The sequence below is a fragment of the Mobula hypostoma genome, chromosome 11 (genome assembly GCF_963921235.1).
Source record: "Mobula hypostoma chromosome 11, sMobHyp1.1, whole genome shotgun sequence".
Taxonomy (NCBI): Eukaryota; Metazoa; Chordata; class Chondrichthyes; order Myliobatiformes; family Myliobatidae; genus Mobula; species Mobula hypostoma.
Genome location: NC_086107.1, coordinates 109,376,231 through 109,440,739, shown reverse-complemented (window position 1 = coordinate 109,440,739; position 64,509 = coordinate 109,376,231). Strand labels below are relative to the sequence as shown.

The 64,509-nt window shown below is 45.6% G+C and overlaps 2 protein-coding genes and 1 long non-coding RNA gene across 4 annotated transcripts in view; 1 reads left to right on the top strand and 2 right to left on the bottom strand.

The window, feature by feature from the left end:
• Positions 1–14,570: 14,570 nt before the first annotated feature.
• pdap1a (pdgfa associated protein 1a) lies at positions 14,571–39,415 on the bottom strand. The gene is made up of 6 exons (XM_063062845.1): positions 39,312–39,415; positions 28,307–28,389; positions 24,946–25,011; positions 20,408–20,532; positions 18,862–19,013; positions 14,571–18,004 (listed from the first exon to the last, which is right to left on the bottom strand). The coding sequence occupies exons 1-6, from the start codon at positions 39,322–39,324 to the stop codon at positions 17,985–17,987; spliced, it is 459 nt and encodes a 152-aa protein (XP_062918915.1). The 5' UTR covers positions 39,325–39,415; the 3' UTR covers positions 14,571–17,984.
• A 9,828-nt stretch (positions 39,416–49,243) lies between these two features.
• The window catches only part of LOC134354090 (SH3 domain-binding protein 1-like), a 78,770-nt gene continuing 63,504 nt past the window's right edge, over positions 49,244–64,509 (bottom strand). Inside the window, exons 16-20 of one of the 2 annotated variants that reach the window (XM_063062842.1) lie at positions 62,306–62,447; positions 58,750–58,904; positions 56,505–56,969; positions 51,187–51,427; positions 49,244–50,477 (exon numbers count right to left, since the gene is read on the bottom strand). In XM_063062842.1, the coding sequence (XP_062918912.1) occupies positions 50,372–50,477; positions 51,187–51,427; positions 56,505–56,969; positions 58,750–58,904; positions 62,306–62,447 (1,109 nt within the window). In that variant the 3' untranslated portion in view covers positions 49,244–50,371. The remainder of the gene's footprint in view (positions 50,478–51,186; positions 51,428–56,504; positions 56,970–58,749; positions 58,905–62,305; positions 62,448–64,509) is intronic. The other variant, XM_063062843.1, reaches the window with a different exon arrangement.
• Positions 54,531–64,509, top strand: part of LOC134354091 (uncharacterized) — a 19,600-nt gene continuing 9,621 nt past the window's right edge. The window contains exons 1-2 of the long non-coding RNA XR_010019721.1: positions 54,531–54,867; positions 57,281–57,380. This is a non-coding gene — a long non-coding RNA (uncharacterized LOC134354091). The remainder of the gene's footprint in view (positions 54,868–57,280; positions 57,381–64,509) is intronic.

Sequence of the window (64,509 nt, the reverse complement as noted above, 5' to 3'; positions counted from 1 at the left end):
AAATTTCAGGGGCATATAACATTGAATTACATAACTTCTCAATTTCCAAGTTCAAAGTAAATTTATTATCAAAATATATATGTTACCATTCACTTCCCTGCAGGCATACTGGACAAACCTATAGAATAGTAACTATAACAGGATCAGTGAAAGATCAACCAGAGTGCAGAAGACAACAAACTGTCAAATGCAAATATAAATAAATAGCAGTAATAAATAATGAGAACATGAAATAACAAGACAAAGCGTCCTTGAAGTGAGATAATAAGTTGTGGAAACATCTCAATAGGTGGGTGTAGTTGTCCCCTTTTATTCAAGAGCCTGATGGTTGAAGGGTAGTAACCTTTTTTTGAACCTGGTGGTTCGAGTCCTGAGGCTCTTGTACCTTCTACATCAGAGCAGCAACAAGAAAAAAAACATGACTTGGGTGGTGCAAATCTTTGATGATGGATGCATTTCATGTAGAGGTGCTCAGTGATTGGGAGGGGTTTACCCTTGATGTACTGGGCCAAATCCACTAACTTTTGTAGAATTTTCCATTGAAAGGCATTGGTGTTTCCATACCAGGCTGTGAATCAGCTGGTCAATACACCGTCCATTGCACAACTATAGAAGTTTGTCAAAGTTTTAAGTTATCATGCCGAACCTCGGCAATCTCCTAAGGAAGTGGAGGTGCCTCTGTGCTTTTTTCGCAAATGCACGTACGTGCTGGGTCCAGAAGAGATCTTCTGGAATAGCAACACCCAGGGCCATTCAGGGCCCCAAGTAGCCCTTCCAGGTGAGGCAACAATTTACCTGTTGGGGTCATCTGTTGTATCCGGTGCTCCCGGTGTGGCCTCCTGTATATCTGCGATCCCGAAATAGATTGGGTGATCGCTTTGCCAAGCACCTACGTTCTGTCCACAAGTAAAAGCGGGATCGCCCGGTGGCCACTCATTTTAATTCTACTTCCCATTCCCATTCTGCTATGTCAGTCCATGGTCTCCTCTACTACCACACTCAGGTTGGAGGAGCCCGAGCAACACCTTATATTTCGTCTGGGTGGCCTCCAACCTGATGGCATGAACATTGACTTTCCAAACTTCTGGTAATGCCCCTCCCCACCACTCCCATTTCCCTATCTCACCTTATCTCCTTACCTGCCCATCACCTCCCTCTGGTGTTCCTTCCCTTCTGTCCTCTCCTATCGGATTCCCCCCTTCGCAGCCCCTTCTCTCTTTCACCAATTGATTTCCCAGCTCTTTAATTCACCCCTTCCCTCCCTCCTGGTTTCACCCATCACCTCGTATTTCTTCCTCCCCTCCTCCCACCTTCTTACTCTGACTTCTCATCTTTTTCTCTCTCCAGTCCTGATGAGGGGTCTCAGCCCAAAATGTCGACTGTTTATTATTTTCCATAGATGCTGCCTGACATCCTCCAGCATTTAGAAACAGAAATCTACAGCATATTATAGGCCCTTTGACCCACAATGTTGTGCCAACCATGTAACCTACTCTAGAAATTGCCTAGAATTTCCCCACCATATAACCCTCTATTTTGCTAAGCTCCACATACTTATGTCAGAGTCTCTTAAAAAGACCCTATTTTGTGTGTGTTGCTTGCAATTTCAATGCTGCTGCATCACTTGGAGAGTAATTCTGAACCAGGAGTGCCCTCTGGTGTACAACTCAGCTTGGAGCTTTATCATGCTGCTGAGATACATCCCAGGATGTAACCTGGGATCATTGGTTGATCATTGATTGGATCATTGATCAGAGAAAGCAGGATCTCCCAGTGGCCACACATTTTAATTCCATATCCCATTCCCATTCTGATATGTCTATCCACAGCCTCCTCTACTGTAAAGATGAAGCCACTCTCAGGTTGGAGGAACAACACCTTATATTCCGCCTGGGTAACCTGACGGCATGAACATTGACTTTTCTAACTTCTGCTAATGCCCCAACTCCCCCTCGTACCCCATCCGTTATTTATTTATATACACACATTCTTTCTCTCTCTCCTTTTTCTCCCTCTGTCCCTCTGACTATACCCCTTGCCCATCCTCTGGGTCCCCCCCCCTTCCTTCTCCCTGGGCCTCTTGTCCCATGATCCTCTCGTATCCCTTTTGCCAATCACCTGTCCAGCTCTTAGCTCCATCCCTCCCCCTCCTGTCTTCTCCTGTCATTTCAGATCTCCCCCTCCCCCTCCCACTTTCAAATCTCTTACTAGCTCTTCCTTCAGTTAGTCCCGGCGAAGGGTCTCAGCCTGAAATGTCAACTGTACCTCTTCCTAGAGATGCTGCCTGGCCTGTTGCGTTCACCAGCAACTTTTATGTGTGTTGCTTGAATTTCCAGCATCTGCAGAATTCCTCGTGTTTGCGTCACTGGTTGTTTTGGGTCTTTCACCATCAGACACCCTCGTCCAGGCGACCCAGCCAGGGTTGATCAGTCCCTGGCTTGTGTCCCAGCAGCAATGGTCTACAGGTCACACCTCTTGATCCATAGCCATCTGGAGGCTCACTCAGTAGCCTCTGTGGTAGTCCTGATGGCTCTTCTCTCCATAATGTCATGGAGGAAGTAGGTTCAGCCAGCAAAACCTCTGCACCCGCCCCCTATAGACTCACATTGTTCCCTCCACCTGTCTCTGGCACTGCTCTACCAGCTTCTGGCATCTTGCTTTCTTATGTTCAAACACCTATTAAAGAGGACACCGACTCTTTCACAAAATATTACTAATTCCTTCGCAATCTACTGAATGCCTCACAGCTGCCCTCTTACGGTCAATTTTCCACTCTCTAGTTCTCCCCCCGCCCCCTTCCAATACACATACAGAAAATGCTGGAGGAACTCAGCGGGTCGGGCAGCACCTATGGAGATGATGATCCAAGACTCTGATAAACAAGTCTGATGACACGGGTCCTAATGAAGGGTCTCAACTCTAAGCGCTGACTGTACCTTCTACCTCAGAGTAGCAACGAAAAAAGAGCATGACTTGGGTGGTGCAAATCTCTGATGATGGATGCATTTCATGTAGAGGTGATCAGTGATCGTGAGGGGTTTACCCTTGATGTACTGGGCCAAATCCACTAAATTTTTTTGAATTTTCCATTGAAAGGCATTGGTGTTTCCATACCAGGCTGTGAATCAGCTGGTCAATACACCGTCCATTGCACAACTATAGATGCTGCCTAACTTGCTGTGTTCCTCCAGCATTTTGTGTGTGATGCTCAAGACTTCCAGCATCTGCAGAATCTCTTACGTCTCTAATTACAGAGTTATGATACTACTCTAACTGCGGAATTAAGAAATCTCAGCTAATTACCTATGGAGACATTTGTGACTTTCTTACCTCAAAAGATGTTACTGAAGCACTTTCAAAGTGTTGTCACTATTGTGGTGTAGGAATCAATATACGTGTAGCAAGCTCCCAAAAAGAGAAATGATAAACAGAATCAACACAGAGATAGATAGAAACATAGAAAACCTACAGCACAATACAGGCCCTTCGGCCCACAAAACTGTGCTGAACATGTCCTTACCTTAGAAATTACCTAGGATTACCCATAGCCCTCTATTTTTCTAAGCTCCATGTACCTATCCAGGAATCTCTTTAAAGACCCTATCGTATCTGCCTCCACCACCGTCGTCGGCAGCCCATTCCATGCACTCTCTGTGTAAAAAAATTTACCCCTCACATCTCCTCTGTACCTACTTCCATGCACCTTAAAACTGTGCCCTCTTGTGCTAGCCATTTCAGCCCTGGGAAAAGGCCTCTGACTATCCACACGATCAATGCCTCTCATCATCTTGTACACCTCTATCAGGTCACCTCTCATCCTCCATCGCTCCAAGGAGAAAAGGCCAAGTTCACTCAACCTATTCTCATAAAGCATGCTCCCCAATCCAGGCAACATCCTTGTAAATCTCCTCTGCACCCTTTCTATGGTTTCCACATCCTTCCTGTAGTGAGGTGGCCAGAATTGAGCACAGTCCTCCACGTGGGGTCTGACCAGGGTCCTATACAGCTGCAACATTACCTCTCGGCTCTTGAACTCAGTTCCATGATCGACGAAAGCCAATGCACCATATGCCTTCTGAAGCAGCTGAGTGTCATGTGGACTTGGACCCCAAGATCCCTCTGATCCTCCACACTGCCAGGAGTCTTGCCATTAATACTATATTCTGGCATCATATTTGACCTACCAAAATGAACCACCTCACACTTATCTGTGTTGAACTCCTTCTGCCACTTCTCAGCCCAGTTTTGCATCCTATCAATGTCCCGCTGTAACCTCTGACAGCCCTCCACACTATCCACAACACCTCCAACCTTTGTGTCATCAGCAAATTTACTAACCTATTCCTCCACTTCGTCATTAAGGTCATTTATAAAAATCACGAAGAGTAAGGGTCCTAGACAGATTCCTGAGGCACACCTCTGGTGATCGACCTCCATGCAGAATATGACCCGTCTACAACCACTCTTTACCTTCTGTGGGCAAGCCATTTCTGGATCCACAAAGCAATGTCCCCTTGGATCCCATGCCTCCTTACTTTCTCAATAAGCGTTGCATGGGGTACCTTGTCAAATACCTTGCTGAAATCCATATACACCACATCTACTGCTCTACCTTCATCAATGTGTTTAGTCATATCCTCAAAAAATTCAATTAGGCCCGTAAGGCATGACCCACCTTTCACAAAGCCATGCTGACTATTCCTAATCATATTATGCCTCTCCAAATGTTCATAAATCCTACCTCTCAGGATCTTCTCCATCAACTTAATGATTATGATATAGTTGGGATCACAGAGACATGGCTCCAGGGTGACCAGGGATGGGAGCTCAACGTTCAGGGATATTCAATATTCAGGAGGGATAGACACGAAGGAAGGGGAGGTGGGGTGGCGTTGCTGGTTAAAAAAGAGATTAACGCAATAGAAAGGAAGGACATAAGCCGGGAAGATGTGGAATCGATATGGGTAGAGCTGCGTAACACTAAGGGGCAGAAGACGCTGCTGGGAGTTGTGTACAGGCCACCTAACAGTAGTAGTGAGGTCGGAGATGGTATTAAACAGGAAATTAGAAATGTGTGCAATAAAGGAACAGCAGTTATAATGGGTGACTTCAATCTACATGTAGACTGGGTGAACCAAATTGGTAAAGGTGCTGAGGAAGAGGATTTCTTGGAATGTATGCGGGATGGTTTTTTGAACCAACATGTCGAGGAACCGACTAGAGAGCAGGCTATTCTGGACTGGGTTTTGAGCAATGAGGAAGGGTTAATTAGCGATCTTGTCGTGAGAGGCCCCTTGGGTAAGAGTGACCATAATATGGTGGAATTCTTCATTAACATGGAGAGTGACGTAGTTAATTCAGAAACAAAGGTTCTGAACTTAAAGAGGGGTAACTTTGAAGGTATGAGACATGAATTAGCTAAGATAGACTGGCAAATGACACTTCAAGGATTGACGGTGGATATGCAATGGCAGGCATTTAAAGGTTGCATGGATGAACTACAACAATTGTTCATCCCAGTTTGGCAAAAGAATAAATCAAGGAAGGTAGTGCACCCGTGGCTGACAAGAGAAATTAGGGATAGTATCAATTCCAAAGAAGTAGCATACAAATTAGCCAGAGAAAGTGGCTCACCTGAGGACTGGGAGAAATTCAGAGTTCAGCAGAGGAGGACAAAGGGCTTAATTAGGAAGGGGAAAAAAGATTATGAGAGAAAACTGGCAGAGAACATAAAAACGGACTGTAAAAGCTTTTATAGATATGTAAAAAGGAAAAGACTGATAAAGACAAATGTAGGTCCCCTGCAAACAGAAACAGGTGAATTGATTATGGGGAGCAAGGACATGGCAGACCAATTGAATAATTACTTTGGTTCTGTCTTCACTAAGGAGGACATAAATAATCTTCCAGAAATAGTAAGGGACAGAGGGTCCAGTGAGATGGAGGAACTGAGCGAAATACATGTTAGTAGGGAAGTGGTGTTAGGTAAATTGAAGGGATTGAAGGCAGATAAATCCCCAGGGCCAGATGGTCTGCATCCCAGAGTGCTTAAGGAAGTGGCCCAAGAAATAGTGGATGCATTAGTGATAATTTTTCAAAACTCGTTAGATTCTGGACTAGTTCCTGAGGATTGGAGGGTGGCTAATGTAACCCCACTTTTTAAAAAAGGAGGGAGAGAGAAACCGGGGAATTATAGGCCGGTTAGCCTAACGTCGGTGGTGGGGAAACTGCTGGAGTCAGTTATCAAGGATGTGATAACAGCACATTTGGAAAGCGGTGAAATGATCGGACAAAGTCAGCATGGATTTGTGAAAGGAAAATCATGTCTGACGAATCTCATAGAATTTTTTGAGGATGTAACTAGTAGAGTGGATAGGGGAGAACCAGTGGATGTGGTATATTTGGATTTTCAAAAGGCTTTTGACAAGGTCCCACACAGGAGATTAGTGTGCAAACTTAAAGCACATGGTATTGGGGGTAAGGTATTGGTGTGGGTGGAGAATTGGTTAGCAGACAGGAAGCAAAGAGTGGGAATAAACGGGACCTTTTCAGAATGGCAGGCGGTGACTAGTGGGGTACCGCAAGGCTCAGTGCTGGGACCCCAGTTGTTTACAATATATATTAATGACTTGGATGAGGGAATTAAATGCAGCATCTCCAAGTTTGCGGATGACACGAAGCTGGGTGGCAGTGTTAGCAGTGAGGAGGATGCTAAGAGGATGCAGGGTGACTTGGATAGGTTGGGTGAGTGGGCAAACTCATGGCAGATGCAATTTAATGTGGATAAATGTGAAGTTATCCACTTTGGTGGCAAAAATAGGAAAACAGATTATTATCTGAATGGTGGCCGATTAGGAAAAGGGGAGGTGCAACGAGACCTGGGTGTCATTATACACCAGTCATTGAAAGTGGGCATGCAGGTACAGCAGGCGGTGAAAAAGGCGAACGGTATGCTGGCATTTATAGCGAGAGGATTCGAGTACAGGAGCAGGGAGGTACTACTGCAGTTGTACAAGGCCTTGGTGAGACCACACCTGGAGTATTGTGTGCAGTTTTGGTCCCCTAATCTGAGGAAAGACATCCTTGCCATAGAGGGAGTACAAAGAAGGTTCACCAGATTGATTCCTGGGATGGCAGGTCTTTCATATGAAGAAAGACTGGATGAACTGGGCTTGTACTCGTTGGAATTTAGAAGATTGAGGGGGGATCTGATTGAAACGTATAAGATCCTAAAGGGATTGGACAGGCTAGATGCGGGAAGATTGTTCCCGATGTTGGGGAGGTCTAGAACGAGGGGTCACAGTTTGAGGATAGAGGGGAAGCCTTTTAGGACCGAGGTTAGGAAAAACTTCTTCACACAGAGAGTGGTGAATCTGTGGAATTCTCTGCCACAGCAAACTGTTGAGGCCAGTTCATTAGCTATGTTTAAAAGGAAGTTAGATATGGCCCTTGTGGCTACAGGGGTCACGGGGTATGGAGGGAAGGCTGGGTTCTGAGTTGGATGATCAGCCATGATCATAATAAATGGCGGTGCAGGCTCGAAGGGCCGAATGGCCTACTCCTGCACCTATTTTCTATGTTTCTATGTTTCTATGTTTCTATGTAACTTACCAACCACTGAAGTGAGACTCACTGGTCTATAATTTCCCGGGCTATCTCTATTCCTTTTCTTGAATAATGGAACAACATCCACAACCTTCCAATCCTCCGAAACCTCTCCCGTCCCCATTGATGATGCAAAGATAATTGACAGAGGCTCAGCAATCTCCTCCCTTGCCTCCCACAGTAGCCTGGGGTACATCTCATCCAGTCCCAATGACTTAGTCAACTCGATGCTTTCCAAAAGCTCCAGCACATCCTCTTTCTTAATATCTACATGCTAAGTTTTTCAGTCCACTGTAAGTCATCCCTACAATCGCCAAGATCCTTTTCCGTAGTGAATACTGAAGCAAAGAATTCATTAAGTACCTCTGCCATCTCCTCCAGTTCCATACACTCTTTCCCACTGTCACACTTGATTAGTCCTATTCTCTCATGTCTTATCTTCTTGCTCTTCACATACTTGTAGAATGTCTTGGGGTTTTCCTTAATCCTATCCGCCAAGGCCTTGTCATGGCCCCTTCTGAATCTCCTAATTTCTTTCTTAAGCTCCTTCCTGCTAGCTTTATAATTTTCTAGATCTCTATCATTACCTAGTTCTTTGAACTTTTCATAAGCTCTTATTTTCTTCTTGACTAGATATACAACAACCTTTGTACACCACAGTTCCTGTACCCTACCATCCTTTCCCTGTCTCATTGGAACGTACCTATGCAGAACTCCATGCAAATATCCCCTGAACATTTGCCACATTTCTTCCGTACATTTCCTTGAGATGCCAATTTATGCTTCCAAGTTCCTGTCTGATAGCCTCATATTTCCCCTTACTCCAATTAAACACTTTCCTAACTTGTCTGTTCCTGTCCCTCTCCAATGCTATGGTAAAGGAGATAGAATTGTGATCACTATCTCCAAAATGCTTTCCCACTGAGAGATCTGACACCTGACCAGGTTCACTTCCCAATACCAGATCAAGTACAGCCTCTCCTCTTGTAGGCTTATCCACATATTGTGTCAAGAAACCTTCCTGAATACACCTAACAAACTCCACCCCATCTAAACCTCTTGCTCTAGGGACATGCCAATCGATATTTGGGAAATTAAAATCTCCCACCACGACAACCCTGTTATTATTGCACCTTTCCAGAATCTGTCTCCCTGTCTGCTCCTCGATGTCCCAGTTACTATCGGGTGGTCTAGAAAAACACCCAGTAGAATTATTGACACCTTTCTGTTCCTAACTCCACCCACAGAGACTCTGTAGACAATCCCTCCATGTCTTCCTCCTTTTCTGCAGCCATGACACTATCTCTGATCAACAGTACCACACCCCCACCTCTTTTGCCTCCCTCCCTGTCCTTTCTGAAACATCTAAAGCCTGGCGCTTGAAGTAACCATTCCTGCCTCTGAGCCATCCAAGTCTCTGTAATGGCCACAACATCATAGCTCCAAGTACTGATTCACACTCTAAGCTCATCCGCTTTGTTCATAATACTCCTTGCATTAAAATAGACACATCTCAAACCATTGGTCTGAGCGCGTTCCTTCTCTATCACCTGCCTATCCTCCCTCTTGCACTGTCTCCAAGCTTTCTCTATTTGTGAGCCAACCTCCTCTTCCCCAGTCTCTTCAGTTTGGTTCCCACCCCCCAGCAATCCTAGTTTGAACTTTCCCCAATACCCTGAGCAAACCTCCCTGCCAGGAAATTGGTCCCCATGGGATTCAAGTGCAACCCGTCCTTTTTGTACAGGCCACTCCTGCTCCAAAAGAGGTTCCAGTGATCCAAAAATCTGAATTCCTGTCCCCTGCTCTAATCCCTCAGCCACACATTTATCCTCCATCTCACTCTATTCCTATACTCACTATCACGTGCCACAGGCAGTAATCCCGAGATGACTACCTTTGTGGTCCTGCTTCTCAACTTCCTTCCTAAATCCCTGTAGTCTGCTTTCAGGACCTCCTCCCTTTTCTTGTCTATGTCGTTGTTACCAATATGTACCACGACCTCTGGCTGTTCTCCTTCCCACTTCAGGATATCGTGGACGCGATCAGAAACATCTCGGACCCTGGCACCTGGGAGGCAAACTACCATCTGTGTTTCTTTCCTGCGTCCACAAAATCACCTGTCTGACCCCCTAACTATAGAGTCCCCTATCATTGTTGCCATCCTCTTCCTTTCCCTACCCTTCTGAGCCACAGGGCCAGATTCTGTACCAGAGGCACGGCCACTAATGTTTCCGCCAGGTAGGCCGTCCCCGCAACAGTACTCAAACAGGAGTACTTATTGTCAAGGGGTACAGCCACAGGGTTGCTATCTAGCCTCTGACACCTGCCCTTCCCTCTCCTGACTGTTACCTGCTTATCTGTCTCCCCAGGTCCTGGGGTGACTACCTGCCTATAGCTCTTCTCTATCACCTCCTCACTTTCTCTGACCAGACGAAGGTCATCAAGCTGCATCTCCAGTTCCCTGGCACGGTCCCTAAGGAGCTGCCACTCGACACACCTGGCGCAGGTGTGGCCGTCTGTGAGGCTGGGAGTCTCCAGGACTTCCTATCTGACACCGAGCACAGAACACCGGCCTCACAGAGATTCTTCCTGTCTGTATTCTACACAGACAACCTACCTGGCCTCGATACGCTATTGCCGGAGCCCCGTTGAGCCAAAGCCTTCCTAATCTGACTCTGACTATAACGTTCTATGTTTTATCAGAATCAGAATGAATATCACTGGCATGTTACTTGTGGAAATTTGTTGACTTTGAGGCAGTAGTACAATGCAATAGAAAAAAAACCATGGATCACATTAAATTATGTTTGTAAATAAGTAGTGCAAAAATAGGAATAAAAAATGTAGTGAGGTAATGTTCATAGGTTCAATGTCAGAAATAAAATGGCAGAGGGGAAGAAGCTGTTCCTGAATCATGGAGTGTGTGCCTTCAGGCTTCTGTACCTCCTTCCTGATGGTAGCAATGATAAGAGGGTATGCCCTGGGTGGTGGGGGTTTTTAAATTTTGGACGCCACCATTCTAAAGCACCGCTCCTTGAAGATGTCCTAGATACTACGAAGGCTAGTACCCATGATGGAGCTGACTAACTTTATGAGTTTCTGCAACTTACTTCGATCTTGTGCGGTGGCTCACCCCCCACGTCAAACTGATCTGCCTGACAGTTAGAAAGCTCTCCACAGCATATTTGTAGAAGTTTGAGTGTTTTAGTTGACAAACTAAATCTCTTCAAACTCTGAATGAAATATATTCTGGCTTGCCTACTTCATAGCTATTGGGAATCTTAATAGTATTACTATACTGTTACTGTATATCTCTGGCTATCCATCCCATAGAATGATGATGGTTCCTTTCAGTCAGTTAGTGGGGTTGACCCCACTCCTCAGAAAGGAACGGCGTGTGCGTGAATGGATTTTAGGTGAGTAGGGGGTTTGCACGGGTCCAGACCCACCCTCTCCACATCCCCTCCCGGATCCAGCAGGATGGTGGGGTCCAAGACGGCTGGGGGAAGATCTGTTGCAGTGAATGGCCAGACCAAGCTTCGATGCAAGGGATGCCCTTTCCGCACTTCACGGCACGTGTTTGCTAGATGGGCGTTGACCCTACGAGAGGGTTCATCCGCCCTTTGACAGGTCTTGTCTTTCATCCTGCAGGGTGTCTAGCCACCCTCCTCACCAGGCAAGCCTGGTGGGGGAGCTGGTTTAGTCGCCGACCACCTGACCATGTGACAGGTAGTACTGGGTTACATGGTACCAGTAGCACTCAGATGAGTGACCTTTACTATATATATACCTGCAAGAATAATAGCACTGTAATAGGTGATTTTGACTTTCCTGGTATTAGGTGGTGTGGTGGAGATATGTCTCTACCAAAGATGTTAGCTGCTCCTTCCTTTCGTTAGCCAGTCGGTCACCCTTGGGCAAGGTGTATCAGGGTCAAGGTTGGATAAGCAGCTGGTGCATATCACAAGTTCTGGTTATGCAACCACTGACACCAGGCAGACAATCTTTGAAGAGTATTGATAATGGCCGTGGAAACCCCTCTTGTGAAGACACTTCCTAGAAGGCAGCAATAGCAAACCACTTCTGCAAAAAAAAAATTGCCAAGGACAATCATGATCATGTAAAGCTCATAATTGTCCACGTAATACAACACGGCACATAATGAACAAATATTAACAAAGGGCTTGGATGGGGCCAAATTTAAGTGTGGTCACAGACGTTTTCTCAAGTATTACGTAGATAGGCTATCAAGAGAGTGGGTGGGTCTGGACCTCCCATTAGAAAACTGACACAGGGCAAGTGACTGAAGTGTCAGTGGGGGAAGAACTTTGGGCTCAGTGACCATAATTCTATTAGCTTTAAGAGTTACAATAAACTGGACCACAGTCTAAATTTGATGGCATTAGACAGAAGTTTGCAAATGTGGATCAAGACCGGCTGCTTGCAAGGACTTGGCAAGTTGGAGGCTTTTAAAGGTAGATTAGGGAGGAGGAACAGCCAGCATGTTCCCGTTACAGTGAAGGGCAAGTGTGGCAGGATTAGCGAAATCTGGCAGGCGAGGACATTAAGGTCCTGACAGGAAAAAAAGCCAGCTGGATTCAACTGAATGCCCAGTGCAAAGGTTGTTGGGTGTACACTTAATCTGGGGAGAAGAGAAAGAGGACATGAGATAACTTTGGCAGATAAGGTAAAGGAAAATTCTTAGATTCTGAAAAGCAAAAGGGTAACCAGGAAGAAAAGGTTAAATGCAAGCAGATTGGACTAGCTGAGGTAGGCAATTTGTTTAGCATGACAAAGATGAGCCGAGGAGCCTGTTTCTTTCTACTCCCACAGTACAGCAATGTGAGAGCTAGATTAAAAGTCAAATGGTTAGAGTACACACGAGGAATTCTGCAGATGTTGGAAATTCAAGCAACACACATCAAAGTTGCTGGTGAACGCAGCAGGCCAGGCAGCATCTCTAGGAAGAGGTACAGTCGACGCTTCGAGTCCTGACAAAGGGTCTTGGCCTGAAACGTCAACTGTATCTCTTCTTAGAGATGCTGCCTGGCCTGTTGCGTTCACCAGCAACTTTGATGTGTGTTGGTTAAGAGTACACAGTATTTTTTCGCCCAGAGGATACACATAATCAAGAAATGAGATAAATGCAAGTTAAGAACCGTTTATTATTGCTGGTTTGGAGACAATTAGTCTATGAGGATTCTGTAAATGTACGATGTTTCTACTTATGCAAAAAGTTTTCCACACAAGTGAGGATGGATGAGTGAAACATTGTCATTACTGCAGTAGTAAGAAAGAGGACACAAGGGGCTCCACAACATTTTCAGTATTGATCAGATGACTTTGTCTCAACCTTTGCCCAGATATTTCCAGTAATTCTGCCATTCAGTGGTAAGAATTTGCTTCAAACCGATTATTAGTAAATCTTCAAATATCCTCCCAGTTGACAGATGAGCAACGTAGTTACAGTAAATGCAGGGAAAGCAAGTTGATTTAATGCGACAGACACACATACAAAATACTGGAAGAACTCAGGTCAGCGAGCAGGGTCTCCCAGCTTTTTTTTTTGAAAGTAGTATCATGGACCCCTACCATTAATCGAGGGGTCCACAGACCCAGGTTGGGAACCCCTGATCGAGAAGAATAGATGGTTGAAGCTTCGGGTCAAGACCCTTCTATCAGGACTGGAAAGGAAGGGGAGTGGGGGTAAGAAGTCAGAATAAGAAATTGGGGCACGCAAAATGCTGTACGATTTAATCGGCAGGTATCTGAACTTAGAAAGTGATATGATGCCCAACTTCTCACTCATAGGTCAAGTGTTGATATAGCGATGTCAATGGGAAATAACCAAAGGATCCTGGTTAGACTATTTATACTTCAACAATAGTTTGATGTACAATTATAAGGTGCTGCCAGCTTCTGAAGTGTGCTCCATCTAGTGACGTCCCCTTCTTAGGCTTGTATCTTCTCACCATAATCTCTTAAAGCAAGTTTGTAGCATGCATGTGATGAGTTCCACAAGCTCAGTCCGACACATAATACAAGGCATGTACACAACAAAAACTTCCCTTTAGAGACCACCTTTAACACCAGACAAACTTTGGAAGTAGGACACAATGGGTGGATGAGAGGGGAGTGGGGATGTGATCTAGTCCGAGGTGGGGTTTAAAAAGGAATTTTAGGAAGGAAATTCTGAATTGCACATCTTTCACAACCCCTTCAAAATGGAGTACACAGAAGAAATCCAAGGTCTCACCACCAAAGAACATGTAACACACACACACACATCCATACGAAATCCCAAGAAACTCAACAGGTTAGCCGACATCTGTGGAGGAAAATAGACAGTTGACATTTTGGGCCTGAAGGGTCTTGGCCCAAGATAACTTCATTTCCCTCATTAGATCCTGACAACCTGCTGAGTTCCTCCACTATTTCATGTTGCTGAAGCAGCTGCAGAATCACACATCTCTAACATCTACATCACATTTTCTCCCCAGAATTGAAACCTGCTCAATAAGGAGCCTTTATCTCCCTCTCAAGAGCTAACTGACTGTGCCATTACTTAAGGCATCACCTGAGAGTGTTCTGCTGATTCAACATTCTCTCAATATGGCTCTGGAGAGTCGGCCCAGGCCCTTGTAGCCACTCATACTTAACCATGAAATGCAACATTGAAGGGGATTCACCATTGAGTGCATCTACATGAAATGCTGTTGCAGAAAAGCAACATCTCAGAGAGCCCCCCACCACCCAGGAGATGCTCCCTTCTTGCTGCTGCCATCAGGAGGATGGTACATTAGCCTCAACCCTTGCACACCGGGCTCAGTAACCGTTATCATCCCTCAACCATTAGGCTCTTGAACCAAATGGGACAACTTCACTCGCTTCATTACTGAACTGATTCCACAATCTAGGGACTCACTTTCAAGGGCACTTCATCTCAGGTTCTCGATATTTATTGCTTATTTATTTATTTATTTACTTACTTACTTATTCTTTCTTTCTTATTTTTGTATTTGCAGTTCATAGTCTTTTGTACATTGGTTGAATGCCCAAGTTGGTGCAGTCTTTCATTGATTCTGTATTATTTGATGGATTTATTGAGGATGCCCACAAGACAATGAATCTCAGGGTTGTATACGATGACATACACGTACTTAGGTAATAAATTTACTTTGAGCTTTGTTCAAGCCAACAGAAGGTTTGAGAAAGCTGTGGAGATTTCAAGGGGCAAAGCTATGCAGGGATTAACACAAGTTTTGGTATAGCTGGCCATTACTACGACCATAGTTGTAGAAGTAAAGTTCATGAATGGATTAGGATGATCCTATTTAAAGAAAACAAGACAAATGGCAACTCCTTCTAGAGATTTTATTGCAATTTAAATTTTAAAAAAAATTCTTTAAACCCTGTGATTATGTCTTGATGAAAGATTGTTGAAGGGTTTCAGTCAGGATGCTTGCTAATCCTAGGGTACTGACTTGAAATCTCAATAGCTGATTAACTTGTTACACTGAAGATTATCTATGTTGGTTATAGCCCAAGATACTGAAGGGGGTTTGTGTAGATGCTCAAAAGGGTGACCAAGTGAGTTGATATATTAGCCATTTCACTATAAGTGAAATCAATATTAGTATTTTTGCTTGAATTCAACCCCAATAGAAGTCTGGCACCTCTTTCACAATCCTAACACAAGATTTCAAGGTAACTGTAATCTACTTTCCATGCCTTAAAAAAAACCAGAAAATTTTCAAAGCACTACCTCCAAAAGTGCAGGCGTTGAAGGGTCTAAAGCACAGCTAGCTGCTTGAAAGAAAGTGAAAAGAATTGGCAGATCTTGAATTAACAACTGAAACCAGTGGAAACTTCAAACCCTAATCCAGTAGATGCAGCCCAGTGCTTCCCTTATGATTGTGAGATAACGTGGAATATAAATGAAGTTCTATGTGCTTTAGGCATTAGAAGCATTTGCAAGTTAGCGCCTCAGTCTGAAATGAGGCTCACCTTACCTAAGGTAATACCAGATTCTCAACTCAAATGGATACAAGATACTACAGAAATCAAAATGATAAAGGGACTTCAGGCAGTATTTCCAACCCAAATACACCACATGGAAGGCTGGGTTCATGACTTGAACAAAGATTGTGCTCCAATCACATTAAGGGGTAGAACTACAGAGCAGTGTAAGAGGGTACCAAGATCAATACCAGTCATTCCACACAAACAGCAGATTATTAATATGGGATTGCAGAGGCCAGGGATATTTCACAAGTTTTCCTGTCCGCAGTATGGTAGATGGAATAATAATCTTCCCAATTCCTTGAGCACAGTAGATGCTCAGTGAAGCTGGATGTGGGGTAGGACTGCACGGATTCCAAAGGGGAGAAAGGCAGACAAAGCAATCATTCTTACCTCTCCCACCTTCAGGTTTAGGTTCAAATGTTCTTAGGTATGTTGATCTCAGACACTGAATCACTATCTCCAGTTCTCACAAACAGGGAAAATGGAACATGTTGGGATCCACTGCAGGTTAGCTGTGATCTACCAAATCTCAAATGGACTGTATTTTTGTTTACAGGGACATGGGATTTGCTTAGGACGGAGACAGGGGTGAAACAAGACCTTAACATACGGACATTGACATACCAAACATTAATCTGGAAAAGGAGATAATATTTGCTGTTAAATGTTAGTGGAATAAATCAGATTCCACTTTGCTTACCTTAATTTCAGGTTTAAATGCAAAGTAAAGCTATTGGGAATCTTACTGATGAGCCGGCAAAGTTACCAAGAAATAAAAGTTGCTGGAAATGCAAAGGTTGAGCCAAAGTCCATTTGAGGAAAAAGCCAAACTTTCAATGCATGCACTAGGTGCACCCATTACAATTCCAAACTTTTTGCATCAATACTTATGCCAACAAACCTACACTCTCTGAGTGTGGACTGAAATAAAATGGGTGCCAGTTAGAACTGTCCTTCTTCTTACCACAGCCAACCCAGCACAAGACCATGGATCTGATAGGGGGAATAGGACAGTGGTTGAAAGGAAGAGGTGCACACAACCAACCACTGCACAGCTGCATTTTCTTCTAAACTCCCCGGATAATGGAGATCAGCAGTAAAACTTCTGGCAATTTATTTTGCCCCCTCCAAACAGAAGAAAACTCGATACTAATTTGATACCTCCTAAGAATAACAGCATTCCTCCAAACCCCCACGCATCTCCCCTCCATAAACCCAACACAGACCAGGTCAGCCAATGGTAGAATAGAATTTAGGAATTTGCAAAAGTTTCTACTTTGGTTTTCCATCAGAATTAAACATTTCTACTAATTTCTCACACTCCAAAAATTATAAAGATGCAAACATAAACGTACAAAAAAATAAGGCAGATATGATTCTGGGAGTTAAATGCCCAAGGGAAGAGCCAAACTTCTCTATTATAACAAGCTTAAAATTTATGCAAGAAAAAATTACTAAATTTTTTTTTGAGGCTGGGTGGTTTTATTATCAGCTTGCAGCACCGTTAACCAGAGCTCTCAAAAAAACCTATTATAGCAAATATTTGATACAAGGAGAGCAAGAAATAAAGGGAAGATAATCACACCTGGGGTCTGAAAAAGATGACATCAGGAGGTGGCATTAAGAGTACGTAGAGCCACCTGGACCATAGGCAATGCTTACAATTCACAATAAAGTGGCAATTTGAAACATTCCCCAGCTTCTGCAGTATCAATTATATCCTTAACCACGCCATCTCCTCAAGCTCTCGTTTGTCTTCCATACACCTTCCAAGTGGATCTCACTTGCATCCCATTCCCCTCAAGGTGCACCTCCACTCTCCACCCTTTGGAACACTTGTGGAAACCGAACAAAATAATCTGAGATATAATCTGCTTATGATTTTTTTAAAAAAAACAGATCTTAAGGAGTTGTGAGGACTATATACCTCAGTACTTAAAGGGCCTGTTCCTAACTGGAGCAAGATCTGGGTAACAGGGAGATTACCACCCAGAGTCACTTTCCTTACTTGAACCTCTGTCTAGTGCCAGTAGACCACAGCACACGTTAAACATTCACAAGTCTTTTCAGTCTTCATGCACAGAATGCCGAACGGTGCTTCTGAAAGCACACAGCCGGATTTTTAAAAAAAAACACCTTGTTTATTCTTGGTTATTGGAAGAGTACAAATTCAGAAGGCAGATTTTCCCCTCTGGCTGTGCGCTGAATGCAGGCGAGATGTGTCGATGTGATGGGTAGTTTTTTTTTGTCTTGTTGTTTGCATTGGATGGTGAGGAGGAGATGAGTTGTGCAAGAGCAGATGGGCTGAATGTCCCTTCCAGGTTTCCAGATGATTCTGTTGGGCAGATTTGGTGCTAGGCCTTTGCCTCTTTCACTGCAGAAAGAAAGTGGAATATATGAGTTATAAGACCATCAGATATAGGAGCAAAATTGAGCCATTTGGCCCATTGAGTCTGCTCCGCTATTTCATCATGACTGACCCATTTTCCCTTTCAGCACCCCTTCATGCCCTGACTAATCAAAAATCTACCAACCTCTGCCTTAAATATACCCAATGACTTGGTCTCCACAGCTACCTGAGGCAACAAATTCCACAGATTCACCATTCTCTGCCTAAAGAAATTTCTCATCTCCATCCTAAAAGGATTCTATTCTATAGTTGTGTCCTATGGTCTTAAGACTCCCCTACCATAGGAAACATCCTCTCCACATCCACTCTGCAGACTATACCATTCTCAGGAAATCCTCAACCATTTTCTTTCCAACTAGTCAGAAATCTTAAAGATGTGGCACTTCCTACTGCTGTTCCATACTCTCATTAATATACCAGGGACAGTTCCCTTCCCACTTGCTTGGGCCCTAGTTCCTCTGCTCCCTGATAGCTTCCAGTTGTTTCCACATAGTTCCTTTAAATTTAATGGTCCAATAAGTTACTTGTTGCAGGAGCTCAGCAGGTCAAGGGGGCTTGTTTGTTGCCCCAGATTCCCCAATCTGCAGACATGTGTTTTATTTAATGGGTTGACTGGAAAATACCTGCCCACCCCCGTTGACCAACTCTGCCCCCCATCACTAACCGTCAAGCCACTGGAACCCAGCTATATCACTAGTCCAGCTTAACACTGATCAGGCCTATGAAAGCGTTAAAACACACTAAAAGTCAGAAAGAGGTAAAATTAAGGAAAACAGAGCTCAGAGCTGACAAATGATCATACATTCGACCTCGCCACTAACGTTTTTTCTCATGCTCACGCTTCCTGGCGGCATCTTCCCGCTGCTTCCGGATGATTGCAAGCCGCGCCAGGTCAGCCCGTGCCTGCTCGGTCTTCCCTTCGAGGTGGAGTTTCATGTACCGTTCCCGAGCTTGCTGTTTCTCGATCTCTTCCCTGCATGCAGGGCAAAGGACAACAAAAATAAATTAAAAGCCCACGTTAAAGATATTTCAGCAGTGTCACAATTCTACCATTGCACAGGTTTTAAAGAAAGGGCTCGTGAATCACTGAACAAATAGAATGCCTATTGAATACTGAAAGGCCTAGAGAGAGTGGACAAGGAGAGGATTTCAGCTACGGACGGGTAGTCTAGGACCAGAGGGCACAGCCTCAGATTGCAAGGACAATGCTTCAGAACAGAGGTAAGGGGAATTTCATTAGCCAGTGGATGTCGAATCTGTGGTATTTGTTACCACAGAAACAGCTGTGAAGGCCAAGTTATTGGGTATATTTAAAGTGGAGGTTGATAGGTTCTTGATCAGTACAGGTTACAGGGAGAAGGCAGGAGAATGGGGTTGAGAGGGATAATAAATCAGCCATGATGGAATGGTGGAGCCAACTGGATGGCCAAATGACCTAATTCTTCTACATCTTATGGTTTTATAGTTTTTTTTGAGGCATCCGTTAGTCTTGCGAGACCATGGATCTGCGCCTGGAACATCTTCACTCTCCAGGGCAAGGTTGTATGGAAGACAGGCAGTTGCCCATGCTGCAAGTCTCCTCTCTCCATGCTACTGATGTTGTCCAAGGGAAGGGCATTAGGACCCATACAGCTTGGCACCAGTGTCGTCGCAGAGTAATGTGTGATTATGTGCCTTGCTCAAGGACACAACACGTTGCCTTGGCTGGGGCTCGAACTCATGGCCTTCAGATCGCTAGTCGAATGCCTTAACCACTTGGTCACGTGCCCATGGTTATATGTGTTACTTTTATTAAGAGGAAAGCCTACATTTACACAGACCCATTTAACAAAGCTGATGCCATAAGGTTCATGAAAACAAAGTGATGTTTAATCAGTAATGCACATCAGGCAGTGAAAATATTGGTGTGAAATTAAATAGGCTTGGTAGAAGTCAGTATGGGGAAAGAAAAACTCAAGACTGCAAGACTTAGCAGGATTCAATATTAATAGTGAAGTTATGTATGTGAAAACCTACACAGCACAGGCGATTTTTGACAAATTTTTTAAAAAACACGGGTGGTCAGGAAAGTAATATAATCAGTCCAATACAGAAATACCAGAGGGATGATGTTTCAGTTGCAGAATAGCTTAAATGGGCCATACAATACTTTTAGGACAAGGACAAAGCCAAATCGACAGTGAGGAACCAAAATCAGAGGAAAACTGTCTGGTTCATCCAGTCAGTATACAGTTCATCATCCACACACATAGTATACATCTGCAGAGGGTACACTTGACACACATTCACCTTGAAGGAAAATGTTCAGTGATTCAAATCATTTTAAATGATTAAGTTTCAAATATGCCAGGAGAGGCTCTCTCTCACCTTTCTCGCCTGGAGAGCTCGCGGTTTCGGGGATTGAGATCCACTTCAGTTATTTTCTTGTTTTTCTGTACTATTCTGTTGGGGTTCTCAATTTCTATTAAACCTTCCACTCCTTTCTTCTTGGGCTGAAATTGAAATAAAATTCAAATCTTAACCATTTCATCAAACCTAGTACAGGAACCATTTATCTTACCATCCCAAGACAATATGCAGGTTGTGTCCACTACTGTTGAAAGACCCCTGCTCTTGAGCTATGTCTCTCTCTCTCACGATGGTAAGTGAAAGTCGGGGTAAGTTGAATAAGTCATAGAAGCAGAATTAGGCCATTCAGCCCATCGAGTCTGCTCCGTCACTACACCATGGCTGATCCCAGATGCCACTCAATCCTATACACCTGCCTTCTCGCCATATCCTTTGATGCCCTGACCTATCAGGAAACAATCAACTTCTGCCTTATGTATACCCACGCACGTGGCCTCCACTGCAGGCTGTGTGGCAAAGCATTCTACAAATTTACCACTCTCTGGCTAAAAAATTCCTCTTCACCTCTGTTCTAAAAGGTCCCCCCTCAATACTGAGGCTGTGCCCTCTAGTTCTGGATACTCCCACCATAGGAAACATCCTCTCCACATCCACCCTACCTAGTCCTTTCAGTGTTCAGTAGGTTTCAGTGAGATCCTCCCGCAGTCTTCTAAATGTAAGTGAGTACAGGCCCAAAGTTGCCAAATGCTCCTCATGTTAACCGCTTCACTCCCAGAATTATCCTTGTGAACCTCTTTTGGCCTCTCTCTCCAATGACAACACATCCTTTGAGATATGGGGTGCAAAACTGTTGACAATACTCCAAGTGCAGCCTGACTAGTGTCTTATAAAGGCTCATCATTATCTCCTTTCTTTTACATTCTATTTTCCTCGAAATAAATGCCAACATTGCATATGTGTTCTTTAGCAGCGACACTGCTAATTGTACAATAAAGCAGCAAGCTGCTGGTCTCCCCTCGTCTGTTGCAGGGGCGATCTCTCTCTCTCCTCTTCGCTGTCTGAGATGTCAAAGTGTTGGGATAGGCAGTCATTTTTGATGGACTCTAGGTCATCGTCTCTGGGAGCTTGCATGGTGTGTGGTGGTGCTTTTGCTGGAGCAAGTGGGGGAAGGGTTGATGCTTTGCTGCTGCTAGTGTGTGGCGGGAATTTGGGGTTCTAATGTTTTCTGTCATTCATTCTTTGGGGTTTTGCTTCTGTTCCGTGGTTGGCTGCGAAGAATAAGGATTTCCGGGTGTGTACTGTATATATTCTCTATGAAATTCCATCAAAGTGGGCGGTGGTGCAAGTTATGATCAGCTAACGAATATTGACAGCACTCAGATGTTTGTGCCACAACGCAAAATTGTAAAGAGCGAAAGTTGTCAGTCTCCCTCGGACTAGAGGGAGAGAGCATGCAGATCTTGTGACAACTGCAGGAATTACAAGCCTACTCTGGCATGCAGAAGAATGAATCTGGGGCTCCAGCTTGTTATACAATACTCTACTAGAAATAAAATTACATACCAAAATAGAATGTGAAACACTACCATGTGCAGCTTGTTGATAGCAACAGCACCAGTGAATTTAAAGCTAGATAGACACAAGTGTGATGGGGTTAGCTGTTTACAGAAAAGTTGGTGGTGTGTGTGGAACTCTGCCTGTACAAAGTGAACAATACACTTGATGGCCACTTCATTAGGTACCTCCTGTACCTAATATCAGGTGCCCATTGAGTATATATTTGTGGTCTTCTGCTGCTGTAGCCCATTCACTTCGACGTGTTGTGCTTTCAGAGATGCTCTTCTGCATACCACCATTGTAACTCATGGGTTTTTGAGTCCCTGTCACCTTGAACTAGTGGGGTCACTTTTCTCTGACCCCTCTCATTAACAAGGCATTATTGACAACAAAACCGCTGCTCACTAGATTTCTTTTGGTTTTTTTTTTGCACAATTCTCTAAACTGTAGAGAATGTGTGCAAACATCCTAGGAGATCATCAATTTCTGAGATACCGAAACCACCCCATCTGGCACCAAAAATCATTCCACAGTCAAAGTCACTTAGATCTTCCCTATTCTTATGTTTGGTCTGAACTGAACTGCTTAACCATGTCTGCATGCTTGTATGCATTGAGTTGCTGCCATATGATTGGCTGATCAGATATTTGCATGAACGTGCAGGTGTACCTAATAAAGTGGCTACTAAGTAACACAGACTACTTGCCTGTCAAAACTTCTGACCCAGATATCAGTTGGACTCAAAGTGGCCCAGTGGTTTTTAACATTCCTCCAACTTTAACTTGCATACTGACACATGACTGGGATTTAAATTCATTTGGCTTTTTAACCTCAGATTTTGGCTGGACTGTTTCAATTTTTTTGTTTTATGTGTTTTCCACTTTTTTTTTGTTGCTATTGTGCTACTTGTGTTTTTTGGCATATGGGGGAGGGTTTTGATGGTTTTCCTTGAATGGGCTCCAGAGTTTTCTTTGTTTTGCGGCTGCAGACAGATCTCAGGATTGTATACTGTGTACGAGGGGTGGTTGATAAGTTCGTGGCCCAAGATAGAAGGAGTCAATTTTAGAAAACCTAGCACATTTATTTTTCAACATAGTCCCCTCCTACATTTACACACTTAGTCCAGCGGTCGTGGAGCATACGGATCCCTTCTTTGTAGAAGCCGGCCTAAGGTAGAAGGAGATGAGTTATTAACTTCAAACTTGCTGCATAATCACTCAAAAGTGCATGTAATGAGAGCTGCATAACTCATCTCCTTCTACCCTAGGCCACGAACTTATCAATCACCCCTGCTGTGGACCACTTCCTGGAGGTCCAAGACGCCAACTTCTACAAAGAAGGGATCCGTATGCTCCACAACCGCTGGACTAAGTGTGTAAATGTAGGAGGGGACTATGTTGAAAAATAAATGTGCTAGGTTTTCTAAAATTGACTCTTGCTACCTTAGGTCACAAACTTATCAATCACCCCTCGTATATACTTTGATAAGTGTACGTTTAAATCGAGTCAAAAAAGTTCAGGACATGAATCAAACTCCAGTAATTCAGGGACAATTGCATAGTCCCAGTGTAGCACTGAAATGTGGGTCTGTCGGCAGCAGGTTTTTGGATCAGATGTTAAGTGAGCAATTGAGACTTAATTTAAGTGAATGTGAAAATGACAAAAATATGGGGAAGTCATTTCCAGTATCCAATTTCTGACATGTATGCAGCAGTCAACATTATGAGGATACATTGACTGGTAATTTATCACACAGCTATTCGTAGAAGCTTTCTGCACACATGTTGCATGCTAAATTTCCTATTATGCAAGAATAAGTAGCTTTTAAAAGCAAAGGAGTTACGAAGTCTGTACAATTGGACTGGTTGTGAGGTTGGATTGCTCTGGGCGCAGAACTGATTCGGAGAGTGGCTTCAGGTTGGGAGGCATGGTCTGGGCCTGGAGCCTTTCGATGCAGCATTGCCTGGGTCCTACTGCAATGTACGATAAGCTGTTTGGACAACTTAAATGACATACTGGAAAGACAGGGCGTCAGGATCAGAGGCAAGAGCTGATTTCGTTCGCTCTCCCGTGATGTTTGCTCCTCTATGGTGCTGAGGCTGTGAAAACTGCTCCCGGCTGCGTGCTCCATGCCTGCCAATATAACGGACTGATACTTGGGTTCTTTCAGGTTTCTTGCTTCGTGGCTGCCTGTAAGCAGACGAATCTCAAGGTTGTACAATTCATACATTCTTTAATAATAAATGTACTTTGACGTCAATAGGTGGGTAGACTTTTAGGAAGAATGTGTGAGTGAAAGAAAGTGAAGAAATGTAGATCTTTTCCTTGCTTTCTACCATATGAAGTAAAATGGAGCAGATCTTCAGGGACAAAAAATACTGTCTGCAAGAGTGCAAAGAGTCAGCCAACCCAAAACTGAGCATTAGACCATGCTCACATTTGGGGAGAAATGGGAAATGAAAACCCAGTTTCCAACTCCCTTACTGGAAAGAATCAACTGAGACAAGGACTATAAACATACTTCAGTGATAGTCACCACTGGTTCAAATATGAAACACTGGGCTGTGCTGAGTGCCTGGAGCCTATGCAGCTATTCTTCAGCAAGATTCAAAGTCTTCAGGAGTGGTGGAAGGAGAAGCCAGCAAAATCTTAAAACTGAACTGTTCTAAAATATGATAAATTTGATGCAGCTCATGGTAAGGGAGAACTCACATACTGATATTCTAAAAATAAAATCCTTAATGAACTATCTTTACTACTGTACAGAAAGGCAAAAAGCAGGAAAGCACATTGGCTTTCCCACAGCTGCCTGTAAGGAGTGTGTTTGTTCTTTGTGTTTCCTCCGGGTGCTCCCACAGCCCAAAGACATACCAGTTGGTGGGATAATTGGTCATTGTAAACTACCCTGTGATTAGGCTAGGGTTAAATCAGGGTTTGTTGTGTGGTAGGTATGGCTGGAAGGGCATACTCCACGGTGAATCTCAATAAAATAAAGTCACCTCAGAGTCATCTTCACTACTGTCGTCAGAATCACTATCGCTTCCATGTTCGGGCAGGTCTCTGGCCTATAAAAAAAATCAGAAGACAAACTCTTTAATTTGGAAATAAATTGATACAATCAGTAACTCACTTTTTCTTATGACAATTCATTTGGTTACCAAATAAATTATCATATAAATAATAATTTCCAATACCAGTAGTAAACTGGATGCAATATAATTATATAGTCATTTAAACATTCATCTTTGATCAAAAGTGGGTTTATTGAAAGGAACTGAGCAGTTCTGCAGTACCCAGAGATAAGTTGCTTGGCTATCAATTACAAGACTATAAAGGACATGGACTAAATATTTTCTGACCAGTGCAACAGCAACTCTGGGTAATTTTCCTCTATCCAAATGTATCGCTGTGCCAGATTCAAAATGTAACCCTACATGCAGAATGTGCATGCACAGTGAGCCAGGTGGAAAAAAGCTTTGCTTCAAATATTTGAAATAGATTTGAAAACAGGGCAACTCCTTCTTCTTAAGCCCACCACGCCTACTATGGCATAAGCTGCCAACAGCAGCTCATCAGAGTCCTCTGTCCTGGGCTGAATGTTGATTTGCCTGTGGCTTCTGCTTTCACCATGTGATTTTAATCTTTTAGATGAAGATCCTTCCTCTCCAAGGGATGAGGTCTTTGGAACCTCTGTTGTGGCATTCCTGTAAGTCCGGTTTTTTTCCAGGATGGGGTTGCTAGCCCCATGCCCAAACCTCCTCCTTTCAGAGCCAGGCTTTGGACCATCCATGGCTAAGTTTCCAAAACCAGGTTCCAGGAAACAAAGACCAGTACCAAACAACATATCCCCCTCGCTTTGCACAACAGTCTCTTCCCTCATCCTCTCTACCTTCTGCACGCAACTCACTGCACCAGCCTTGAAAAAAATAGCAAACATTTTTACCGTGCTCCCCTGAACTTCAGGGAACATAGAGGAGTACAGCACAGGAACAGGCCCTTCAGACCACATTGTGTTGAACCAATTAAATTAGTAATTGAATAGCCAACTAAACTAATCTCCCGTCCATATCCTTCCATTTCCCTCACATCTGTGTGTCTTTCTAGAAGGCTCTTAAAAGTTCCTAATGTATATGCCTCCATCACAACTCCAGGCTGTGCATTCCAGGCACCCAACACTCTGTTTAAAAAAAAAACTTGCCCGTCACATCTCCTTTGAAATTTTCCCCTCTCACCTTAAATGCATGCCCTCTGACATCTGATGTTTGAACCCTGGGGAAAAAGGAGGTTTGAATTTACATAAAGATTTCCATCCCCTCTCTTTTGAAAATTACTGCCAGTTATTTGTTGCAATTTCTAACTTGGCCTCGTGCTAAACTTTATTTGTTGCCACTCATGTGCTCATGGGGTGGCAGGGTAGAGATACAGTTGCAAGAAAAAAGTTTGTGAACCCCTTGCTAATTACTCATAAAATGCGGCCTGATCTTCATCCAAGTCACAATAATAGACAAACAATCTGTCTAAACAAATAACACAGAAGCAACTGTACTTCTTCTCATCAATACTGAGCACACCATTTAAACAATCACAGTCCAGGTTCAAAACAAGTACGTGAACCTTTGGGGTAATACCTTCTACAAAAGCCATTTGGAGTCAGGTGTACGAGATTGGAGGTGTGGGTTGTGGAGGTGCCCTGCTCTATAAAAAAGATACACAAAGTCAGGTTACTGACAGAGCCTACTCTTCTCAAGAAAAATCTGTTTATGTGCACCATACCTCAATCAAAACAACTTTCAGAGGACCTTACAAGAATTAGAAATGCATAAAGCTGGAAAAGGCTACAAAAGCATTTTTAAAGACCCGAGTATTCATCAGTCCACAGAAAAAGAAACTCCCGACAAATGAAGGAAACAATACTGTTGCTACTCTCCCTGGCAGTGGGTGTCCTGCAAAGATCGCACCAAGAACACAATGTGCAATGCTGAACGAGGTGAAAAAGAACCCAAGAGTAACAGCAAAAGTCCTGCAGAAATCTCTAGAACCTGCTACAGTCCCTGTTCGTGTGTCCACTATAAGAGTACTGAAGAAGAATGGTGCTCATGGAAGGACACCACAGAGGAAACCACTGCTCTTCAAAGAAACATTGCTACATGCCTAAAGTTTGAAAAAGACCACCAGGATGTTTCATAACACTTCTGGAACAATGTTCTGTGGACAGACGAGACAAAAATTGAGCTTTTTGGCAGAAAGGCACACCATTATATTTGGAGGAAAAAAGGCATTGTACAGCAACACCAAAACCTCATCCCGACTGTGAAGCATGGTGGAAGGAGCATCATGGTTTGGGGCTGCTTTGCTGCAACAGGACCTGGACAACTTGCAATCATAGAGGGAACAATGAATTCAAAATTGTATCAAGACGTTTTACAGGAGAAAGTCAGGGTAGCAGTCCATCACCTAAAGCTTGATAGAAGTTGGATAATGCAACAAGACAATGATCCAAAACCCAAGAGTAAATCAACGAAATGGTTTAAAACAAAGAAAAATCGTGTTTTGGAATAGTCAAGGCAGAGTCCAGACAACCCAATTGAGATGCTGTGGCATGACCCAAAGAGGGCTATTCATGCAAGGTATCCCAGAAATATTGATGAACCGAAACAGTTTTGTATGGAGGAATGGTGTAAAATTCCTCCTTGCCGGTGTGCCAGTCTGACATACTTTTTCCAATTTGGACTGAATGATTAAACAATGTATTCAATAAAGACATGTAAAGTACATTAGTTTGTGTGTTATTAGTTCAGGCAGATTGTGTTCGTTTATTCTTGTGACTTAGTTGAAGATAGACCACATCTTATGAGTAATTAATGCAAAAAAAAACAGGTTATTGCAAAGGGTTCACAAACTTTTTCTTGCAACTGTACGTCTCTATCAAAGGAGGTGTAAAGCCCTCCTTCCCTCTGCAGATCACCCTAGGACAAGGCGTAGCACCTGCTCAGCACCCCCCCCCCACCCCAGCCAATCAGGGTCACATGAAGCCATGGGAGCAGATCATACGAGCAGCTAGTGCATATCACAAGTCCTGGGTTGTGCACCCATTGACACCAGGCAGACAATCTCTGAAGAGCAATTATAATGGCTGGGGTCACCCACCTTATGAAGACACTGCCCAGAAATGGCAAAGGCAAACAACTCCTGTAGAAAAATTTTGCCGAGAACAATCATGATCATAGAAAGACTATGATCGCCCATGGAACAAAATGAACATGTGCTCTGAAGCACTCAAGATATTTTACTGGGTGAAAAGTGCTGTGTAAGAGTTGTGAAGACTGACGTGCAGGATGATATAATACCACTGTTACTTGCCTTTTCTTTCTCTGCTTTCATCTGAGCGTCGATCTCATCTGGGTTTGTAAACTGCTTTGCCCTCCCCTTGTGACCCCGTTTTCCTAGAAGGGTTAAGGGGAAAAAAATCATTAGCTTTGATCAAGTAGATAGGATGACATGTCACACAATTCAAGATTTCCTCAGGTTCAAACTTCAGGAAATTCCACACGTATGGCATAAAATGTCAATATTCAGTCATACTGCAAAATAAAAAAGATCTTTTTTCTTACTGTTGAAATGTGGCAACATCTTCTGCCCATTTATAGTGACCATAAATATTTAAAACAATTTAATATTCTGAGTATAATACGCTCATGCTTCATAAAGGTAATAATGTTTATGCTTCAATGTTATTGTCACAGCCTCAGAATAGAAGGATGTCTATTTAGAAAAGGGATGAGGAGGAATTTGTTCAGCCAGAGCGTGATGATTCTGTGGAATTAATTGTCACACATGGCTATGGAGGCCAAGTCATTGGGTATATTTAAAATGATGAGGATGATAGGTTCTTGATTAATAAGGGCATTAAAGGTTACATGACAGGAGTATGCGTCTGAGAGGGATAGTAAATCAGTCATGATCAAATGGCAGAGCAAACTGCCTAATACTGCTCCTATATCTTAAGGCCTTATGACTAAAGCACTAGGATGCTACAGTCTTTATACATTACACAAAAAGTCAATTCAATCTTTGAAGCTAATCATGCAATGTTAAACAGATACATGTTCGATTATAGGTATATGCAGGGCCATCCCAAAAGATTTCAACATTTAAGTGAAGCAGTGGATAACTCAGCTTGTTAAAGAAAACCAAGTACAGTTATAAAGTACCCACAAAGGACTAATGCTTGTTTAGCAATTCTTAAAGGTTTAACGATCTGTTGACATTGTGTCACATTTGCTTTGATTTGAGAAATAACTGCACCACAAATTTAGCAATCTCAATCTCTCAGTCTCACAGACAAATGCTCAGGGGGAGAAACACAAATAATTAACAGTAATGATACAAATTTACTACCAGGCAGAACATCCTGTTGAACCCTCTTATCTTCTTTGGGTCTCTTCACCCAAGCTTTCCAATAACACTCACCATCGACCTCACCTCACTTCACTCACGTTATCCAATAATATCTACCATCCACCCCATTCACTTTACCCACGTTTTCTAACCTCTCAAAGTTGCCACACAAGTTGATAGGGTGCAAGACGGCGTATGGTACATTGGCCTTCATTAGTCGGGGATTGAGTTCAACAGCAGTGAGGTAACGTTGCAGCTGTATAAAACTCTGGCTAGACCACACTTGGAATATTGTGTTCCGTTCTGGTCAACTCATTATAGGAAGGATGTGGAAGCTTTAGAGAGGATGCACAGGAGGTTACCAGGATACTGCCCAGACTAGGGGGCATTTCTATTGAAGACAGGTTGAGCGAGTCAGGGCTTTTCTCTTTAGAATGGAGGAGGAAGAGGGATGACTTGATAGAGGTGTAAAAGATAAAAGGCATACAAGACAAGAGGCATAGACTGAGTGGATAGACAGAGATTTCTTCTCGAGGAAACGGCTAATACAAGGGACGTAATTTTAAGGTGATTAGAGGGAAACATAAGGGTGATGTCAAAGGGAAGTTCTTTGCACAGAGAATGATAGGTGCGTGGAACATTCTGCCAGGGGTGGTGGTACAGGCAGATACATCAAGGGCATTTCAGAACCTCTTAGGTAGGCACATGAATGATGAAGAGAAAAAAGGGTTAGACAGAAGGGTTAGATTGATTTTGAAGTGGGTTTACACAGGACCATAAAAAATAGGAGCAGAGTTAGGCCACTTGGCCTGTCATGACTGCTCCGCCATTCAATCATGGCTGATCCTTTTTTCTTGTCCTCAGTCCTACTCCCCAGCCTTGAGATTCATTTCCTTACGGGCAGCCACAAAAGCAAGAAACTCAAAAGCACCCATAAAAATAGCCACAAGCACCTAATGTGCAGGGAGAGAGGGAAAAAACAAATCGTGCAAACAATAAAAGCAAATTGCATTTAGATTGAAAGCGAGTCCATAGACAAAACCCAGAGCAGGCCCACAGCCTCAGCCTATCACTGTGGAGTAGAATTGCCACAGAGCCCACAGCAGTTTATAAAAGTCAATTGCTGAGGTTGGAAGGGACTCTAAGCAGGAGAATGTAACTATTTTTCCCCTTTTGAATAAAGGAAAACTAGTTATCGGTCACAAAAACAATGGAAAGTTGCCCTTCTATATGGCTTTTTCACATTGCTATTTTATTGGTAATTATCCACCTCATTTCCACTACTTTTGCCTGTGCAGGCAAACCTTCTACTGTTAAATATGAGCCCTGATTCCAGAATCAGGAAATTTACATGGTTTCACCCTTGATAATATGCTTGTTTTGTATATGTGCCATGCAGAATCCGGGGACAATGAATCCAAAAGCCATGTTCATCCTGTGACCTCATCCTGCCAAGGTGCACTGCGTCGAGATGAAGCTGAAACCGACCCAAATGTTAAGCACACAAAGACAAAGTTTGCTAATGGCATTGAGCTCCGTTGTTCACTGAACCAAACCCACAAGATAACCTCAGAATAATTTCAACAGGATGTTTTATGTTTAAGCTTTCACTTTTTTATGTTCTAATCTAATCCTGCCCTTACCAAATGATAAAACTCTTATAAACATGGTACTGATTGCTTAATTGCAAGGTTTATCTTACATATTGTCCCCCAAATTTTCTCATAGATCTTGCTTGCTTCATATTCTGAAATACACTCAGTAGCCACTTTATTAGGTCTACCTGCTCGTTAATGTAAATTTCTACTGAGCTAATCACGTGGCAGCAACTCAATGCATAAAAGCATGCAGACATGTTCAAGAGGTTCAGTTGTTATTCAGACCAGACATCAGAATTGGGAAGAAACGTGATCCAAATGACTTTGACTGTGAAATGATTGTTGGTGCCAGATGGGGTGGTTTGAGTATCTCAAACTGCTGCTGATCTCCTGGGATTTTCACACACAACAGTCTCTAGAGTTTACAGAGAAAGCGTGAAAAATAGAAAAAAAAAATCCAGGGAATAACAGTTCGGTGGGTGAAAACAGCTTGTTAATGAGAGAGGCCAGAAGAGAATGGCCATGCTGGTTTAAGCTGACAAGAAGATGTCAGTTAAACATGTGTTCCAACAGTGGTGTGCAGAAGAGCAGCTCTGAATGCACAACACATCAAACCTTGAAGTGGATGGGCTATAGTAACACAAGATCATGAACATACACCAGGTGACCACTTTATTAAGCACCTCCTGCAATTAATGAAGTGGCCAGTGAGCGTATACTAAGGAACTGGTCTTGTTTAGCAATTCTTGCTTGACAAAAGCAAAGTGCAGGGGAATTTGGCTTTAGCATGAGTTAGTAAGTATTGAACCTGAAAGTGTCACCTTAACTTTAGAAGGTCTGGTGACCTGTATCCCACTCAACAGGGTTAAGATGACTGACAATTATTGATGGATGTGTGGGCCCAGGAGAAGTGGGTTTACACCCTCAGTCAGCTCAATACCAACAACTACAAGACTTCGTGGCATGAGAAGCAGAAGTCTTAAGTAAATTGCAAAGAACAGATTCCTGGAAACAATGGAAAGGAGGGAACAATGTTGATGACACACGCAAAATGCTAGAGTCAGGTAGCATCTGTGGAAAGGAATAAAGAGTCAATATTTCAGGCTGAGACTTTTAAGGACCCTTCTTGAATCTTGATGAAGAGTCTTGGCCCGAAATGTCGACGTTATTCATTTCCACAGATGCTGCTTTACCTGATGAGTTCCTCCATCATTTTATTGTTACTCTGGATTTCCAGCATCTGCAGAATCTCTGGTGTTTACAATGTTGATGGCAGTGGCTTAACCAAACTAGCTCAGAAAATCCTGCTATTTTAAAAGATACAGATAAATAATATTGCAAAAGACGACAATGCAGAATAATGGAATCTTCTCTGAAAGACTAGAATGTGTAAGCAGAGATGAGGCTGGTCAAAGTTAAAAAATTTCACACAGTGCATTCTGAGGCAAGTTAGTCAAAGGTAGCAGCAATGCTCACTGAGTTTATGTCCCTTGTGCAGTGGTGTATACACTGAGGAATTATGAACTCCCCCCACACCAAAAAAAATCAATTCTCAGCAATAAAAAAAACTACTGAACATGGACATTTTAATTTTGTAAGTGCTTGACTTTATACAACCCTTTTAAGATACAATCTGTAATAATCAAATAGGCTAGCCATGCAAGCATTAATTTCAAACAAGAGGAAATCTGCAGATTTTGTTACTTTCCACTTCAAAAGTTCCCATTTTAATCAGGATTTGTACCATTATCCCGAGTTCCAATTCGATGTGTTCAGATTCACAAAGTTGTGTAGTTGGAAACAACTTCGCTCCCTGTGCTGGTTCAGCAGCAATTGAAGACAATTGCTACTTCCTGATATCCAAAATAAGAACTCACTTATCTTCCACATCATTAAAACAAAGTGGTAGCTGTTGAATCATAGCTGAAGTCCCACTGTGAGATTAATGAGCTGTCTGCCATATCTTTCGAGTTTTGATCAATAATTATTGGTTGAAATATGGTGCAAGATTCTTGCACGTAGTCTAGGGGAAAGTACTAGTCTAATTTAACATCACATCACATCCAAAATAAAGGAATTTTGACATCAAGCAAATTTCTAATAGCATTTTAGATTATTTAGCACGTCATCTAAAACTCTGACAAACTTCTATAGATGCATGGTGGTGAGCATCTTGACAGACTGCATCATGGCCTGGTATGGAAACACCAACGCCCAGGATCAGAAAGGTTTGCAAAAAGCGATGGACACAGCCCAGTCTATCACAGGCAAATCCCTCCCCATCTCTAAGCAGATTTACAAGGAGTGCTGCCATTGGAGAGCAGCATCCATAATCAAGGATCTCCACCATCTAGGCCATGCCCTCTTCTCGCTGCTACCATCGGGCAAGTGGTATGGGAACCTTAGCCCCCACACCACCAGGTTCAAGAACAGTTACTGCTCTCCTGAACCAGTGTGGATAACTTCACTACCTCAATGCTGAACTGATCCCACAACCTATGGACTCACTTTCAAGGAACCTACAACTCATTTTCTCAAGCAACACACATCAAAGTTGCTGGTGAACGCAGCAGGCCAGGCAGCATCTATAGGAAGAGGCGCAGTCGACGTTTCAGGCCGAGACCCTTCGTCAGGACTAACTGCAGGAAGAGTGAGTAAGGGATTTGAAAGCTGGAGGGGGAGGGGGAGATGCAAAATGATAGGAGAAGACAGGAGGGGGAGGGATAGAGCCGAGAGCTGGACAGGTGATAGGTAAAAGGGGATACGAGAGGATCGTGGGACAGGAGGTCCGGGAAGAAAGACGGGGGGGGGGTGACCCAGAGGATGGGCAAGAGGTATATTCAGAGGGACAGAGGGAGAAAAAGGAGAGTGAGAGAAAGAATGTGTGCATAAAAATGAGTAACAGCTGGGGTACGAGGGGGAGGTGGGGCCTAGCGGAAGTTAGAGAAGTCAATGTTCATGCCATCAGGTTGGAGGCTACCCAGACGGACTGATTTTCATTTTCTCAAAATTATTTATTACTTTATTTATTATTCACATTAGGGTTAAGGTTAGTCCTCTTTTTCATGCTGGATGTTTGCTAGTCTTTGTATAGTTTTTTTTAAAAAAAAATAAACTATTGTATTTCTTTATTGTTCCTGTAAATGTCCGCAAGAAAATGAATCTCATGGTAGTGTATGGTGATGTAGGTAGCTTGATAATAAATTTACTTTGAACTTGATGTAATCGTAGAAGATATTCATCAGGATGTTGCCTGGATTGGAGGACTTTAGTTTTGAAGACAAATTTATTTTGGAGCAAAGGAGGTTGCAGTATATAAAATCCCAAGAGCCATAGATAGGGAAAATAGAATCTCCATCCCATTGCAACAAGGATATCAAAATCAGAAGGTGCAAGTTCAAGGCCAGAAGATTTAAAGGGGAAAAACATCTTTTTACATCAAGAATGATTGCTATTTGAATTCACCACCAGGTAGTACATGTTTAACACTCACTTTGGTAGGCACCTGAAAAGGCAAAACACAGAAGGATACAGGCTAAGTGCAGACAAGTGAGATTAGAGGTGCCATGAGGCAAAATTAAATAAACAGGGATGGAGGTGGATCAAAAGGCTTCTTTCTGTACTGTAAAATCTACAAATTACTTCAAAATACCAGCTTGTTCATTATGTGACATGGGTAATCATCATCTCTCCATGGCTGTTCTTGGCAAATTTTTTTTACAGTAGTGGTTTGCCATTGCCTTCTTCTGGGCAGCGTGTTTACAAGACGGGTGACCCCAGCCATTATCAAGACTCTTCAGGGATTGTGTGTCTGGTGTCAGTGGTCACATAGCTAGGACTTGAGCTATGTACCAGCTGCTCATACGACAATCCAGCACCTGCTGCCATGGCTTAACTTGATCCTGATCAGGGGGCTGAACAGGTAGTACAACTTGCCCAAGAGTGACCTGCAGGCTAGATGAGAGAAGGAGTACATTACACCTTCTTTGGTAGAGGTGCATCTCCACCATGCCACCCAAAACGTCAGTAGGTCTGTCAAATAAGATTTTAAGAACACAAGACCATAAGAAACAGGAGCCTAAGTTGCGATCTGACCTGCCGAGCCTGCTCCATGATTCAATAAGATTGTAGGAGATCTGGCCAAGGACCTTCTTTCCTTATCCTCCACCCCACCCCCCCCCCGTTACCCTTAATTCCCCAACTCCGCAAAAACCTATCAGTGTCTCAAAGATATTCATTGAGGTAGCTTCTACTGCTTCCCTGGGCAGAGAATTCCACAGATTCACTACTCTGTGAACAGCAGTTTCTTTTCATTTCTGTCCTCAATCCATTCCCCTGAACCTTGAGGCCATGTCTCACCTACCCACTTCTACCCTATCTATCCCTTCCATAATTTTATGTTTCTGTAAGATGCCTTCTCATGACAGCAGAGTGGTTAGCATAACACCTTACAGCACAGGCGACGTAGGTTCAGAGAGCAACTAGAAGAATCATTAGGAGGCAAAAGATGAAATATGAAAGCAAGCTAGCGAACAATATCAAAGAGGATAGTCGAAGTTTTTTCAAGATGAGACTGGATATTGGACCGCTAGAAAATGAGGCCAGAGAAATAATAATGGGGGCCAAGAAGATAGCCGATGAAGTAAATGAGTATTTTGCATCAGTCTTCACCGTGGAAGGCATTAGCAGTGTGCCAGAGTGTGAGGGAAGCAAAGTGAGTGTAGTTTCTATTACAAGGGAGAAGGTGCTCAAAAAGCTGAAAGACCCAAGGGTACACAAGACACCCGGACCAGATGAACTGCACCCTAGGATTCTGAAAGAAGTGGCGGTAGAGATTTTGGAGGCATCCGTAATTACCTTTCAAAAATCATTGGACTCCTGCATGGTGCCAGAGAACTGGAAAACTGAATAGGTTACTCCACTTTTTAAGAAAGGAGGAAGGCATCAGAAAGGAAATTATACACCAGTTAGCCTGACCTCAGTGGTTGGGAAGATTTTGGAGTCAATTGTTAAGGATGAGGTTACGAAGTACTTGGTGACACAAGACAAGGTAGGACAAAGTCAGCATGGTTTCCTTAATGGAAAATCTTGCCTGACGAACCCGCTGGAATTCTTTGAGGAGACTACGTGTAGGATAGATAAAGGGGATGCAGTGGATGTTGTATATTTGGACTTTCAGAAGGCCTTTGACAAGGTGCCACACATGAAGTGGCCTACAAAGTTAAGAGTCCATGGTATTACAGGAAAGTTATTGGCATGATTAGAGCATTGGCTGATTGGTAGAAGGCAGTGAGTGGGGAATAAAAGGATCCTTTTCTGATTGGGTGCCAGTGACTAGTGATGTTCTGCAGGGGTTGGTGTTGGGACTGCTTCCTTTTATGCTGCATATCAATGATTTAGATGATGGAATAGATGGGTTTATTGCCAAGTTTGCAGATGAAACGAAGATTGGTGGAGGGGCAGGGAGTGTTAAGGAAACAGGTAGGCCGCAGAAGGACTTCGTTTAGGAGAATGAGCAAAAGAGAGGAAAATGAAATACAATATTGGAAAATGCACGGTCATGCACTTCTGTACTAGAAATAAATGTGCAGACTATTTTCTAAATGGGGAGAAAATCTAAAACTCTGAGATGCAAAGGAACCTTTAGGGCATCCTTGTGCAGAACGCCCTAACGGTTATCTTGCAGGTAGAGTCAGTAGTGAAGAAGGCAAATGCAATGTTAGCATTCATTTCAAGAGGCCTAGAATACAACAGTAGAGTTGTGATGCTGAGGTTTTATAAGGCACTGGTGAGGGCTCACCTTAAGTATTGTGAACAGTTTTGGACTCCTCATCCAAGAAAAGATGTGCTGGCATTGGAGAGGGTTCAGAGGAGGTTCACAAGGATCATTCCAGGAATGAAAGGGTTATCATGGTGGGGGAGTCTAGGACAAGAGGGCACAGCCTCAGCATAGAGGGGCATCCATTTAAAACAGATGCTGAGAAATTTCTTTAGCCAGAGGGTGGTGAATTTGTGGAATTTATTACCACAGGCAGCTATGGAGGCAAGGTCACTGGGTGTATTTAAGGCAGAAATTGGTAGGTTCTTGATAGGACATGGAATCAAAGGCTACGGGGAGAAGGCTGGGGAGTGGAACTCAGGAGGGGGAAAAAACAATCAGGCATGATTGAATGGCAGAACAGACTTAATGACCAAGTGGCCTAATTCTGCTATGTTTTATGGCAGGGGTGGCCAACCTTTCATATTCCATGCGTCAATTTTTCACGCACAAGTTCAGATGCAATTTTTTTTCATGCACGAGTCCCATATTTTTACAAGAATTGTGGGTACAAGAGTTGTATGGCGCAGCTGAACTCATGCTTGAAAAAATTGACGCATGGAATGTAAAAGATTGGCCACCTGTCTTATGGACTGATGCAAAGAGTTTGTACATTCTCCATGACCACATGGAGTTCTCTGGGTGCTCCAGTTCCCCCACAGCCCCCACAGTCTAAAGACGTACCCGTTGGTAGCTTAACTGGTATTTGTAAATTGTCCCATGATTACGTTAAAGTTAAATGGGGGAATTACTGGATGGTGCAATCTAATTGGTGCAGGAGACTGTTGCGAACAGTTTCAAACTAGTGTCCGATGCGTGCAATCGTGGGCCATTACACTACACCATGTTCAGAGTGATCAGTTTTAAAGGGTATCCATCGTGCGTGTTTGTGTTCAAAATGCAGTGATTTTTGTCACTGATAGTTGGCGAGAAATAAGCAGCAAGGTAATTCATAACTGATTTGTTCACTGTGGTTTCAAGCGTTCGGACTGGAGATGCCAGAAATGGCCGCAAGTGAAAGTGCAACGATTTCATTACTTCAACAAGTTAGAAACTATAAAGAATTTGAAGGTATCAACAATCATCTTGAATGTTATAATGAAAATGAAGACTTGAAGGGTGCAATCGTCGACACCATGGTATGCAGTCCATTATCTGCGCTGATTTTGCTCATTTACAGTTAAAAGAATGTGACATGGATGAATTCCTCCATCAATAATTATTAGGAAGTAATATAGTTTTATAGTACTACAATAGTATTGGTAGTGTTCTAATTAATTCTGTATTTTACTTAAATACATGTCTTGTCTTTTTTTAAAAATAGCTCTAACTAAATCCATGAAACTTTGGCTAATTGGGGCAGCCGCTTAAATGCGCCAGAATGTACTGGTCCCAATGTGTCCCAAATAACCCGAGTTCATGTTTATCTTTTCTCAAGGAGAACAGTGCACACAGTACTCCAGGCATAGCCTCACCAGGACCCCATATAATTGCAACATAACCTCCCTGCTCTTAAACTCAATCCCTCTAACAATGAAGGCCAACATCTCAGTTGCTTATGATAACCTGCTGCACATGCAAACTAATTTTTGCAATTCATGTGCAGACACTCCCAAGTCCCTATTTACAACAATGGTGCAATTTAAATAATGATCTGAGCTATTTTTCCTTCCAAAGTGGATGACCCTAAAGTCAGCATTATTGCACTTCATCTGCCAGAGCCTTGCCCACTTAACTATATCTCTACAGTCTCTCTGCAGAATTTGCCTTTCCATTTATTCATCAACAAACTTAGATACATCACTACCCCCTTTAGAAATCCTGTTAAATGTTGTCTAATCTCAGTGCTATTTTCTCACTGATTTGTTATTACCTTCCATATTAAACCAACAACTGGGGTCAGGCTCCTACATTCCACGGTTTCACATTCATTTTAAAATTGTCTTCACCTCCCTCCTCCAACAAGGGTCACCCCCACCCCCCCCCAAGCACTTCAGCACCCAACTAGGGTCCCACACTGTCCCCAATCGATGCAGCACCCATCTAGGGTCACGCCAATACCGACCACTTCAGCACCCAACTGGGGTCACCTCCACCCCGCCGTCCCCAATCACCAGCACCCAACTAGGGTCACCGTCCCAGTCCCCAACCACTTCAGCATCCAAATAGGGCTATCCCACCCCAATCGTTTCAGGTCCCACCCAGGGTCACCCCATCCCTCATCACCCATTCCCCCTAGCTAATACTTCCCCACCCTGACTGGGTCCTCAGCATTACAACCACGGGGGGGGGGGAGGGGAGGGATACAACACCCCACCTCTCCCCACACAACTCCAAGCTCCTTTTTCGGGATCAACATTCCCTACTCCCCCTCCCCTGGGGGACGGTCACTTTCACCATTCCCCCCCCCACCATCACCCCCAGTTGCCATGGCGCCGTTCGGGCCCAAGTGCCCGTCCCAGGCCCCTGAGGAGAGCCGTCCCTCACAGAACTGACTTATCACCTCCCTCCACACTTCCCCACCGCTCTGGCAACCCTCGGCAGCCCTCACCTCCCCGCGGCATCTCTACGAAGAACCAACGGCAGATCCCAGCACAACTCCCCACTTCACAATCGACCGCCGCCGCCACCGAGTGATGACACTTCCGCTGAGAAGGCTGACTGACAGTTCATCCGGCCTATCACCGCGAAGATGTCGTCATTCACGGGGGAGCAGCCAATTAGCGAGGTGGGACCACAGCCGAACCGCCTCCTGTGTGGGCGAGTGGAATGAGCGGCAGCTGTTTGATTGATGGTTTCCCTAGAACCAATCAGCGTTTAGAATTCTGATGCACGTGAGACGGTGGCTTTTCCATCCAAAAAGGCTGGGGCCATGCCTTGAGAAGATCCAGCTTCAAAATGAGTTATTTGGGCGTGTAGAATGGAGGTTAGGAGAAATATTGGAGCTGGTTGTCAGGGAAGTTTGAAACGTGGAAGGGAATAATTTAAATATTTGTTCCCTTTTTCTTAATGTCCATCCACAGCCAGGAGATGTTGTAACAGGGTAGTTGACTTTTGGAAATTATACCTTAGTGGGGGTAATTGGCATGGAGGTCAAATGGTAGTTGATGGTACAAGAGAGATTACAGTGAAAGTAAAAATTAAAATGCAGATACTAGATATCTAAAATATAAATAGAAATCACTGTGGGAAGAGAAACAGAGTTAATGCTTCAAGGTCAAAGCAAAGGGGAGGAGCAGGCACGCTAAGCCCCTTTCAAACCTACAAGTCTGGTTCATTGGTGAGACTGACGGCGGGGGAGTTGTGTGGCCTTGGTTGTGGTAAGGACTAGATCTCATGCCTCTTGCAGCAGTACGGGAGGTGGGGAATGCCAGAGGTGGTGTGGCGCAGTGTTGGTGCTGGATTGGAGGCAGGCTCCTCCCATCGGTACTGCCCCCCCCCCAGTGTTAATTCGGTGCAAGACAAACTGGATTATGTGCATGCATGCATTCGTCTGTGGACTGCTGAGGGCTCGATCTTGCCAATAACACCTCTGCACCATCAATGTACTTGGAGATTTGGGCTATATGTTGTTGTTGTTGTTCGTCCTTCGTCGTCGAAGGTGACCATGGCTTCAAAGTCAAATGGGAGATTGGTGGCTGTGGGTCCGGAGGTGACTGATGAGGCCAATCCGGGCCCTGAAGGCTCGCCCGCATGTGGGACACAAGTGGGTGGGTGCTGTCGCGGCAGTGGATGCTGCTCGGGCCTTGCGCACAGCACGCTTTCGTTGTGCCTCGATGATGCGCCTGACTTCAGCTGCACGGGCTCCTGTGGTGATCTTGCTGCGCCAAGCTGGACGGTCGAGGGCAAGCGTCTCCCACGTGTTGATGTCGACACCCAGGCCTTTGAGGGATGCTTTCAGGCAGTCTTTGTAATGTTTCTTAGTTATATACATTTGTAGCGTTATATACATTTGCCATATCACTGTATGTTTACTCAAAGATTCAAAGTGCATTTATTATCGAAGTATGTATGCAGTATACAACTCAGATTCGTTTTCCCACAGACTACTACGAAGTAAAAAAAATGGAACTCATTCAAAGAAAAAATTCAAACACCCAACGTGCAAAGAACAAATTACACAAACGGTACAAACAATGGATTGAGAAACACAGAATATAAACCTTCAAACCACGTCATCGAAACAGTCCAGGAATATTCAGTTCAGTTCAATCTGGCACCCTGTCGTTCGTTGACTGCACTCTGCAGCGCCAGTCCGCCCCGATCAAAATTGTACAAAATAACAACAGAGAAAAAGGAGCGACCAGAAGCCAGAGACCCGTCATAACGTGAACTACAGAGTTCAACCCACAAACCACATCGATTAAACCCTGCCCCAGACCCAGAGCCCTGGCAGCATCAAGTGAGAGGGAGGGAGACGGAGACCGAGCAACGGCAGACACCTTCCTCCTGGAGAGCGAAAGAGAGACCAGTCTTTCACAGGCTTATAAAATGTTGGGTGGTTGGAAAAGTGGATAAGCTACAACATAATAGGATGGGCTGGGAAGATAAAGGGCTGGAGCAGAAGGAAACTGATAGGAGAGGAGAGTGGACCACAGGAGAAAGGGAAGAAGATGGGCACCCAGTGGGAAGTGATAGGCATTTGAGAAGAGTGGCGAGAGTGGGGAATAAACGAAGAGGGGAGGGAGAGGGAGTTGTTTTTACCGGAAGGAGAAATCGATATTCATGCCATCAGATTGGAGGCTACCCAGATGGAGTATAAGGTGTTGCTATATGTGCTGTAGGTTCTGCTTTTTGCACCCTGGCCCCAGAGGAACACTTTTGCCTGGCTGTATTCATGGGTATTTATGTACAGTTGACTGATCATAAAATGTGAGCTTGAACTTAAGTTGTGAATCTGCTGGGAACTTCGACTGTGTCCTGTGCTCCCGATACAGTACAGCCTCCTCAGCATTGGTGAGGCCTGTTGTAAGTTGGGGGACTGCTTCGTCGAGCACCTTTGCTCCATCCACCGCAAGCAGAACTTCCCCGTGGCCAAACATTTTAACTGCCAATTCCCATTCCCGTTCTGACACGTTGGTCCATGGCCTCCTGTGCCAAGATGAGGCCCCCCCTCAGGGTGGAGGAGCAACACCTTGTATTCCATCGGGGTAGCCTCCAACCTGATGGGGTAGATATCGATCTCTCCTTCTGGTAAAAAAAGAAATTCCCTCTTCTTTTATTCCGCACTCTGGCCACTCTTCTTAACTGCCTATCACCTCCCACAGGGTCCCCTCCTCCTTCCCTTTCTCCGAAGGTCCAGTCTCCATTTCTATCAGATTCCTTCATCTCCAGCCCTTGACCTTCCACACCCACCTGGCTTCACCTATCACTTTCCAGCCATTCTCCTTCCCCTCCCCACTATATTTTAGTCTGGCATCTTCCCCCTTCTTTTCCACTCTTGAGGAAGGGTCTCGGCCCAAAACGTCGACTGTTTAGATTAGATTAGATTATGAGGACACACAGTCCTCTTTTATTGTCATTTAGTAACGCATGCATTAACAAATGATACAATTTGTTCCTCCAGAATGATATCACCGAAACACAAGACAAACCAAGACTGAAAATACTGACAAAAAAAACAGCAACGGGCAAAGCCGAGGATTTGGGGCCTTCCTCTCTGGAGATTCTCGATTGCACAGTAGCTGCGGCAGTGAACCGGGCATTTCAGAAGTTTCTCCAGGTGTTCCTCCATGCTTCTCACGGCTGTCTCCATCAAATCAGAATTGTGCACGGCCCCTATTTAACAAATACGATATCATTTCACTGCGCCGCCATCTTCTCCTCCCGCCCTTCTGCCCGAAATGACTGGTTTTAAGGTGCCAGTAACTCACCTTTGCCCCTTATTCTGTCAGAAGAAACAGTTCCACTGGGCTTAGTATATGTATGTTGTATATATATCAAAACATACAGTGAAATGCGTCATTCCCATCAGCGAGGATTGTGCTGTTGTGCAAGTGTCACTGCACTTCCGACACCAACATAGCCTGCCCACCACTCGCGAAAGCTAACCGTACATCTTTGGAATCTGGAAGGAAATTAAGCACCGAGAGGAAATCCACACTATCATGGGGAGCGTGCACAAAATCCTCACAGACTGAAGAGGGAATTGAATCCTGACCTTACAGCTGGTGCTGTAGGGCTACATGACCCTGCTCTGGCATGTTCAACGCTCACAAAATGCTGGAGGAACTCAGCAGCTCAGGTAGCATCCACGGAAGTGAATAAACAAGAGGGGAGGAGAAGATGGCGGCGCGACGCAGCGCGCGCGGCCGCTCCAAATTGATATCGTATTTGTTAAATGGGGGCCGTGCACAATCCTGATTTGATGGAGGCAGACGTGTGAAGCACGGAGGAACATCTGGAGAAACTTCTGAAATGCCCGCTTCGCTGCCGCTGCTACTGTGCGATCGAGAATCTCCGGAGGGGAAGGCCCTAAATCCTCGGCTTTGCCTGTTGCCTGTTGCCGGGGCCGGGGCCAAAGCGCTCGGCAGAGATGGTGCTCAGTGCTCGGTGTCGGAGGGCCAGCTGTAGGCTCGAAGTTTTCGGACGGACTCAGGGTCGGACTGTGGTCGGGTGCTTCCAGGGTGCTGCATCGGCAAGTTTGCGGCGCTGGAGGTTCATGGCAGGGAGAGTTTCTCCCTTCAACCGTCTGTGTGAGATGATGGGACTTTCGAGAGACTTGGAGACTTTTTTACCGTGCCCATGACCTGTTCTTCATCAAATTACGGTATTGTTGCACTGTTGTAACTATATGTTATAATTATGTGGTTTTTGTCAGTTTTTCAGTCTTGGTCTGTCTTGTGTTTTGTGATATCACACTGGAGGAACATTGTATCATTTCTTAATGCATGCATTACTAAATGACAATAAAAGAGGACTGAGTGTCCTCATAATCTAAAAGGGGCTCATCAAGCCTGGTTGGCAGCTCATCTCGGAGAAGGAAAACCCTGATTTCAAACCTCCGCTGCCCTGCGGCTATACCCACTCATGGGGAAGGCTTCAGGAGTAAAACCCCAAGGGAAAAATCCAGAGCTGGAGTCCCAAAGCCAGTCACACATTGAGCTCGATACTGACCGGCCACTCCTGTGACCCTGCTGGTGCCAAACAGTATTGGTCTCTGCCGTTCTTGTGGGTTCAGCCGTTGTGTGGAGAGGGAGAACAACTTGCTCTCCATATCGTACAGCCCTGGCTGGCATATCACGTAGAAAGCTAGGATGCAACATTCATCGTCAACCCTGACCAGCGAAGGGCCTCCATCTCTCCCTCTCAATGACATGGTTGCTTTGTTGTCAGTGTGAACTCTATGACCCTATTAGATCCCTCGTGACCTTATTGAATTGTGTTGTCAGCAGCCATTCCTATTTTTTTGGCCTTGTGATAGCTCTTATTTGCTGGTGAGGGCACAGCATAATATCCTTTAGGTTCAGTGACCGGTACTGAACGAGACCGGGGCAGACTATTGTCCCTCCATCATCACTCCCTGATACAGGAGAGAGAAAACGCACATTCAGCATTTTAGGAAGGGCTTCTCCTCTGCCATCATATTTCTGAATGGTCTATGAACTCATGAACATTCTCAGAGCGTTGGGGTTCAGAGGTCAATTCCAACACCATCTGTAAGGAGTCCTTGTGGAATGCGTGGGTTTCCTCTGGAAGCTCTGGTTACCTCCCACAGTCCAAAGATGAACTGGTTAGTAGGTTAATCGGTCATTGTAAATTATGCCATGATGAGGCCACAGTTAAATCGGGGTTGCTAGGCGGTATGGCTCAAAGAGCCAGAAGCACCTATTCTGTGTTGTATCTACCTCAATGGAAACATAAATAAATAAACAATACCTCATTATTTTAATTCTCATTCCTATTGAGGAATATTGTATCATTTCTTAATGCATGCATTACTAAATGACAATAAAAGAGGATTGCGTGTCCTTATAATCTGATCTAATCTGTTCTGACATGTTGGTCCACGGCCTCATGTGCCAGGATGAGGCCACTTCAGGGTGGAGGAGCAACACTGTCTGCATAGCCTCCAACCTGTTGGCATGAATATCGATTTCTCCTTCTAGTAGACAAATTCCTCCCCACTTCCTCTATTCCCCACTCTGACGTTTTACTTCTCACCCACCTATTACTTCCCCCTGGGTCCCCTCCTTCTTCCCTTTCTCCCATGGGATGGTCCATTCTCCTCTCCTATCAGATTCCTTCCTCTCCAGCCCTTGACCTTTCCCACCCACATGGCTTCAGACATTATCTTCCAGCTAGTCCTCCTTCCCCCTCCCCCCACCTTTTTATTCTGGCATCTTCCCCCTTCCTTCTCAGTCCTGATGAAGGTTCTCCGCCTGAAAATCCGACTGTTTATTAATTTCCATAGATACTGCCCAATCCACTGAGTTCCTCCAGCATTTTGCGAGTGTTATTCTGGATTTCCAGCATCTGCAGAAGTTCTCATGTTTACGATTATATCACTATTTTGCTCCCTTTTTTATTACTTATTTTTTATTATACTTCTTATTGTTACTTAAGCTAGCGTGTATTCTGATTTCAACAGCAACCAGTCTTAAGATCTGAATGTGGATTGTAGACTGAATTTAAAATGCAGCTCAGAACAATGGTGTTCTTGGACCTGCAGACTGGGGCCGATTGCAAACCAGGAAGCATCTCATTGACCTGAGATGCCTGCATGTGCATGAATGCAACTCAGAGACAGTGGTGATTAACGCTCAATCTAGGATGTCTGGAGTGTTAGTTGAAGATTGAGGTGTTTGAAAATCATATGAAAGTAAGCGCAAAGTAAGCATTGCCAATCCAAAGTATTGAAGTAAGCAATGTCATTGTAACTATCGAAACAGTATAGAGTTATCATTGATCTTAAAGATATTAACATGTGACGTACGCAAACACGAGAGAATCTGCAGATGCTGGAAATTCAAGCAACACACACAAAATGCTGGTGGAACGCAGCAGGCCAGGCAGCATCTATAGGAAGAAGTAAAGTCGTCGTTTTGGGTTGGGTCCCTTCGTCAGGACTAACGGAAAAAACAGATAGTAAGAGATTTGAAAGTGGGAGGGGGAGACCCGAAATGATAGGAGAAGACAGGAGGGGGAGGGATGAAGCCAAGAGCTGGGAAGTTGATTGGCAAAAGGGATACAAGGCTGGAGAAGGGGGAGTATCATGGGATGGAAGGCCTTGGAAGAAAGAAAGGGGGAGGGGAGCACCAGAGGAAGATGGAGAACAGGCAAGGCGTTATTGTGAGAGGGAAAGAGAAAAATAAATAAATAAATATAGGGATGGGGTAAGAAGGGGAGGAGGGGCATTAATGGAAGTTAGAGAAATCAATGTTCATGCCACCAGGTTGGAGGCTACCCAATGTGATGTACTTTGAGTTTATGAGCCTCTTCTTCCATAAGTGTCTCCCGTGTGATGCCTGCTTACTGTGCTGAATGGGATCCGTTAGTCTTGCGAGACCATGGATCTGTGCCTGGAAAGTTTTCACTCTCCAGGGTGCAGGCCTGGGCAAGGTTGTATGGAAGACCAGCAGTTGCCCATGCTGCAAGTCTCCCTCCTCCACGACACCGATGTTGTCCAAGGGAAGGGCATTAGGACCCATACAGCTTGGCACCAGTGTCGTCGCAGAGCACTGTGTCATTAAGTGCCTTGCTCAAGGACACAACACGCTGCCTCGGCTGGGGCTCGAACGCACGACCTTCAGGTTGCTAGTCGAATGCCTTAACCACTTGGCCACGTGTCCACACATTTACTGAATGAAGGCTTTAATATTCACCAACTTCAGAGTCTCCCGGTTCATAGCCAGAACAATTTATAGTATATTTTATATATTGATCTGTGCTGCTGCAAAACGGCCAAAGTTACGACATTTTTCAGTGACAATAAATCTGATTCCGAATCTGACTGACCAAATTTGACCACTCTCCCCTTGTCACTTTTATACCACTGCTCGTACAAAGTCAAGTCATCAATTTAAAATCCAAATCAACACACACAAAATGCTGGAGGATCTCAGCAGGTCGGGCAGCATCTATGGAAGGGAATAAATAGTCAACGTTTCGGGTCGAGACCCTTCTTCAGGACTGAGAACAAAGGGGCAAGACACCAGAACGAAAAGGTGGGGGTGGGGAAGGAGGCTAGCTGGAAGGTGATAGGTGAAGCCAGGTGGGTGGGAAAGGTCAAGGGCTGGGAGAGGAAGGAATCTGATAGTGGACCACGGGAGAAAGGGAGGAGGAAGGAACACAGGAGGAAGTTATAGGCAGGTGAGAAGTGGTAAAAGGTCAGAGTGGGGGAATAGAGGAAGGTGGGGTTTGGGGGGAACTTGTTCGCCAGAAGGAGAAATCAATATTTAAAATACTTGTTGGGGGTTTGGATGAACATTAAGCAGAATTATTCTCACCCAGAAAGGGGCAAGGAGGAGGCCTGAACTTTCAGCCTGAGAGTGCGGCAGAGGCAAGTGGCAGAGTACCGTAGAGGTTGGCGTAATGCCATTACAGAGCCAGTGATCCGGGTTCAATTCCTGCCACTGACTGTTGGTAGATAGTACGTTCTCCCATCTGATTGCAGGGGTTTCCTCTGGGTGCTCCAGTTTCATCCCACATCCCAGAGACGTACAGATTTGTCAAATGGCAGGAGAATGGGGTTGGGAGGGTTGATAAATCCGCCATGATGGAATGGCAGAACAGATTCAGTGGCCTCATTCTGTTCCTATACATCATGGTCTTATGGTCTAATTGGGCCTGATTTTTTTTTTATTTCAAAATATATTTTATTCAAAAATAAATATATACAATAAACCATTCAATAACTTTTCATCCTTTACATACGTTTCCATTATACACAGTACATATCCGTATTTATAGCCACCCACGTGGCACTCCAGTAGTTCAGCTTACCATATCATTGTTGAGGGGTATACTCCCCGCCTCCGACCCCTCCCACTCCCGCGGGTGAAGAAACCCACCCTGTGGTCCTTCCCCACCGGGCCCTTGCGGTGGCTGCACTGAGTTTCAGTGCGTCCCTCAGCACGTACTCCTGCAGCCGAGAATGTGCCAGTCGGCAGCATTCTCCCACAGATATCTCCATGTGCTGGTAGATCATCAAGTTTCGGGCCGACCAAAGAGCGTCTTTCACTGAGTTGATGATCTGCCAGCAGCACCGGATGTTGGTCTCCGTGTGCGTCCCCGGGAACAGCCCGTAGATCAGAGAGTCCTCTGTTACGCAGCTGCTGGGGATAAAACGTGACACTAGCCCGTCCATCCTCCTCCACACCCTCTTTGCGAACTGGCAGTGTGCAAAGAGGTGGGTCACAGACTCCTCCTCACTGCAGTCCTCCCATGGGCAGTGGGGTGCGGAGACGACGTTCCGGGCGTACAGGAGGGCTCTGACTGGGAGGGCCCCTCTCACCGCCAGCCAGGTGAGGTCTTGGTGCCTGTTGGTTAGATCTGGCGATGAGGCATTTTGCCAGATGAACTGGACAGTCTGCTCAGGGAACCACCCCACTGTGTCCATCACGTCCTTCTCCTGCAGTGCCTGCAGGACACTACGTGCCGACCACTGCCTGATGGCCCTGTGGTCAAAGGCGTTCTCCTGGAAGAACTTTGCTACGTAGGACAGGTATGCCGGCAACGACCAGCTGACTGGGGCGTTGCGCGGGAGTGGGGCCAGACCCATCCTTCGTAGCCAGGGCGACAAGTAGAACCTGGGCACATAGTGGTACTTGGTGCCCACATACCTGGGCTCTACACACAAATTGGGCCTGATGGGTTGTTACCATGCAGTAGGTCTAAACATTCAAAAAATCTTGTACAACTAAAACCAACAGGGTTGTACACCAGCAACACACATCAAAGTTGCTGGTGAACGCAGCAGGCCAGGCAGCATCTCTAGGAAGAGGTACAGTCGACGTTTTGGGCCGAGACCCTTCGTCAGGACTAACTGAAAGAAGAGCTAGTAAGAGATATGAAAGTGGGAGGGGGAGGGGGAGATCTGAAATGATAGGAGAAGACAGGAGGGGGAGGGATGGAGCCAAGAGCTGGACAGGTGATAGGCAAAAGGGATTTGAGAGGATCATGGGACAGGAGGCCCAGGGAGAAAGAAAAGGGGGAGGGTGGGAAAAACCGAGAGGATGGGCAAGGGGTATAGTCAGAGGGACAGAGGGAGAAAAAGAAGAGAGAGAAAAAGAATGTGTGTATATAAATAAATAACGGATGGGGTACGAGGGGGAGGTGGGGCATTAACGGAAGTTAGAGAAGTCAATATTCATGCCGTCAGGTTGGAGGCTACCCAGACGGTGTTATAGACTAAAAGCTGAGACGAGGGATAAGGCCCGATTGTTCTTCCGTGGCTAGCACAAACTCAAAGGACTGAATAAGCTGCAAAGATGTTCTTTTCTCTGATAAATGAATAGCAAGTCAGAAAACTCTATCTTCTTTTATTACTGCGGTATCAGGCATATTTAAATTACACAAGGCACTTTTCATGTAGTATTTACAGAGAGATATTTTTGTACAAAAATAAAGGGGCCTGGGCCACTGGGTACAGAATATGGCACTTCTGGTCAGAGGGCTGAGGCAGGCGGAGGTGTCCCACCCCTCACCTGAAGCCCACTCACTGCGCCGCAGAGCGGGCTGGGCTGCAGTCGAGGGCCGAGACCAGGCCGAGTGTTCCACTGCGCTCACCACGAGATGCCAGCTCTGGCTCACGGGGGTCATACTCTCCGTCCTGAGGCGGGTGGCTGTGAGGTTGAACTCCACCCCCCCCCCCCACCGCAAACTTCACAAATGCAAGCACACGACCCAGGCTGGCGCCGGCGGGAGGACGGGCCAGGCAGCACAGAGGCGCAGTGGCTAGCGCGACGCTTTACACTGCCAGCATGAAGACCGGTGTTCAATTCCTGCTGCTGTCCATAAGAAGCCTGTACCTTCTCCCCGTGGTGATGTGCATTTCCTCCCACATTCCAAACACGTACAGGCTAGAGTCGGTAAGTTGTGGGCTTGCTACCTTGGCGCACTTGCGGGCTGCCCCCAGCACGCCCTCGGACTGTGTTGGTTGTTGACGCATACGGCGCATTTTGCCGTACGTTTCGATGTACGTGTGACAAATAAGGCTAATCTTTTGTGGAGAGACTACACAGTAATGGGAAAGGCTTTGGAACATCTTGCGTCTGATTTTGCACCCTGGCCGAGTCTGGGCAGAGGCTGCACTCAGTCCTCAGGATCTCTCTCCTGGATTTGCATCCCCATGCCAGGGGGCAGAACATTCCTGGGGATGGGAGCTGGTCTTGAACAGGAATGCCTCTCTCCTGCCTGGTGACAGACTGCTCGCACTTGTCGTGGTCATTGCTGGGCACGTCAGTCTCTCCCACCCTCACTTCAGGCCTTCGGCCTTCCCCCGTCGACAAAAGGCAAACCAGGATCTGCCCAAATCGATTGGACGCTTCTCTGGCGTGGGCTAGCCAATGGGACAGGCAGGTCTCAAATCATCACTTTCTCATTGGATGCTGGAATGAAAGGGGAGCCAATAAAAATGACTTGTATTGCAGGTGCTCCAGCGTTGTCCAATCATAGGTTCTGTTTTTGGAACTGGGTGGGTGGGGGGAATACAGGGAGGATGATGATCATCATGACTGCTCTTCTGTGGTGGCTTCTGGTAACTGCTCCTGGGAACCTGCAAGGAAACAGACGGTACAGGTTGAGTACCGCTCATCCGAAATGGAAGAGCTTTGGGTTTTAAGTAAAATAATAGATCGGCATAGATTAGATGGACCGAATCACCTGTTTCTGTGCTGTATGACTAAGTTCCTATCAGATCTCTTCTTCTTCAGCCCTTTACCTCTTGCACCTATCCCTTCCCAGCTTCTTACTCCATCCCCCTCTCCTACCCACCCACCTGGTCTCCCCTATCACTTGCCAGTTTCTACTCCTTACCCTCCCCTCCCCACCCTCTCATTCTGGCTCCTTTCCAGTCCTGACGAAGGGTCTCTTCACAGCGGGCAGCATGGTAGTGCAGGGGTTAGCACAACTCTTTACAGTACTAATGCCCCAGGTTCAATTCCCGCCGCTGTTTGTATGCTCTTCTTGTGACCATGTGGGTCTCCTCCGGGTGCCCTGGTTTCCTCCACAGTCCAAAGGCGTACTGGTTGGTGGTTAATTGGTCATTGTAAATTCTCCCATGAATGGGCTAGGGTTAAATCGAGGGTTGCTGGGTGGCATGGCTCGAAGGGCCGATTCCACACTGCATCTCAATAAATAAATAAATAAGAAAAAACATTGACTCTCTATTCTTTTCCGTAGCTGCTGAATTCCTCCAGCATTTAGTGTGTGTAGCTCATGGTTGAGTTGTCCCTCTGTATCAAGTTATTACGATGTGCACTGACCTGCTGCGTAGTAAACCAGCGCGAGTGTGCGAGTTGCGGCACGGCGAGGGTTGAAGACAGCGTCCAGGCAAGGATAACCTGGGGGCAGTTGTGGTCCAGTGGGACCGCCAGAGGCACCTTGGCTTATGACGGACGAGATAGACCGGGGTGACTGCGACAATCGAGGTGAGTAAGGCCTCTGTCGTGTCACTTTTCCAGAAAGAGCATTCTGCATCATAGCGCCTCTTTACACAGGGGGTGCCTGAGACAGGTGGGATAAGGATAATGGAAGAATGTGAAACCCTCTTTGGGGGCAGAGAGACACAGATTGTGTCGGTCACTTTAATACCTATGCTTCTAAACTGTGGAATTCAAAACTTAAATCTATAAGGGACGCAGCCTAAGTTCACGCTTATAAATGACGTGTCAAAACCTATTTATTTAACCTTGTCTTTAACAAACATCTTTTTATCTTTTATTGCCATGTTTATTTTATTTTCATGTTTGTTCTCTTATCCTATTGTAAAGCACTTTGAATTACATCATTTTTTTTAAAGCTCTTTAAATAAAGTTATTATGATTATTAAATCTCCACAAGTGTTGTATGGAGTATTAGCCATCATCCATTACTCCTGAGGGAGGCTGTGCTCATTTTGAGTTCTGCATTCTGAAGTCTTCATTTCCACCCCCCCCCCGATTCCCACCTCTCACAGCTTCCCCCATCCATCCACTCCTTCCATCCTCACTCCTCACACTCTCCCCACCACCAATCCCCATCTCTCACAACACCCAACACCCTTTCCCCTTTTCCCACAGCTCACAAACACCCAACACCCATTCCCTGTCTCCAGGCCTCACAACCCCAACACCCTCACCCCTATCCCCACCACTCAAAAACCCCCAAACACCCATCCCCATCTCTTACAACCCTAACACCCATCCCCCTATCCCCACCCTTCACAATCCCCAACATCCTTACCCCTATCCCCATCTCTCACAACCCCAACACCCATCACCTATCCCCAGGCCTCACAACCCCAACACCCTTACCCCTATCCCCACCACTCAAAATCCCCAACACCCATCCCCCATCCCTTACAACCCCAACACCCGTCCCCCTATCCCCACCCCACACACCCTCCCCACCACCAATCCACCTATCCCCACCCTTCACAACCAACACCCATTCCTCTATCCTCACTCCTCCCCAACACCCATCCCCCTTTCCCCACCCCTCATAACCCCCAACACCCATCCCACCCCTCACACGCTCCCCACCACCAATCCTCCATCCCCACCCCTCACAAACCCCAACACCCATCCCCCTATCCCTACCCCTCACAAACCCCAACACCCGTCCCCCTATCCCCATCTCTCACAACCCCAACACCCATCCCCTATCCCCAGGCCTGACAATCCCCAACACCCTTACCCCTATCCCCACCACTCAAAATCCCCAATCCCCAGGCCTCACAACCCCAACACCCGTCCCCCTATCCCCACCCTTCACAACCAACACCCACTCCTCTATCCTCACTCCTCACAACTCCCCAACACCCATCCCCCTTTCCCCACCCCTCATAACCCCCAACACCCATCCCACCCCTCACACGCTCCCCACCACCAATCCTCCATCCTCACCCCTCACAAACCCCAACACCCGTCCCCCTATCCCCATCTCTCACAACCCCAACACCCATCCCCTATGCCCAGGCCTCAGAATCCCCAACACCCTTACCCCTATCCCCACCACTCAAAATCCCCAATCCCCAGGCCTCACAACCCCAACACCCGTCCCCCTATCCCCACCCTTCACAAACCCCCACCACCCGTCCCCCTATCCCCACCCCTCACAAACCCCCATCACCCGTCCCCTATCCCCACCCCTCACAAACACCCATCACCCGTCCCCGTATCCCCACTCCTCAAACCCCCAACACACGTCCCCCTATCCCCACCCCTCACAAACCCCCACCACCCATCCCCCTACCCCCACCCCTCACAAACCAACACCATCCCACGCCTCACACCTTCCAATTAGAAAGATCAGTTCTCTCCCTCCACCCTGACTCTTAAGTCATCATAAGCATCTTGACTTGAGCACCGGTACTTAAAGGAATCCATATTTGTCACCTAAATGTTCCTCCAAATTGCTGCAAGTTCAAAAATAACACCTACCACTCAGAGAACCTGTTACCTTCACTCGGAGGATGCACTGTTTTTGGCCACTCCATTAAGAAACAGTTTCAAATGGATTTGCAAGGACATTGTCAGAACTGTTGGAAATGTGAAAGAGCCAAGGCTCCCTTCTCCGGAATGGAGAAGACTGATGGGGGCTTTAAAATGATGAAAGGGATTTGATCAGCTTGAAGTATCTTCTCTGCCCGAAGGATGGACCAGAACAAGGGACCGGGGGGGCGGAAGGATATGGAACTTGCTCTCGTGCTCTTGCAGGCAGTGGCAGAAGTGACTGGTGATGGGTTTAAGGCAGGGCTTCTCAACCTGGGATTCACAGACCCCTCAGTTAATGGTAGGGGGTCCACGGTATCAAAGAGTTGGGAACCCCTGGTTTAAGGTGAAGCTCCAGAGGGAGAAAGGAGAAGGGTTAAGGATTGTAGCTGAAATGAAGAGGAGGGGGAGGAGGCACTAGCAAAGTTCAAAGTAAATTAATTATCGATGTATGTATATATCACCATATACAACCCGAAGATTCATTTTCCTGTAGGCATTCATAGTAAAACAAAGAAGTAGAACATAGAAAAGGACAGCACCAATCTTGGTATCATCCGCAAATTTACTAACCCACCCATCTACATTTTCATCCAGACCGTTTATATACATTATAAACAACAGAGATCGCAGCACAGATCCCTGCCGAACACAACTAATGCAACAGAACCAATGAAAAACTACACACAAACCCAGAATGTTACCCAGGCTTTCTGTGTTTTGGATATAGAATTGGACTATAGATTTTTTTTTCAGTGTTATCATTTTTTATATTCTGCATTTCTGCCTGACCTTTCTCGTATTTTTGTGCATGGGGGAGAGGGATTGGGGGGGGGGTTGACGTGCCTGTTCCATTTTTTTTGTGTGGGGAGGAGGGATTTGTGGGGGGTGAGTTGACGATCGTACTGCTGTTCTTTTCTTTCTTGGTTTCGTGACTCTCTGGAGAAGAGTAATTCCAGGGTTGTATACTTTGATAATAACCTTTGAACCCACGATCAAAGACTGGCAGACAACCAACATGCAAAAGAAGACAAACAGCGTTAGTTCAAATAAATAATACCGAGAACCTGAGTCCTTGGAATGAGTCCATAGGTTGTTGAATCAGTTCAGTGTTGAGGTAAGTGTAGTTACCCACACAGGTTCAGGAGCCTGATGGTTGAGGGGTTATAACTGTTCCTGAACCAGGCAGGACTGCTAACTGTGCCGATGTACACAGCTCACGGAAGGTGGCTGCACCTAGGTTAGGGTGGTAAGAAAGACATGTGGCACACTAGCCTTTATATGTCAAGGAACTGAAGTCTACAGCCAGGAAGTTAAGTTGCAGCTTTGTAAAACTCTGACTGGGCCGCAGCTAGAGTTAGTGCATTCAATTCTGGTCAGCCTATCTTAGGAGGAATGTTGAGGATCGGGAGAGGACACAGACAAGATCTCCAGGACGTTGCCTGGATTAGAGGGCACGTGCTATAAGGAAAGGTAAGACATACTGACAAAAGAACCTCGCCCTGAAATGTGGACTGTTTATTTGTCTCCACAGATGCTGCCTGACCTGCTGAGTTCCTCCAGCATTTTGTGTGTGTTGCTCTGGATTTCCAACATCAGTAGAATGCCTTGTCTGTGGTTGTAAGACACACTCAGGAAGCAGAAGCTGAGAGGAGATCTGATAGAAGTTTACAAAATAATGAGATGCATAGAGAGGCAGTCAGTATCTTTGCCCTGGGTCAAAATGTATAATAATAGAGGGCATACATTTAAAGTGAGAGGGGAAAGTACAGAAGAGATCTGCGGGGCACGTTTTTTTTAAACCACGGAACGGTGGGTGCCTGGAATGTGCTGCTGGAGGGAGCGTGGTAAGGCAAGGATAAAAGACAACGTCCAGGTGGGGATGGCTGAGGAGGTGGGTAGTCAAACCCAGACAAGGGAGACCTTTGAAGTGAGACCACCAGAGACACCTCTGCTTACTGCAGACGAGATAGGCAGGGGTGACTGTGATGGTGTGTAGTCAAGCAAAATGAGTGAAGCCCCTGTAGTGAGTCTAGAAAAGGCTCTCTAAAACATAGCTTCCCTTTACACAGTAGGGAGTGCCAGATACAGACGAGATAGGACTAATGGAAGGATGTGATCTGCACCAAGAGCTAAGGGACAATTGTCTGTACTAACTTCAAAATGTCATCGATTGTCAGCTTGAAGTTTTGATTGACTTTTAAAATCTCTACTGTGAACAGTGATTGATTTTATAAGTAAGAAATTCAGATAGATGTACAATTTACCAAATGGTCAATATCCATAACTAGTAAGCCATTTCAGAATAAAAACAGTAGTTTTCTGTTCAGATCACTGTTCCCACTAAGCTGTGTGGGTGTACAGCAGTACGGTAACTGAAATGTCCCCACGTACAGAGCCTCTGCTGCCACACAGCTAGAATGGGATACAGCTAGAAAAAGTTTATGAAGTGTTGAAGATTTTCTTTGTTGAATTTCATTATACCCTTTAGTTAACAAATAAAATCAAAAGTATGTGATATTTCAATTTTCATTCGAGATAGTCATAGGACGCATATTACAAAAAAAATTAAAGTGTCGCGCAGTTTTCAGGCCATGTAAAAGTTTCCTGTCCAGAGCAATGGTTGGCCTGTAAGAAAAAAAACATTAGAGGGAACACTGGTTCAGAATTCAGAACAGTGTGGGTGATAGGGCAACACTAAAATATGTTTGAGTCATGGGGTGTGTGTGTGTGTGAGAGTGTGAGAGAGTGGGAGAGTGGGAGAGTGGGAGAGTGTGAGTAAGGGTGAGAGTGTGTGTGTGTGTGTGTGTGTGTGTTCTGGGCCTAATGATTTTAGTTACTTTATTTTATTTTTGGCAATGACAGATCCGATACAGTAGGGCATATAAGTGGTTCTTAGACAGAAACATGAATATGCAGAGGATGGAGGGGTATGGATCAGTTGGTGGTAGAAGGATTAACTTTATCAGTTTAGTTAGTTCAGTGTAACATTATGAGCCGGAGGGCCTGTTCCAGATCTGGACTATACTTTGTTCAGTTTGATGAAATGCTTCTCCACACCCGCTCCACCTTTCCTCCCTCAGCAGCTACCCACCCTTTTCCATGCTTACCACTTTTGTCCTCGGAAGAAGATCCGTTCATTTCCAATTTCACTCCGGAAAGCATCACTTGACCGGCCGAGTAAACCCTGATCCTGGGCATTGCCTCTGGCTGCTTGTCCCAGCTGACCAGCGGGTGGCGAGGGTGGGAGGACAGGGTTTCGGGAATGGTCCGCTTGATCAGGGCCTCCAGCGTCTGTTTGCCCTTGTCCTTGGACCCCGGCTGCAGGCCGTCCGCCGCTGTTGCGCTGGGCAAATCCAGGCTGGTGGTCCGCAGGTGGGAGCGAGGAGCGGGAACGGGAGGGGGAGGTACCGCGGGCACTCGGACCGGACCGGTGGTGGCTCTGCGGCCGATGGACACCCTGTCCTCGCTGGTGTGGGTTAGGGTGCTGCAGACTGGCTTCGAGGTCCACGGCAGATTGGCTTTCGGCTGTTGTGGGGGAGGGTAGGATGGTCTGGTGGGGCCTGGTTTCTTTGCTGAAACAGAGACACAAAACGCATATTGTGTTACGGTAGGTGGTGGATCCCATTACATTGGTGCTCCTGGAGCCAAAAGTTTTGCTGATACACTATTCTACATGGATGCATAACGGCTTGGCACGACAACTGCTTTGCAAATGACCACAAAAACCGCACACAGTTCTGGACACAGTTCAGCACATCTCAGAATTTAACCTCCCCTCCATGGACCCTGTCTACAATTCTTGCTGCCTCAAAAAAGCAACCGACGCAATCAAAGACTCAGCCCATCCCAGACATTCTCCCTCTTTTCTCCCCTGTCCCGTCAGGCAGAAGATACAAAATTCTGAAAGCACGTACCACCAGGCCCGAGGACAGCTTCTATCCCACTGTCATCAGACTCTCGAAATGGACCTCCCGCACAATGAGGTAAGTTCTAGACCTCATAATCTGCCTCTTTATAACCTTGTGGTTTACTGTTTACCTGCACTGCACTTTCTCAGTGGCTGTTACGCTCTATTCCGCATTGCTACTGTCTTACCTTGCTCTACCTCAATGCACGATGTGATGATCTGATCTGTATGAGCAGTTCACTGCATCTTGGCACATGCGACAATAATAAACCAACATGAATACCAAGCACAACTCTGCCACGGATGGTCCCAATCCTGGCTGCGAGAGGCGGCGGTGTGGGGTGGGGGTCGGGCGTGGGCTAGCAACCTCATCCTGCAAGCACCCAGCGCTACAGCCACACCAACAGGACCTCCAAAGGCCTCATCCCCGGGAGAGGGAGGATTTTCGATGGAAGGCTGGCCCAGGACAGAGGACCATGTTGAGTTGCCCTTGGCGGCCTATCTCACAGTAGGAATGAGGGGTCTTAAGAAGAAGAATGGTAAGCAGTACAAATACGTGCTGTGAGCAAGGTCCCGCAAGGTGTTATAGCCGGGTTTGGTAACGGGGATAAGCTCCCTCTACCTACTAAATATCCCCAGTCACGTGCACCTCAAATAACCTCTGACAACCAAGTCCAGCTCCTGGCCTTCAGGTGCGGCTTAGCTACTAAGTCCGGCGGAACCGTTTCTACTGACAGGAGAAGGGCAAAGCTGGGTTACTGGTGCCTTAAAATGAGTCACTTCAGGCAGATGGGGCTCGTCAGCTCATCTAAGAGAGGAAAACTCTGATCTCAAGCCTCCACTGCCTTGCGGCTATACCCACTCATGGGGAAGGCTTTGGGAGTAAACCCAGAGGGAAAAATCCAGAGCTGGGCATAGACACATACTGTACACATACATACACACACACACACACACACACACACACACACACACACAAAAGCCATTTTGATTTCAATGATGAACCCACTCGATTTCACTGATGATCCCCGCCTGCACCTTCCTCTAACCACAATCTTTGCTCTTTCCTCACAACTCTGCAAGTCTCCTTCTCTTTGATGTAAAATTCTCACTTTCAATTGAAGCATTTACTAAAATTACTGGAACAGAAACAGCAAACGCAGGAAATACCCAGCAGGTCAGTCAGCAGCTGTAGAAGCAGCTTCAACAGTCTTCCGTTCTTTGGTTCATCAACAGCACCTCATTTTCATGTTCAGTTCCCTACCCCTCCTTCCCAGGACTCAAAGTGATGTGACAAAAAAACTCTCTCCAAAGCAGACCACAGCCTCTTCAACCAAAAGGAGACATGACTTCCCCCCTCCAACCCGAACTGGAATCCTCAACCTGACCCAAGCATCATCCAATCTCAAAGCGACCAAACTAAGGGATGCTTCTTCACCACTAACCTTTCTTCGCCGAGTTGTTAGGATTCTGGCCGGTGGTAACCTCGGCCTGGACGGATGGGGTCTGGTTCGGTCGGGCTTCCACTTTGCTGGGCCCCTCGGCCACGGGCGAGGGTGGTGACGGTGGGGGGACCGGGGGCTGTTCCTCGCTCAAGCACCTGTCCGGAGAAGCAGATGTACACTTAGCCAGATCAGTCTCAGCATGGTAGTGTAGTGGTTAGCACAACGCTTTACAGTACAGACAACCCAGATTCAATTCCCGCCACTGCCTGTAAGGAGTCTGTACGTTCTCCCTGTGACCACGTGGGTATCCTCCCACAGTCCAAGATGTACCAGTTGGTAGTTTAATTGGTCATTGTAAATTGTCCAGTGATTAGGTCAGGATTAAATCGGGGGATTGCTGGGTGACGTGGCTCGAAGGGCCAGAGGGGCCTATTCCACACTATATCTCAACAAATAAGTAATTAAAAAAATTTAGTCCAATCACAAACGAGAGCAAACCTGCAGAGGCTGGACATCCAAGTAACACACACAAAATGCCGGAGGAACTCAGCAGGCCAGGCAGCATCTATGGAGAAGAGCACAATTGGCGTTTTGGGCCGAGACCCTTCATCAGGATGAGGAGTCAGAATGAGGGGGTGGGGAAAGGGGAGGGAGAAACACAAGGTGAGAGGTGAAACCGGGGGGAGGGGGAGGGGGGTGAAGTAAAGAGCTGGGAAGATGCTTGGTGAAAGAGATGTAGAGCTGGAGAAGGGGGGATCTAACAGGAGAGGACAGAAGGCCATAGAAGAAAGGAAAGAAGGGGAGGAGAACCAGAGGGAGGTGATGCAAGGGGATAAGGGGATAAGGTGAGAGAGGAAAATGGGAATGGGGTATAGAGAAGCCGGGGGGGGGGGATTACCGGAAGTTTGAGAAACCAATGTTCAAACCATGAGGTTGGAGGCTACCCAGATGGAATACAAGGTTTTGCTACTCCAACCTGACTGTGGTTTCACCGCAACAGCAGAGAAGGCCGTGGACTGACACGTCGGAATGGGAATGGGAAGTGGAATTAAAACGGGAGGACACTGGGAGATCCCTCTTTTTCTAGCAGGTGGAGCGCAAGTGCTTGGTGAGGCGGTCACCCAATCATCATCGGGTCTGACCGATATACAAGAGGCCACACCGGGGGCACCGGATACAATAGACTCACAGAATCACAGGCGAAGCGTCACCTCGCCTGGAAGGACTGCCTGGGGCCCTGAATAGTAGGGAGGGAGGTGTGGGGGCAGGTGCAGCAATTGTTCTGCTTGCAAGAATAAGTGTCAGGAGGGAGATCAGTGGGGAGGGATGAATGGACAAGGGAGTCATGTAGGAAGCGATCCCTGCGGAAAACAGAAAGTTGGGGGAGAGGAAAAGATGTGCTTGGTGGTGGGATCCCATTGGAGATGGCGGAAGTTATAGAGAATTATGTGCCGGACGCAGAGGCTGGTGGAGTGGTAGGTGAGGACAAGAGGAACCCTATCCCTGGCGGGGTGGTGGTAGGATGGGGTGAGGGCAGACATGCGCGAAATGGAAGAGATGCAGTTGATGGTGGAAAAATTTAATCGCTGTTTTGCTGGCGGCTTCTACTGTATCCCTGAACACATACATGTATGGTTCCTTGAAACAAAGTAAAACACTTCTAGTGCAGCCCAGGAACATTATCAGGCAGAATTTGACACAAAAAGGCACGGACTGAATACAGACAGCCAACAGAGGTTTGAAGGAGATGTTTTAAGAGGCAGTTGGATAGACACGGGGATATTCAGGGAATAGAGGAATATGGATCGTGTACAAGTAGAAGATAAAAGTTTAATTTGGCTCCACATTCAGCACAAACATTGTGGGCCAAAGGGGCTGTTCCGATGCTGTACAGTACGGCAGTGGCCACTTTATTAGGTACACCTGCTCATTAATGCAAATATCTAACCAGCCAATCATGTGGCAGCAATTCAATGCATAAAAGCACGCAGACATGGTCAAGAGGTTCAGTTGTTGTTCAGACCAAACATCAGAATGGGGAAGAAATGTGATCTAAGTCATTTTGAACATGGAAGGATTGCTGGTGCCAGATGGGGTGGTTTGAGTATCTCAGAAACTGATCTCCTGGGATTTTCACGCACAACATTCTCTAGACTTTACAGAGGATGGTGAAAGAAACAAAAAAAATATAATAAGAGGCTGTTCTGTGGAATAGAGACGTTAAAGGAGAATGGCCAGACTTTTTCAAGCTGACAGGAAGGTGACAGTAACTCAAATATCCACATGTTACAACAGTGGTGTACAGAACAGCATCTCTGAATGCACAACATGTCGAACCTTTAAGTGGAGAGGCTACAGCAGCAGAAGACCATGAACATATTGCTGTAGCTCTGGGTTTTTATGGGATGGAGTTGATAGTGGCAATGCCCAACCCTCCTCCTTTCGCATCTGGCCTTGGGACAGTCCATGGTGGATTAGGGTTAGGGTTAGTGAGTTGTGAGCATGCTCTGTTGACCCCGGAGGAATGGTGAACCTTGTGGGCTGCCCAGAACAATCCTCACTGATTTGATTTGATACAAATGATGCATTTCACTGTAAATTTCGATGTACTGTAAATGTGATTGACAAAGCTGATCTTTAAATAAATAATGCAAAAAGAGAGCAAATTAATGAAGTATATCACGGTTCAAGGCCTGTTCAGAAACCTGATCACAGAGGGGAAGAAGCTGTTCCTTAAACATGGAGTGTGGATCTTCAGGCTCCTGTACCTCCTGTAGTAATGAGAAGAGGGTATGTCTCAGATAGTGAGGGCCTTCGTGATTGCTGCTGCCTTCTTGAGGTATCGTCTTTTGAAGAAGTGGACTGGTTTGATTGGTTGAATTTGCAAGTTTGGGACCCAGGCCACTGAAGAAAGGGGAGCAACTAATACTCTGGGTGGCCACTTTATTAGGTACCTCTCGTAATTAATAAAGTGGTCACTGCGTGTATGTTTGTGGTTTTCTGCTGCTGTAGCCCGTTCACTTTAAGGTTCGGCGTGTTGTTTTTTCAGAGATGACCTTCTGCACACCACTGTTGTAACATCTGGTTATTTGAGTTACTGTCGCCTTCCTGTCAGCCTGAACCAGTCTGGCCATTCTCCTCTGACCCCTCTCATTAATAAGGTGTTTTTGTGCACTGGATTTTTTTCCCCGCACTATTCTCTGTAAATTCTAGAGACTATTGTGCGTGAAAATCCTAGGAGATCAGCAGTTTCTGATCTCTGTCTAGCACCAACAATTATTCCATAGTCAAAGCCACTTAGATCACATTTCTTCCCCATTCTGATGTTTGGTCTGAACAGCAACTGAACCTCTTGACCATGTCTGCATGCTTTTATGCCTCGAGTTGCTGCCATGTGATTGGCTGATTAGAGCAGGCGTACCTAATAAAGTGGCCACTGAGCATACAGGAACACACAACATCATTTTGTATGTGTTGCTCTGGATTTCTAGCGTCTGCAGAATCTCTTGTGTTTAGGAACACACAAGTTAAATTGATTGATAAATACTGAACCTACTCTTCCTTCTGCACCGCGACCTCCTTGACTGGTGGGGCTGCAGTCTGTGTCGGCTCCATCGAGACACTCTCTTTCTTCGGAGCTGTGTAACTCGAGTACAGGGAACTTGGGCCGAACATTCCTGACACACTGAAATCCAAATCTGCAAAGACAAAAGCACTCTGTGAACACCGATTGGTCAGTAGGTTAAATGGTCACATGGGCATCGTTGGATAGCGTGGGCTCGTTGGCATGGGTGGGACTATTACTGGGAAAGAGAGGAAGGAGGAAAGGATGGGGAGAGGGGTTAAGAGGGAAGGATAGAGGGGAGGGGGAATTCTTCATAGTTCCTAACTTGTTGAAGTGACAAAATCATTCCTTTTTCACTTCCAGCCGTTTTCTGGCATCTCCAAGGCTGAATGCTCGAAACCACAGTGAACAAAACGGTTCTGAATTGCCTTACTGCTTATTTCCCACCAACTATTAGTGACAAAAAGCACTGCCTTTTGAACACAAGCACACGCAGCTGATGCTATTTAAAATCTGTTCACTCTAAGCACAGTGTAGGGTCTGACGGCCACAGAAGTGCACGTGACTGGTGCTAGTTAGAAACTGTTCGGCAACCGTCTCCTGCCCCAGTAAAGTGGCATATTATCTAAATAAACAATATTTCAAGGAAATCTTGGCTATTTTCTTGATTAGTTTTTCCTCCTTTAAGGCTTGTCCCAAATAAATGGCTGCTCTGATTAACCGATGGCCCAATTAACTGGAATGGTTCCTTCAGGCCGTCAATAGCCCAGGGGGTGGGGGTGAGTGGTGGGGACAAGCTCTCACTACCTATTAAATGCTCCCAATGGCGTGCAGCTCAAATAGCTTCTGATAACCAAGTCCAGCTCCTCACCATCACGTGTGGCTTAGCGGAACCATTTCTACTGACAGGAGAAGGGGCAAAGACAGGTTACTGGTGCCTTATAACCAGTCGCTTCAGACAGATGTGGCTCATCAGCCGTGGTTGGCAGCTCATCTCGGAGAGGGAAAACTCTGATCTCAATTCTCTGCTGCCTTGCGGCAATACCCACTCACGGGGAAGGGTTGAGGAATAAAGCCAGGAGGAAAAATCCAGAACTACTGGAGTCCCTAAGGCAGTCGTACACCGAGTTCAATGCTGACTGGCAACTCCTGCGATGCCACTGGTGCCGAACTGTATCGGTCTCTGCCGTTCCTTTGGATTCATCAGCTGTGTGGAGAGGGGGAGCCTGCGCCATGGGGAACAGCTTGTCCTCCATCGTACTGCCTTGGCTTGCATATCATGTAGAGACCTGACGAAGGGTCTCGGCCTGAAACGTCGACTGCGCCTCTTCCTATAGATGCTGCTTGGCCTGCTGCGTTCACCAGCAACTTTGATGTATGTTGCTATCATGTAGAGAGCTGGGATGCAACATCCATAGTTGACCCCAACCAACAGATCGAACCACAGTCAACAGGAATCCATTGTACTTGAACTTGAACCCTTGTACTTTCAGCCCCTCACCTTAAACCTTTCCTATTTAATAATTAGGTGGGGAGAAATGGATTCTATCTCCCCTATAAACACCTCTCATAATTTTACCTCTTTTTGTCAGGTCTCCCCTAAGCCTCTGACACTCAGAGAAAGCATCCAAGTTTGTCCATCTAATAGTTAATACTATTTAATCCAGGAAACTTCCCGGTGAAACTGGCATAGTGTCCACACTGCCCCCGCCCTGGGACTGATAGGTGGGGGTTTTCAACATGACATACTTTCTAAAGACTCCCTGGAAAAAAAAATGACAGACCTCCCAGTGACTCCATCAAAATACTGTCACATTAAGTACATTGCCCTGCAGATAGTGGGCATAGCGGTTGGCGCAGCAGTTTTTACAGCGCCAGTGTTTGGAAGACTGGGGTTCAATTCCGGCCACAGTCTGTGGGGAGACTGTACGTTCTCTCCGTGACCACGTGGGTTCGTTCCAGGTGCGCCAGCTTTCTCCCACAGTCCAAAAAAGGCGTCCTGGTTAGTGTTGGTAAATTCTGGGTATGCTATGTTGGTGCCAGAGGTATGGTAACACTTGCGGGCTGGCACCAGACACATCCTCGGACCATGTTGGCACAAAACAGCATGTTTCAGTGTAGGTTTCGATGTTTAGATGTACGTGTGACAAATAAAGCTAATCTTTCACCTTCATCTCATTTTCTCATTGGAAAAG

Excerpts from the sequence above, each read along its gene's own strand:
- pdap1a (XM_063062845.1), bottom strand. Across the intron at positions 20,533-24,945 it reads GTAGTGAAGATGACTCTGAG|CCCAAGAAGAAAGGAGTGGA; the intron begins GTGACTTTATTT and ends TTTCAATTTCAG. Across the intron at positions 18,005-18,861 it reads GCGTGAGCATGAGAAAAAAC|TGAAAGAGGCAAAGGCCTAG; the intron begins GTTAGTGGCGAG and ends TTCTTTCTGCAG.